Source organism: Oncorhynchus mykiss, chromosome 25, assembly GCF_057628025.1.
Source record: "Oncorhynchus mykiss isolate SJ-2025 chromosome 25, ASM5762802v1, whole genome shotgun sequence".
In the NCBI taxonomy this organism is placed as follows: domain Eukaryota; kingdom Metazoa; phylum Chordata; class Actinopteri; order Salmoniformes; family Salmonidae; genus Oncorhynchus; species Oncorhynchus mykiss.
In genome coordinates this window covers 18,551,721-18,623,519 of record NC_143046.1, presented here as the reverse complement: position 1 = coordinate 18,623,519, position 71,799 = coordinate 18,551,721, and the positions used below count along the sequence as shown (strand labels likewise).

The 71,799-nt window shown below is 45.1% G+C and overlaps 2 protein-coding genes across 4 annotated transcripts; both read left to right on the top strand.

Annotated features, from left to right (window-relative positions):
• Positions 1-8,664: 8,664 nt before the first annotated feature.
• Positions 8,665-12,057, top strand: fgl1 (fibrinogen like 1). The gene is made up of 7 exons (XM_021583502.3): positions 8,665-9,108; positions 9,814-9,988; positions 10,104-10,263; positions 10,370-10,467; positions 10,580-10,668; positions 11,331-11,518; positions 11,722-12,057. Exons 1-7 carry the CDS (start codon positions 9,049-9,051, stop codon positions 11,879-11,881), a joined length of 930 nt encoding a protein of 309 aa, XP_021439177.2. The 5' UTR covers positions 8,665-9,048; the 3' UTR covers positions 11,882-12,057.
• A 5,575-nt stretch (positions 12,058-17,632) lies between these two features.
• On the top strand, positions 17,633-71,594 carry mtus1a (microtubule associated tumor suppressor 1a). Of its 3 annotated transcripts, none has more exons than XM_090220305.1 (15): positions 17,633-18,045; positions 22,978-25,478; positions 26,147-26,375; positions 28,003-28,254; positions 29,790-29,894; positions 30,556-30,663; positions 44,174-44,427; positions 55,193-55,259; positions 63,533-63,747; positions 65,061-65,166; positions 65,319-65,392; positions 65,487-65,582; positions 68,727-68,843; positions 68,963-69,060; positions 69,186-71,594. In XM_090220305.1, exons 2-15 carry the CDS (start codon positions 23,208-23,210, stop codon positions 69,448-69,450), a joined length of 4,257 nt encoding a protein of 1,418 aa, XP_090076431.1. In that variant the 5' UTR covers positions 17,633-18,045; positions 22,978-23,207; the 3' UTR covers positions 69,451-71,594. The 3 variants fall into 3 exon arrangements, with proteins under 3 accessions (XP_090076431.1, XP_090076432.1, XP_021439169.3); XM_090220306.1 differs by having other exon boundaries at positions 30,553-30,663; positions 68,730-68,843; XM_021583494.3 differs by having other exon boundaries at positions 30,553-30,663.
• Positions 71,595-71,799: the final 205 nt, after the last annotated feature.

The following is a 71,799-nucleotide window of genomic DNA, read 5'->3' as shown; positions in this document are numbered from 1 at the left end:
GTGGAGCGCACAGCCCGGTGCTCTACATCCCAGCTCCCCGCATCTGCTGGGCTAGGGTGAGCATCCAGCCAGGACGGATGGTGCCGGCTCAGCGCACATTGTCTCCAGTGCATCCCTTCGGCCCAGAATATCCTGCGCCGGCTCTGCGCACTGTGTCTCCGGTACGTCTGCACAGCCCAGTGCGTCCTGTGCCAGCGCCCCGCATTGCAGGGCGAAGATAACCCCCCAGCCAGGACGGGTTGTGCAGGCTCTAAGCTCGAGACCTCCAGTGCTCCTCCACAGCCCAGTGTATCCGGTGCCTCTGCCAAAGACAAAGCCTCCTGTATGTCTCTCCAGCCTGGTGAGTCCTATGCCTCCGCCCAGAACTAAGCCTCCTGTGTGTCTCTCCACTCCAGTGATGATCCATGGCAAGAAGCCTCCAGTGATGATCCATGGCAAGAAGGCTCCAGTGGGGATCCATGGCACAAAGCCTCCAGTGATGATCCATGGCAAGAAGCCTCCAGTGATGATCTATGGCACGAAGGCTCCAATGATGATCCATGGCAAGAAGGCTCCAGTGGGGATCCATGGCAAGAAGCCTCCAGTGATGATCTATGGCACGAAGCCTCCAGTGATGATCCATGGCAAGAAGCCTCCAGTGAGGATCCATGGCATGAAGCCTCCAGTTAGGAGTCATGGCACGAAGCCTCCAACGACGGCCTCCAGTCTGGAGTCTCCAGCGAGGGTCTCCAGTCCAGAGTCTCCAGCGACGGTCTCCAGTCCGGAATCTCCAGCGACGGTCCCCAGTCCGGGCCCGCAACGAGGGTGCCCAGTCCGGGGCCCGCAGCGAGGGTGCCCAGTCCGGGGTCCACAACGAGGGTCCCCAGTGCCGGTCGGCGACGAGCGTCCCCGCACCAGAGGTGCCACCAAAGTGGGGTGAGCCTGTGGTGGAGCGGTCCCGCACCTGAGCCGCCACCGCAGATAGATGTCCACTCCGAACCTCCCCTGTAGGCTCAGGTTTTGCGTCCGGAGTCCGCACCTTTTTTTTTGGGGGGGGGGGGGGGGGGGGTAGTGTCATGCACTGACCTTAGAGAGCTTTTTTATGTCTCTATTTGGTTTGGTCAGGGTGTGATTTGGGGTGGGCTTCCTATGTTTTTGTTTTCTATGATTTTGTATTTCTATGTTTTGGCCGGGTATGGTTCTCAATCAGGGACAGCTGTCTATCGTTGTCTCTGATTAGGAACCATACTTATGTAGCCCTTTTCCCTCCTTTCAGGGTGGGAAGTTAACTTTGTTTGTGGCACTTAGCCCAGTTGAGCTTCACAGTCGTTTTCTTGGCGACATTTATCTTAAATAAAAATAAATATACCCTCACCACGCTGCACCTTGGTCCTCTTCTTCAGACGCCCGTGACAGGTACAGTCATATCTAACTGACAGGAAACAGTCCACCTACAGTGGGGAGAACAAGTATTTGACACACTGACGATTTTGCAGGTTTTCCTACTTACAAAGCATGTAGAGGTCTGTCATTTTTTTTATCATAGGTACACTTCAACTGTGAGAGACGGAATCAAAAACAAAAATCCAGAAAATCACATTGGATGATTTTTAAGTAATTAATTTGCATATTATTGCATGATATAAGTATTTGATCACCTACCAACCAGTAAGAATTCCGGCTCTCACAGACCTGTTAGTTTTTCTTTAAGAAGCCCTCCTGTTCTCCACTCATTACCTGTATTAACTGCACCTCTTTGAACTCGTTACCTGTATAAAAGACACCTGTCCACCCACTCAATCAAACAGACTCCAACCTCTCCACAATGGCCAAGACCAGAGAGCTGTGTAAGGACATCAGGGATAAAATTGTAGACCTGCACAAGGCTGGGATGGGCTACAGGACAATAGGCAAGCAGCTTGGTGAGAAGGCAACAACTGTTGGCGCAATTATTAGAAAATGGAAGAAGTTCAAGATGACGGTCAATCACCCTCTGTCTGGGGCTCCATGCAAGATCTCACCTCGTGGGGCATCAATGATCATGAGGAAGGTGAGGGATCAGCCCAGAACTACACGGCAGGACCTGGTCAATGACCTGAAGAGAGCTGGGACCACAGTCTCAAAGAAAACCATTAGTAACACACTACGCCGTCATGGATTAAAATCCTGCAGCGCACGCAAGGTCCCCCTGCTCAAGCCAGCACATGTTCAGGCCTGCTTGCCAATGACCATCTGGATGATCCGGAGGAGGAATGTGAGAAGGTCATGTGGTCTGATGAGACAAAATAGAGCTTTTTGGTCTAAACTCCACTCGCCGTGTTTGGAGGAAGAGGAAGGATGAGTACAACCCCAAGAACACCATCCCAACCGTGAAGCATGGAGGTGAAAACATCATTCTTTGAGGATGCTTTTCTGCAAAGGGGACAGGACGACTGCACCGTATTGAGGGAAGGATGGATGGGGCCATGTATCGCGAGATCTTGGCCAACAACCTCCTTCCCTCAGTAAGAGCATTGAAGATGGGTCGTGGCTGGGTCTTCCAACATGACAACGACCCGAAACACACAGCCAGGGCAACTAAGGAGTGGCTCCGTAAGAAGCATCTCAAGGTCCTGGAGTGGCCTAGCCAGTCTCCAGACCTGAACCCAATAGAAAATCTTTGGAGGGAGCTGAAAATCCGTATTGCCCAGCGACAGCCCCGAAACCTGAAGGATCTGGAGAAGGTCTGTATGGAGGAGTGGGCCAAAATCCCTGCTGCAGTGTGTGCAAACCTGGTCAAGAACTACAGGAAATGTATGATCTCTGTAATTGCAAACAAAGGTTTTTGTACCAAATATTAAGTTATGCTTTTCTGATGTATCAAATACATATGTCATGCAATAAAATGCAAATTAATTACTTAAAAATCATACAATGTGATTTTCTGTATTTTATTATTTTAGATTCCGTCTCTCACAGTTGAAGTGTACATATGATAAAAATTACAGACCTCTAAATGGTTTGTAAGTAGGAAAACCTGCAAAATCGGCAGTGTATCAAATACTTGTTCTCCCCACTGTATATCAATGGTTCATTTTCTTCCCCTTATGCTTTAAACTGTGGAATACCGCAGGGCAGTTTCCTTGGGCCACTTCTTTATTTCATATATACCAACGACCTTCCTTATGCCTTATCTGTAACTCAAGCTACTATATTTGCAGATGATACTACAATTTATACAGCAAGACAATCGGTTCAACAGGTACATCAAGCTTTACAAGGAGATTTGGAGAATATCAGGGAGTGGGTTTGCCAGAACAAACTTGTTTTAAACACCAAGAAAACCAAAGTTATGTTGGTATGTTCCACTAGGAAAAGGCCAACATAGCATGGGATACAATTAAGTATGGGAGGAGTGGAAATTCAAAGTGGCAGAAACTACTAGGAGTGCAGCTAGACAACTGCTTATCATGGTCATCTCAAATAACTCATCTATGTAAAACAAATATTAAAACTGCATGCATGATCAGAAGGATATCTAAATATTTACCAGGAAAGATTCTTAAGCAAATAACACAAACATGTGTGGCCTGGGGACATGCATTAGCAAGTGAAATTAGGGGGATTCAGATTGCCCAGAACAAAGCAACAAGGATTGTTTTAAGGTGGAGATATGGTTATTCTGTTGTAGTCATGCGCAATGCGCTTTGTTGGTCATCAATCAACAAGATAATTGAAAAAAACATGCTTATTTTATTTCATAATATACACCATTTTAAACGGCCAAACTCTATTCACAACCACAACAGTATTCAGTTGGTAAGAGACAGACATTCAGTAAATACTAGGAATAGATTGTGTTATCCAGACAGAAAAGAGAAATAGGCAAAAGAACATTTCGATTTAGAGCAATAAAGAAACGGAATAATTTAACTGAGCAAACCAGAAATCTCACAATATATAAATGTAATCAATATTTTAAAAGCATTTAAATATAACACATAGAAATGTTGTGTTGGACTATAGTAGATGAAGAATCAATATATTTTTTGACTGTTATTTATCGGGTCAATATGTTAGTGCATTATGTCTGTTTGTAACAGTGCGTTTAAATGTGAAAATGTGTTCATATTATAAATTGTATTTTAATGTTTAAAGACTCTTGGAAGAGGAGTCCAAATTAGGATTAAAAGAGATCCAAATTAAAACAAAAAATAAAAACAAAAATTGACTCGGTACTGGTACCCCCTATGTAGCCTTGCTATTGATACTGGTATATATTTTATTGTTGCTCTTTTATTTTTTTACTTTAGTTTATTTAGTAAATATTTTCCTTAACTCTTATTTTTCTTAAAACTGCATTGTAAGTAAGCATTTCACTGTAAGGTCTACACCTGTTGTATCCGGCGCATGTGACAAATACAATTTGATATAATTTGATTTGACAGTGCACTACTTTTGACCAGAATCCTACAGTATGAGTCAAAAGTAAGTGCACTTTATAGAGAATGGAGTGCGATTTGGGACGCAAGCAGGATGTGATGTTTTCTCAGCTGCAGAACATCACTGAGCTGTTTGTGGAAGAAGTGGATGAATTCTCTGCTGTCAGAGCCAGAACCTTGTGTCTGATGGACGCCAGGAGATAAGAAGATAACTCCTCCTCCACACGCTCCTGACAACACAACACACAGTGAGAAATGAACAAGTTCTTCATTTCAGTTCTAAAGAAATCTTTTTCAGCTAAGAAATGGCATAAAATGCAATAAGTATACACATTCAGGGCTTTGAAATCCCAAATATCCTACACCAAGCATTGTGTTTAACCTTCAAAATGGGAAGGATCTCAGCCATGATAGCATTTATCTGCCTGTCAAGTTGTTGAGTGTCAACTTGTGTACACTGGATTTCATTTAAGGAAGAGTTAGTACCATCACAGGCACCTAAAAAACAGCAGGGTGTCCAGTCAATCATAGCAACAGATCAAAGTTAAACAGACACTTAGACATATAGCATAGACTATTAATTAAGGAGACAGCAGTGTTCAAATCCATGAACGGTTTTTACCCAGATCCTCATTGGCAAATGGCTCAAGGTGGGAGGCGATAGACAGGATGCATTCACCTCCTTCTGAAACATTTATTTTCTGTCTCTTTCCTGAATAATCCTCTTACAAATCAAATAAACAGTGACATGAATATTATTATTGTTATGGTAATTTTGGTCTGTTCATAAAACTAACAAAGGATGTAATGTGTTACATTAGTCAGGTGATTGCAGGTCAGAGAAACGCATACATACAGCAATGATGTCTTAAGAACATGGTCTCTCTGGATGTCAGTTCTGTGGTGGGGGAAGCCTGGAGAACAGGGCTGGCAGGCACATGCTGGTCTTCAGTCACATTTCTTTTGGAAGGATGCCGAGCCAATAAATAAAAAATGGTCTTGATTAAGATTTCATATGGATCTTGTATTACCGTACTGACAATAGTCTATTGTATAACACCTGTAGATGGTAAATGGCACAATTAAATTGTTCCAGTACCTTCAGGGCGAATAGTGCTCTCTGCCGTAGGTAGTCTGTGTTGAGCAGCTGCAGCTGGGCCTAGTCTCATTCTGAGATATCACATTAGCCATCTCAGAGTAGATGGCCTCACGCAACACCTCAAACAATGAACCATCCGTGACCCCCGCATCTGTGAACACACAAATCAACACACATTCCTTTAGGTCAATGTCTGTATCTCAAATGGCACCCTATTCCCTATGTACCAGATTCATTGCTCTATTACCCCCTTCACTCACCAGTGGTTCTGCCGTGTCCTCTACTCTGCTTCCTCTTGTTTTTAGATGAGGACAGGCTGTGTTTAAACATGAGGCTGACGGGGGTGGTGGCCTTGCTGGATTTGAGGGATGTCATTGGGCTGGCGGTGGTGTCCGCAGGGTTGGATAGACTGCTGGTGAGAATTCCAGAAGATTTCTCTCCAAACCGACTGCTCCTGCTATTTCTATGGAGAGGAAATAACCTGGAGATTTTCTGGCTCTTAACTTTACCACCTAGCTTGTCTGGACTACCAACATGGACATCAGCCAAGCTGACGGCGCTTGGCAGTGTGCTTCTGTCCTCCTTCTCCTCATTCTCAGGAACCCTAGTATTGAGAATCAACGTTGTTCTATTCTGGAACATTGTCTCCATTCACAACATGTATTTAGTGTGCCAATCCAATCAGAAAACATTCTCCCAACTGAACAGGCACAGGCTTCCACTTCCTCAAATTGAGTATGCTTTTCAATAACAAATCATTATGTAATTTACCATGAAACAAACAGAGGAGGAGCCAGCTCCAAAAACTGTGATTGCAGTAGGTTTGTCATTGTTCTGGCCCATTCATTGAGTGGCTATCATGTGGCTGTGGAAAGACTGTATCATGAGTTGCCAGCACAGGGGACTTCGGCTCAGCCCACTGCTGCCATCTGGTGCTGGACTGGGGAACCGGTAATTCCCCCACAGATGTGTGAGGTGCAGGACATGGGTAAAATCCTGAAAAGATACAAACAGTTACTGATCAATGATGTCTTATAATTAACTATTTATACTTTGCAACACTTTGTTCTTGTTAAGTCATACAAAATCCCCAGCTTAAATTGAAACCTGTAGAGTCAAATATAGACCTTGCCTGAAGGAGGATATGAGAAGGTGCTGATGTCACTCATGTTCAAGGTATTTATGGGGGGAGGCAAGGGAGGATGAGACTGTTGTTCATGTAGGAGATCATTCAAAAGCTGCCTCATTCTGTCAAATGAAATAATGTTTTCTTGAAGTGGACAGGCATGCATTTTCACCACTGACCAGTGAACAAGCCCTTGCATTTGGTCACAATACAGTAATGTCATCGCTGTTTATGGTCAAGGCTTTACAGTATCCCACCTTTGGATGTTGTTCTGTTGTCTGGCCAGCTGGGTGCAGCAGTGGTTGAGTTGGTTGATAATAAGGTAGACCTGTGTGTGTCCAGGGCTGATGCCATAAGGGCTCAGGTAGAGTACAGACTGGAACACATAGGACATACAGTGGGGCAAAAAAGTATTTAGTCAGCCACCAATTGTGTAAGTTCTCCCACTTAAAAAGATGAGAGAGGCCTGTAATTTTCATCATAGGTACACTTCAACTATGACAGACAAAATGAGAAAAAAAATCCAGAAAATCACATTGTAGGATTTTTAATTAATTAATTTGCAAATTATGGTGGAAAATAAGTATTTTGGAAGGATGCCCACTGTTCCTAGGCCATCATTGAAAATAAGAATTTGTTCTTAACTGACTTGCCTAGTAAAATAAAAAATAAAATTAACGCACAAAAAAACAGCCAGCACAGGCACAAAGGGTAATGGAATCATCTATGGACTACTTACAGGAGAAAGAGCAACAAGCAAACACAGAGGCATGCACACAGACAACAGATCATCATCCAGGTATCACACCTGCCCTGCGCAGACACGCTTCATCATCAGAGCAGCAGTCAAACGACGACATGCTGCTGGACACACAACTGAGAAAAACTGGTTTCCACACGACGGCAAGACATTAGCTCAAATACATCACTCCTAAAAGATAATGGTCCCCCAAATAATAACGCAGGCTGTCCTCCTAAGTTATCCCCTGAGTCTAACCTGTCATCCATCCACTGGTGCTCTGAAATCTGCTCCTCCATCCAGTGCCTTTTGTAGGAGTCATTCAATCGGTGTCTCCCTTGACACTCTGCCATTAAAGATTCAGGCCCTGTCCTCTTCTGGCTCAGCTTCCCTCCCAGGATCTGTTGTTGCTGCACCTCACAGTTAGTCCACAGCTGAAAATAAACAGGAATCAGATCTGTTTGGTATTAGCTCTTAAGTTTTTGGATGTACTGTGTGTGTACTGTGCTGTACCTTTGTCTTGAGTGAACTGGCTGAAGCAGCGTGCTCTGTGTGGTTCATCATGGCTTCACTGGAACTAAAGGCTGTAAGGGCTGCGCAGGTCGAATGGGCTGCAGGGAAATCTGTGACTTCCTGGTAACTCGTCACACTGGACACAGATACCTGGAAAAGTAATGCCACCCGGAATTCACCTTCTAACCATGAGGGATGCTCCCTCTATCTCGCTCTCTCACACACGCGCACGTACGCACACACACGCCTCTGGTAGGGAACATGTCCGTGTGAGCTCTTCTAGCTTGGCATTTAAGTCGATCAGGTGCTGTTGCTCATCATTTAACCTCTTCAACTCTCTCTTCTGCTGCCACAGCCTCTCTTCCAATAACTTCTCCCTGGCACTGCAACACAGACACAAGCATTAATTTACCTTCAGTTTGAAACGGTTTGGATCCAGCAAAATGTAGACTTCAGAAAGGCACATACTGTACCTTAATCGCTCTTTCTCAGAAACATCTTTCTGAGTAGAACACCTTGATTTGTGATCCATTACCTTTTGTTAAAGATAACTAACAAAGCTAGCTAAAAACATTACCAACTGTCACATACATTGAGGAAGTTGAAACCATTATTATGGATACAGAGCCAGTTTAGAATGTTTAAAATCTTTTCACAATGTCATAATATCCTGATCTTTCCCCATTTAGTACAAGCTGACCTGAATGTCAGTCCGCATTTCTAACTTGCTTCACACATATTTCTTCCATTATTCTGTAATGTCTGTAGCAAATCAGGTATTCCCTTCAAAGCCACCCCCTTAAACACAAAAGGCAGTAGGTTACTTTATTAATATTATTATCAAAATATATAAACAAAGACTGAAATTGATTATCAGTACATAGTGTGCCTGTTTGTTTGTAAAAGAAAATAAACACTGTGCCAAAGGGGGTTATCTGGTTCTCATATTGTTAGTTCTTCACTCTGACTCACCCCTGTGTATTGTGATGCTAGACAGAAGATTTAAGAGGACAAGCTCAACTGCTACTGAGAATCCTCACATTCTTGTGAGGCGGCTATGAAGAGACAGCTGTGGAAAGTCTGTTGAAGTCCTTTTCCACTAAAAGACAAAGCAACTGGACCTAAATATCCCCGTTTCAACTGTGATTATTTCAGCATCGCTGCAGGTAAAATGAGAACCTTCAAGTTGTTTTTCATTGGGCTCATCTTCATCATGGACATGTCCCTTTCGGTAAGTACTCATTAGAAGGAACTATGTCTATGGACTACTCTTTCTCATGTTTGGTTGATTTTGATATTGGCCAACTGTAGCCTACTGCAAGGGAACCAAGTTATTTATGCTACTTATACTACTTACTGCTATACTGTGTGTGTGTGTATAAACATGTCTGTGTGCATGTGTACATACATACCACAAGTACATACACTGAGTGTACAAAACATTAGGAACACCTTCCTAATACTGAATTGCACCCCCTTTTGCCCTCAGAACATTCTCAATTCGTCATGGACTCTACAAGGTGTCGAAAGTGTTCCACAGGGATGCTGGCCCATGTTGACTTCAATGCTTCCCACAGATGTGTAAAGTTGGCTAGATGTCTTTTGGGTGGTGGACCATTCTTGATACACATGGGAAACTGTGTATTTGACTCAAACCTGTGCACCTGGCACCCTGTTCAAAGGCACTTAAATATGTTGTCTTGCCCATTCACCCTCTGAATGGCACACATACACAATCCCTGTCTCACTTCTGTCAAGGCTTAAAAATTCTTCTTTAACCTGCCTCCTCCCCTTCAGCTACACTTATTGAAGTGGATTTAACAAATGACAACAATAAGGGATGCTGGCTTTCACCTGGATTTACCTGATCAGTCTATGACATGGAAAGAGCAGGTGTTCCTAATGTTTTGTCCATTCAGTGTATATGTGTGTGTAGTCTTCAGATGAATGCCAGCAGGAGACAGTGCGGCTGCGGGCCCAGCTGAAGACTCTGGAGGTGCAGGTGATGAAGCAGCAGCAAGAGCTCATCCAGACTCTCAGCAGCCAGAGGACTGAGCAGCTGGCTTTATACCAGGACACCTTCCATGACCTGGGAGATCATCAGTATAGAGGTCAATAATCGTTTTTTTAATCCTTTTATTTCTAGTATGATTGCAGAATTCATAGTTTAAAACCATAACATTTGTGAAGTAAACATCCATAATCTCATCAGTAATCTGTATTCAGACTGTGCCCAGATTTTCAACGCTGGGAACAAAGGTAGTGGGTTCTACACGATCAGACCCATGACGAGCCCGAGCCTGGTCAGGGTCTACTGTGACATGACTGAGGGGGGCGGATGGACAGTCATCCAGCGACGCTCAGATGGCAGCCAGTCTTTCAATAAGTAAAACACAAATACAACTCAGATGTTATCTAATAATAAGATTACAGTAACATTCTTCTGTATGTGAATGAGCAATGTGTTGTCTTCATATCTAATCTGTATGCAGGCCCTGGAGTGATTATCAGCGGGGGTTTGGTGACCTGCAGTCAGCCAGTGGGGAGTTCTGGTTGGGAAATGACAACTTATATTACCTAACTTCACAAGGTAAATGTGATATTTTACAAAGTCTGCAAAGTCAAGACAAACAGTGAGAGAGTGACAGAGAGATGAGAAATTAGAGTTTTGACTAAAGGCTACCATAACTGCTTGGCTTTAGGTGACTACAACCTGAGGATCAACTTAGCTGACTTTGAGGGAGTACAACGCTATGCAGTGTACAAAAACTTCAAAGTTGCAGATGAGAAGGTGTTGTATTCTCTGGTTTCATTTTTACACCTCTGCTCAACAAGTGTCCATATGGAATGATGACGACGTTGTCTTTGGGTGATGTTTCTATCTATCTGTGTCAGTGGGTCATGGGGAAGATCTCAATTGCACACGCCTTGTGTCCTTTCTCCTCTCTCTTGTCTCTTTCTCAAAACCTATTGGATGAGAAAGCCAGAGGTCCCACCCCTCTGACCTTCTCCTCCAATGGGTTATGAGGAGAGGGAGGATGTGAGGAGGATGCAATTGAGATCTTCCCATGGTCAAGATCAGGGGTATTAAACTCTTGCCTTAAGAGGTCCAGTGCCTGCTGCTTTTCTGTTCTACCTGATAATTAATTGCACACAGCCAGGAACAATGAAAAAATGCAGTGGAACTGGCTTCATGGTCCAGAGTTGAGTTTGAGGGGCAACTCATCAGTTGTTTCCTTTAGGAAAAAGGAAAGGAAATAACAGATCAAAGGTTAAACAAACCAGGAGGAAGACATTCTACCAATATGTCAATTGTATGAAAAACCCCAAATTCTATGATGCAACTCATTCCTCTCTCAGAGTTTTGCTTACCATACACATATTACAGTTGAGGAGTTCGTTTTTTGGGGGTTTGCATTGTGCTCACTATATTACCATCATGTTTATCCCCAGGAGTTTTACCAGCTGCAGTTTGGTGAGTTCTCTGGTGACTCTGGTGACTCTCTATCAGGCAGTTACCACCCAGAGGTCCAGTGGTGGGCCAGTCACCAGGGAATGAAGTTCAGCACCTACGACAAAGACAACGACCGCTACGAACGCAACTGTGCCCAGGAGGACAAGGGAGGCTGGTGGTTCAACAGGTTCTTCATCCTCATTCTGTCCGTCAATGGTCTAGGCAACTAAAAGGGCTACTTTGGGAGATGTCACAAGTTCTCTCTTTGGACAAGTTCTCTCTCTAATCTAGTCATTCAAAGAATACATCATCTGACATCATGACAAATACAATACACTTCATGATTCTATACTTATCCTAATTCTTGCTGTTCTGTTTCATTTCCACTAGATGTCACTCTGCCAACCTGAATGGCTACTACTACCACGGTGCCTACAGTGCTGTGACAGACAATGGAGTAGTCTGGTACACCTGGCATGGCTGGTGGTACTCCCTCAAGTCTGTAGTCATGAAAATAAGGCCGGCTGCTTTTGAGCCTAATATTGTCTGATCCTGTGGATACAATCCAATGAATGTAGGCTAAAACAGTGTATTATTTAGTCACATAAACTACAGTGTGCAAGAAGCAGAAGTGTTTGAATTCATTCCAGCTCACAATTATGTGCTCTTATCATTCTCAATAACTGCCTTGCTTGCAAATCTGATTAAAGGATTCCTTAAAATGTTTTATGTTGTTTTTCTGTCTCACTGTCTATTCAAATTTCCCTAAAAAATTAAATCCTGCAGGGAAAGAAGAATGGGCTGATAACAGTGAAAGCCAGACAGACTATTTCAAACACTTTCTAAAAAGAAGAGAGTGCTTAGGCTTGGTGAGTGTTGTGTGTGCAATAATTAGGCATAGGCCTACCGTCTTAAAACGAATACAAACTGAAGGCTATCTCACCTCAGGCTCTGACATCCAGGGCTACTCTTAGTAGGCAGTTAGCATACATTGTCAAATGTTGCAGATAGAAATGCCATGAAATGAAGAATAGAGCCAACCTTATTCCTTAATAGATATAGAACCTGTAATATGGTTTGTGCCTTGTTAGCCTATACATTTTTTTGTGACATGTTTGTTCTACAGCTTATTTCTATCTGAACATTTCAAAACGTTGCGTCCTACTGAACGCACCAAATGTGAGCGCGAACTCAGAGTGGCTCGTGCAGCAAGCTACGCGCCTATTCGGTCCATCTGGGAAAACCATTCGATTTGCCCATATCAACTCAAACATGGTTCATCTTGTATGATTTTTCTACATACACGTAGCAATTAACACAAGCTAACATTTTCGTTAATTTAGTTTTTTAAAGATTTATGATAAAATATGATAGCCTAGGAACCCCTAGAAAAAGCAACGCTTCAAATACAATTTTCACCCTGAATTGGCAGTTATCTGGCTAAAGTAGCTGACTAAACTCCACTCCCTCACCATGGACTCGCGAGTTGCGCAGCGGTCTAAGGAACTGCTTCTCAGTGCTGGAGGCGTCAATACAGACCCTGGTTCGATTTCAAGCTGTATCACAACCGGCCATGGTTGGGAGTCCTATAGGGCGATGGCAGCATCGTCCAGGCTTGGCTTTCATTGTAAATAAGAATTTGTTCTTAACTGACTTGCCTAGTTAAATAAATAAAACATAGTCAGCAATTATCGACTCTGTAGACTATTTCAAAGAGTTTTATTTTTGATTTGGCCTAATTTCCATTTTTATTAGTTCTGACAACGCTTATACACTCCATCCATCAAGGTCCGAGTGTTCTTCAGATTGGAACGTGAAGGAGCCTTTTTTTTACGTTTCAAAATGGTCTCCTGGCCTCCTATTGGTCATATTTTTGCAAATCATTTTCCAATGGTGGAGTTTATTTTGCGTGGCTGGGTGCCCCAGGTGGGTGGAGATGACACGTAAAGGTATACTTCGGGATTTTGGCAATGAAGCCCTTTATCTACTTTCCCAGAGTCGGATGTCTCTGCATCCAGTATAAAGGAAATAAAAGGTAGTTTCGCGAGTCAATGCTAACTAGCATTAGCACAATGATAACGTCTATGGTGTCTACTAGCTAGCAGTTACCATAGACTGAAGTCATTGCGCTAGTTAGCGACTTCCTTAAAACTGCACGCAGACATAGAAATTGTGTTGTGAAAAAGAGTTCATCTGACACTGCCAAAATCTTGACGTATCCCTTTAAGGACCAATAGAATTATCTAAAATGACTAAACTCCGCCCACCTGGGGCACCGGGCCATACTAAACACCCAACCAATCAATCAGTTATTTTTTTATTCCCATTGTGATCGGTCACTAAACCCAGGAGGCCAGTTAGAAATATATATATATATCCCTCCTTGACTTTCTTATTCTGTAAAATAAGAACTTTATCAACTTCCACTTGCAAGTAAGAGTTGCCAAATGTCCTCTTCACTTCAGTTTGCTACTCAAACGAGGTAATGGCAGTGTTCCCTTTGGTAGCATAGTAAATCGTTTTACCCAATTGAAAGTATACCGGAAGGATGCCCTCGGCAGTGCAGCACTAATCGGTTTGACTAGATGGAATACAGCTACCGGAGTAAGTGACTTTTTCGTAGCAGGTTAGGCGAGTTTATGCAGCAGGTTAGGAGTATTATGTTAAGGTTGGCTAAAACTTTCTTCAAACCTGCTATGAAAAGCCTAAGGAGCTATATGACCTCATGAGAGGAATGAATGACTAGAAATACACCCAGGGTCTATTCAGGCTGTTTTCTCTAATGCTCTCATTCCACTTGGCTTGGCTGTTTGGTGTTGCTCATAAACTGCTCTTGACAAACCTGATCTGATGTTCAGTTCATTAGTTCACTATTAAAACACCCTGTTTCTCTTGGATCCACATTAGGTACTTTGTTGAGATTTTCCATTTTGGGGAATTGGAGGAAATGATTGGAAATGGATCTTCAGTATGCTCATACCCTCATCTATATGGGAAAACTCACTTTAACATGTATTGCTGTCTCAAAACTATTGTTGCATTCTATAATCAAATGTGAAATGCCAACCAAACTAGTATGCATTGCATCTTAGTCTGTGTGTAAGTTCTCTTTGAGTATTGCCTCTTTGCGCTGACCAGTGCAAGCAAACAGCTTATCAGAGAAGGTTTCTTGATTTACATTGCCATGCAATACCTCAAAGGCTTTTGTGCACAGTAAGCCACCTTATTTATGTAACTGTCTCTAACTAGACACAATGGTGTGTCTTTGTCCTCTGTTATCCATAGACCATGACCCTGGTTGGCCGTCGCTTTGCCATGGCATGTAGAATGGAATCCCAAAGATTGACCTGGTGCCCTGTTGTCCCCTGCCTGTGGCCCAGCTTGAGCAATGGGCTTTGGGGCGCTGTCCCAAATTGCACCCTATTTCCATATATGTAGCGAATATGGTGCCATTTTGAACACAACCAGGGTGTCTACTCATAGCCTTGTCTCTGTGTGATGCTGGCCTGGCAGCCCCAGTCACACATGGAGGGCCAGGGCAGAGTATTAGAGAGTGCTGGGTGCCTGGGGGATTAGGATGCAGAGCAGGCTGGGTGCCTGGGTGATTAGGATGCAGAGCAGGCTGGGTGATTAGGATGCAGAGCAGGCTGGGTGATTAGGATGCAGAGCAGGCTGGGTGCCTGGGTGATTAGGATGCAGAGCAGGCTGGGTGCCTGGGTGATTAGGATGCAGAGCAGGCTGGGTGCCTGGGTGATTAGGATGCAGAGCAGGCTGGGTGTCTGGGGGATTAGGATGCAGAGCAGGCTGGGTGCCTGGGAGGATTAGGATGCAGAGCAGGCTGGGTGCCTGGGGGATTAGGATGCAGAGCAGGCTGGGTGCCTGGGGGATTAGGATGCAGAGCAGGCTGGGTGCCTGGGGGATTAGGATGCAAATCAGGCTGGGTGCCTGGGGGATTAGGATGCAGAGCAGGCTGTGTGCCTGGGGGATTAGGATGCAGAGCAGGCTGGGTGCCTGGGAGGATTAGGATGCAGAGCAGGCTGGGTGCCTGGGAGGATTAGGATGCAGAGCAGGCTGGGTGCCTGGGAGGATTAGGATACAGAGCAGGCTGGGTGCCTGGGAGGATTAGGATGCAGAGCAGGCTGGGTGCCTGGGGGATTAGGATGCAGAACAGGCTGGGTGCCTGGGGGATTAGGATGCAGAACAGGCTGGGTGCCTGGGGGATTAGGATGCAGAACAGGCTGGGTGCCTGGGGGTTAGGATGCAGAACAGGCTGGGTGCCTGGGGATTAGGATGCAGAACAGGCTGGGTGCCTGGGGGATTAGGATGCAGAACAGGCTGGGTGCCTGGGGGATTAGGATGCAGAACAGGCTGGGTGCCTGGGGGATTAGGATGCAGAACAGGCTGGGTGCCTGGGGGATTAGGATGCAGAACAGGCTGGGTGCCTGGGGGATTAGGATGCAGAACAGGCTGGGTGCCTGGGGGATTAGGATGCAGAACAGGCTGGGTGCCTGGGGGATTAGGATGCAGAGCAGGCTGGGTGCCTGGGGGATTAGGATGCAGAGCAGGCTGGGTGCCTGGGGGATTAGGATGCAGAGCAGGCTGTGTGCCTGGGGGATTAGGATGCAGAGCAGGCTGTGTGCATGGGGGATTAGGATGCAGAGCAGGCTGGGTGCCTGGGGGATTAGGATGCAGAGCAGGCTGGGTTCCTGGGGGATTAGGATGCAGAGTAGCAGAGCAGGCTGGGTGCCTGTGGAATTAGGATGCAGAGCAGGCTGGGTACCTGTAATTTCCCTTCAAATCCATGAAGGAAGAGAACAAGTGCACACTTAGGGAGAAAGGAAATATGATTGGGATGCCACCACTGTGATGGCATTGTTTGACCTCTGCTCCAGTTCATAGTGTGTAGAACAGGTGTAAACCTTCACTGACTAGATTTACTTGATTAACTCCAATAAGGTGCCACTTGTCTCATATCCACCTGCTATGGTCAGAATTCATCATTGGCATTTGAACAGTTTTTCTGTTATCACATCCCTGATTTACAGGAAATCTATCCTATGCCACAGTCTTGTAGCATCTGACACTGCATGCACGGGGCACAATGAAGCACATTCACTGGTTAGCCTAGCTAGTTGTTATGTTTCACGAAGACAAAGCTTGTGTGTTCCATCTTCAGTTCTATCTGCTCACAAGGGTTGGTCACACTGAGAGCCGAAGATAATGGGGCATTAATTTTGAAACAATTATTTTAGAAGTTTTCTTCCCAGGGCAATTTTCCAGGAAGTATCAGATGTATATCAGATGTTTTTAGAGGTCCTATGACTGAGTCGGTAGGATAGTGTTTCATACCCTGCTATTTCAGATTGTAACAATGATCTGCAAAATTACATTTCATCCAGGCTCTCCTAAGTGTGTGGCTGACTGTGCTCAGCTCATCCAGACCTAATCACTGTTCATGTTGGAGGAGTCTGGGAGGGAGCTGGACTGGGGCTGTGTGGGAACCCAGCCTCACAGGGCTCACAGCTACAAACTTAGAAGCTCAGGTACACACACCTCTCTCAACGTCTCCAGGCGGATGTTGGGAACTAATTACAGGAAAAGTTGTTCCATAATAGAACTTTACAACAAAAACACTAAACTGTCCCCTGGGACATTATTGTATGTAACTTCAGGTAAGCATATTTTGTAATCTCTTTTGGAAATGGTTTGGGACGGGAGCTCTTCCAGTGCTGGTGGCTCGGGTTGCGTGTCATTGCTTGCTGAGATTATGGTTCCTCAGGCCACGTGTAAGGACCTTTATGGATTAAGCAGAAATGGCGCTGGTCAGTAGGATTCAGACCTAGGCCCTATGTTGTAATGGAAGGCATAGTCAACTGTAGGGCTCTTAACCCAGCAGATCATGCACTCTGAGATGACATCGCCAGTGTTTACTAGGCCTAGGGGTATGATGAAGGTCCAGGGGAACAGTCCACTATCACTCTAGGCCTGGACTGACATCCCTGCATATTTGTGCTGTTTTGCTCAAACTAACATATGTTAATCCAATGTATGGTAATAGTTTATTGTGAGTATGTGTACGTAGGAATGGTCTGTCTTTGTCTGGAACCTAGACCCCTCTCATCCCACTCCCTCACCCCCTTTAATTTCTTCCCCATTTGCCAAAAAGCTGTCTGATACATTCCCCCATGAAATAGACACTTTGGCTGCTTAGTAACAGTGAATGCTGATTTGGACTGCCGGGCCTTGCCCCCCCCCCCCCCCCTGTAAACTTAGTAGTGGCGCACCACATGAGCTGGACCTTGAGTTGCCTTCTGCCGCATGCACAGGCACGTTGTACTGTCTCTGTACTGTCCAGGGGCCTGACTGACAGAGGCTGCTACTGCTGCACTGTTGGACTAAATCACATTCCTACAGGGAGGAGGGGGGATAAAACCAGACTATTCTGCTTGCAGCTCAGAGAAGAAGTCCCTCTCTTTTGCTGTGTTACTGATGCACGGCTGAGTTTGAGTGCCGTGAGGGGGTGTGTACTGTTTGTGTAAAGGGAGCTGTCATCCCAGCAGTGTTAATGCTAGTGCTAGCCACAGGAGGTGTACACAAGGCTACTGGTTGGTTTTAGTGCTGTGGGAAGCACTAATGGGATTGTTTCAGAGAGGGACCTGGGTAAGCTGAGAGATCTGTGGCTTGATACGGATACACAACAACACCAACTGACTGGTAAGGCTGCTTTTTCTCATCAATGATTTTGTTAATGAATGCGTCTCGGAGTATACTGTATTTGTCAGTAGATTGCATATCAATGGATGATCATGATGTGCTCCATCTTGTATAGTATTACATTATTTCAGTTCCTCTAAGTTTTGTTTTCCTTTATTAGTGGACAGCTACAAATGCAAGTTTTAGTTTTTGTTATTAAGTGTTGCTGTCGTGCGTAGTGTTTCTTTCCTATATGTGGCTTTGTGCCATATTTCTCCCAGGTCTGGTGGTTGGATTATTCCATAAACATAGTGGAGCCACGGTTAATATCAGGTTGGTCTGCTGTTGTACTTTACATAAAACACTAGCACTAAGACCAAGCCAAAGTTTCCCACTCTTTAAATCCCTAGAGTGAATGATTACCGGTATAAAAGCAATCTCTCAAATGAGAACGCTTGCCAAGGTCCAATGTACAGATTTTGATATCTCTCCTGCATTTGTCTTGCTGTACGTCTTTAAGTGGCTGGTGTTGGCTTGAGAAGTCTGGAAATGACTAAGCACTCTATTCTGCCTGTTCCCTAGGAAACCTTTCATTCCGTCACAGAGAGGTGTGTTGTTGCTCAGCCTTAATAGCAAACATTGCATTCAGTTCTGGACTATTGAACCCTATCAATGAAAATGCCTTGATTAATTAAACTATTTCCTGTGACAAAATTTGAGAAATGACAGTTAAATCTACAATATATTGTGCATGACAGAGCAAGCCACAGGTGCAGATAACCGTCAGTAACTAAAGTGGGTGGTGATAAATGAATCAGATATGTCAAACACGGTTTGATATATTGACACTATATGAGCTGAACATACAAGCTAAGCATTTCAGAGGAATGCCTGTGACTTCACAATGCCACTGTATTGGAATTGTATTCCTTCCTTGTTCAGATCTGTCTCAATCAGGAGACAAGACTCTTTCTTTAGTGAGGAAAATTACAATACTTATCAATTGGAATTTGACATCAAGGTTTTTTTCCCCACTTTGCAATTCCTGCAATTGTGTGCCAGTAACTTTTGAAGCACAACGTATGATTACATTTAATTATGGTTTGTTTCTTGGCGAAATCAAAATATTTAGCCAGTATCACTGATAATGAATATCTTGGTGGTTATAGGGTTTTTTGTGAGAAGGTCCTGAACCCCACACAAGCCACTTTGGCAACATTACCAATATGTCCCAAATAGCACCCTATTCCCTATATAGTGCACTACTTTTTACCAGCGTCCTATGGGCCATTGTAAAAAGTAGTGCACTATGAAGGCAATAGGCTGCCATTTGGGGTGTAGACAGTCTTCCTTGGTAGAAAGGTGGCTGTGTGATTACAATGATCAGCATGTTAGTGATGGCTTCTCCATGACCGAAACCACTGATGTAATTGTAGTCAAGCCTTATGATTTAGTTATAGAATGGAAGCATCCCAGCCTCCAGATATAACTCTGGAGCTATCTGACATCTACGCGAAGTGTCTATTATCCCCCTGCCCCTCTACTCCAGGTGTCTATTATCCCCCTGCCCCTCTACTCCAGGTGTCTATTATCCCCCCCCCCCCTCTACTCCAGGTGTCTATTATCCCCCCAGCCCCTCTACTCCAGGTGTCTATTATCCCCCTGCCCCTCTATGCCAGGTGTCTATTATCCCCCCAGCCCCTCTACTCCAGGTGTCTATTATCCCCCCAGCTCCTCTACTCCAGGTGTCTATTATCCCCCGCCCTCTACGCCAGGTGTCTATTATCCCCCGCCCTCTACGCCAGGTGTCTATTATCCCCCCGCCCCTCTACTCCAGGTGTCTATTATCCCCCGCCCCTCTACTCCAGGTGTCTATTATCCCCCGCGCCCCTCTACTCCAGGTGTCTATTATCCCCCGCCCTCTACTCCAGGTGTCTATTATCCCCCTGCCCCTCTACTCCAGGTGTCTATTATCCCCCCCCCCCCTCTACTCCAGGTGTCTATTATCCCCCCAGCCCCTCTACTCCAGGTGTCTATTATCCCCCTGCCCCTCTATGCCAGGTGTCTATTATCCCCCCAGCCCCTCTACTCCAGGTGTCTATTATCCCCCCAGCTCCTCTACTCCAGGTGTCTATTATCCCCGCCCTCTACGCCAGGTGTCTATTATCCCCCGCCCTCTACGCCAGGTGTCTATTATCCCCCCGCCCCTCTACTCCAGGTGTCTATTATCCCCCGCCCCTCTACTCCAGGTGTCTATTATCCCCCGCGCCCCTCTACTCCAGGTGTCTATTATCCCCCGCCCTCTACGCCAGGTGTCTATTATCCCCCCGCCCCTCTACTCCAGGTGTCTATTATCCCCCGCCCCTCTACTCCAGGTGTCTATTATCCCCCCTGCCCCTCTACTCCAGGTGTCTATTATCCCCCCTGCCCCTCTACTCCAGGTGTCTATTATCCCCCCTGCCCCTCTACTCCAGGTGTCTATTATCCCCCTGCCCCTCTATGCCAGGTGTCTATTATCCCCCTGCCCCTCTACTCCAGGTGTCTATTATCCCCCAGCCCCTCTACTCCAGGTGTCCATTACCCCCCCCCCCCCCCTCTACTCCAGGTGTCTATTCCCCCCCCCCCCCCCCCCCCCCCCCCTCTAGTCCAGGTGTCTATCTCCCCCCCAATCTACTCCAGGTGACTATTATCCCCCCATCTGTTCCGGGTGTCTATCTCCCCCCACCCCCAATCTACTCTGAGGGCCTTTGACAACCGAGGAACACCAGATGCTGTACATGTACTGTTGCCACAGAGAATTATAATTATACCAGAACTTTATTCTCCCCTTTTCTGGATGTTCCTCCTGGGAAAGTAGCTTGGCCTTGTTTCCCCTTCCTCCTCCCTCCATCCCTTCCCTCTCTTATTGAACATGACAGGAGTGCCACAGCACAACTTTTCTTCCAACAATCCAGATTTATGTTGAAATCCCCTATCCCCAAGGATATCACTATGATTGTGGATTGTGTCCCAAATGGTACCCTATTCCCTTAATAGTGCACTACTTTTGACCAGGGCACGTACAGTAGGAGGGCACGTACAGTAGGATTCTGGTCAAAAGCAGTCCATTATGTAGGGAACAGGCTGCCATTTGGGACACACCCTTTGACTGTAAATGGAGCAGACTGTGAAGTACTGCATAAAGCAGCCCTTTTTACTACTTGTAAATGTCCAAAGTCTTGCTTTTATTTATTTACCTTGGGTTAGGAACTTTACAGTGTTGGTGAATTGATATGTTCCTGGGCGGGCAGTACCACTACGAAGGGGCTAGGACTGGAGGCTTACCAGTCCAGTGAGCTAAAACAAACACAACAGGCCTGTTTAGATTGATGTTTAGTGGTTATGGTGTCAAACCCATCTGAGCTGGTTTCCCCAACATCAACCCCAGCATGGGTCCACATTAGGGTTGTGACTGCGCATGCATCATTCCCCACTGGCCACCCGGCTCTCACGCCTCAGGGCATCGGTGGGGTTGTTATAACCCTAATGTGGACCCATGCTGGGGTCTATCAGTTATTTTGGTCAAAGGGTATTGTTATACTATGGTAATAAAATGAAGTGTCTGAAAAATGGAGTGTCACTGCCATGATGTCCAGTGTCGGCGTTACCGGCGACACTTCAGACAGTTGATGTCCAGTGTCGGCGTTACCGGCGACACTTCAGACAGTTGATGTCCAGTGTCGGCGTTACCGGCGACACTTCAGACAGTTGATGTCCAGTGTCGGCGTTACCGGCGACACTTCAGACGGTTGATGTCCAGTGTCGGCGTTACCGGCGACACTTCAGACGGTTGATGTCCAGTGTCGGCGTTACCGGCGACACTTCAGACGGTTGATGTCCAGTGTCGGCGTTACCGGCGACACTTCAGACGGTTGATGTCCGTCCAGTGTCGGCGTTACCGGCGACACTTCAGACGGTTGATGTCCAGTGTCGGCGTTACCGGCGACACTTCAGACGGTTGATGTCCGTCCAGTGTCGGCGTTACCGGCGACACTTCAGACGGTTGATGTCCGTCCAGTGTCGGCGTTACCGGCGACACTTCAGACGGTTGATGTCCGTCCAGTGTCGGCGTTACCGGCGACACTTCAGACGGTTGATGTCCGTCCAGTGTCGGCGTTACCGGCGACACTTCAGACGGTTGATGTCCGTCCAGTGTCGGCGTTACCGGCGACACTTCAGACGGTTGATGTCCGTCCAGTGTCGGCGTTACCGGCGACACTTCAGACGGTTGGGCTATACGCTTACATTTTATGACCGTTTCTTAAGTCCAATTCAGTCGAGTATCAGAGTACAGATAACTGTACAGTATTACTTCTAATGCAGTACACTGAATTGGCTAGGAAACATGGGGACCAACACAGCCAGTGGTTGAATAATGCCAGTTTCCCCTGATGAGAATGAGTTTTTTTTCTGTTTGTATTGAACTATGATGTGTGTGTGTGCTATGTTCATGTCAGGCTTATAGTCCTGTAAAGCAAAGCCTTTTAACAATGCCACTTCTATCTGTCACCAATGTGCTGTGTGTGGTGTTTAGTCCAGGGATATCGTTTTTTTTTTTTTTTTACATTTCAGAGCAGTCAGCCCAAAAATGTCATCTGATGGCATTTGACGACATCTGTATAATTTTTACGGAAATCAGACCATTACACAAAGTTCAATTTGCTTGGTGTATTTTATCACATTTTATCCCCTTTGACTCCATAAGCCGTCTCACCATTTTATCCCCTTTGACTCCATAAGCCGTCTCACCATTTTATCCCCTTTGACTCCATAAGCCGTCTCACCATTTTATCCCCTTTGACTCCATAAGCCGTCTCACCATTTTATCCCCTTTGACTCCATAAGCCGTCTCACCATTTTATCCCCTTTGACTCCATAAGCCGTCTCACCATTTTATCCCTTTTACTTGTACAGATCTGTTCCTGATGGTGATTCTCAGACATTCTCCTGGAGCAACTGTGAAGGCATAGTTGTAGCTGTATGCCATATTTAAAAAAGTTGCTGCCCAATCAAGTCATTTGAATCCCATGGAAGTAAATGGCTATTCATTTTGAGGTGCTTTGAAAACTAAACTTGATATAAATCATTGGGTATGCAGTAAACTCAAACACAGCTGTGCTAAAACATAACAAAAGCCTGCCAACATGTCCAGTGTGAAGACAAAGTGTAGACCCACGCAGCTGGCCCTCTCCTCAGGGCCCGGGGACAGTAACGGTAACTCAGTGGCCTGTCTCGGGACCTCCTCCCTGGACTCTCTGAGGAGCCTGAGTGATAGAGACTCCTCCAGTGCCCCTGACATGGAGTGTTGCCTGATTGAGGGCTCCCCGTCCCCGGCCAACCACCACACAGACCACCTCAATTGCACATGTACAGCTAACACACCAATAAACGGTAACCTCAAACTTGGCTCACCTCCAGAGAATAGCTCCCTCGACCTCATCACATTACCTGAGAATAGCACCTGCACTGTCCTCTCACCTGCAGTGACTGTACCTGGTGAGGGGGATATTTTGGAACCTGTCCAAACATCTGTCTCCAGCTGTGTCAACACCAGCCTGGACAACTGGAACGGGAATATCACTCTGGTGATCACCAGCCTGCAGGGACACCATGGTGACAACCAGAGTGACTGGGGGAGTACTACATCGTCTGGTGACAGGAGTGTTGCTGCCTCTCCTGAATTGGCCTCTCCTGAGGGGGAAGAGAGCTCCAGCTCTGTGTCGCTCCGTGGCTCCAGTGAGAACAACTGCTCCATCGGCTCAGGAGAGATGGTGATGAGGTGGAACAGCTTCTGTCTGGAGGAGGCTGACACTCTCACTGTGTCTCTGTCTCTGGTGGAGCTGTCCACCAGTTCCTCTGCCCATGGCTCCCCTGCCCTGCCTGCTGACCTGGGCCATGGCCTGCTGTCATTGTCCACCACCACCACCCTGCCTGACGTCTGTGACAGGCTTCTGGAGAACAGACCCACTGACACATTCAAAGTAAAGGACAACCCAGGCCCTCAGTGCTGGGGCATGACCTTTATCCAGTCAGATGACCAGGATCTCCCTCCTGAGGGTGACGGCCTTGCACGGCCTTGGTCTCCTGTGGATGTGGATCCCTGTGAGGCAGAGGGTGTACACCAGGCCACCTTTCTGTGTGAGCCAACCCCGTCTGCTGCATGTGGAGGTGCTTCCCCAGCCCCCAGCAGGCGGGCCAGCTCGGATGCCTATATCAGTGGAGGATCCACCGAGGGCAGGACCTTCATGCTGCCAGCCTCAGAGGAGCTGGACCTTGACGGCCGTGCCCAGACCTCCACACCAGTGCAGTGTGCTGGGAACAAACCCCTGGACTTGCCCTCCCTAACGGAGTCCCCCTGCACTGGGGAACAAAGTCACACTGGTAGCCCTGTGGTCCAAACGGCTATAGACCAGCGAGGGGCTGCCCCAATGCTCGCATCCCCAAAACACTGTTTGGTTGCCAGGCTTCCCCCATCATCAGCTAACAGAATTAGCAAAGCAGAAATCAAAAAGTTTCCCAAGCCAGATTTCAGCAGAGTGAAACCCAAGATCATGTCGAGACCAGCTCATCCGTTGACATTGGGAAGCCCTGCACCCGCAAAGAATAAGCCAGGGAAACCAGTCAACCAGCCCTGTCGTAAACCATCTCAGGTGAACAGGAACACTCCAATGAGAAACACTCCTAGTAAACTAGCCACAGTGGAAGATGGCCGCCCGAGGGCTGCTGTGGCTGAGAATGCAGTCCCTGATTTCCATGGAATGACATTTATCCAGGCAGATGACCAAGACCTCTCTTCGGCTGCTGGGTCTCACATTGGTCCACTTGCTCTTAGTTTGACTGAGGAGGCAGAGTGTCGAGCATCCCTGTGTGATTCTGTCTCTGCTGCATTTGAAAATGTCCCACCAGTACCCAGCAGTCAGGCCACTAGTCGGGTCAGCTCAGAGGCCGAGCATGTAGCTTCTAACTGTGGAGGAGGATCCGCTCCAGTGCTGCCTGGAAACCAGACCTGTTTCCCATCTCCCACAGAGTCACCCTCCACAGAACAGCGAGCTGACCCTGCACCAGCCCTGGCCAGTCCTGGCAAGGCTGGCAACAAGGAGGAAGTGCCACAGAGGAAGAGACCTGGCTCTGTCTCCTCAGCCTCCTCACCATCCAATCAGGCACCAGTGTCAGCACGGCGGTCCCGCTGCTGGTCTGAGAGTTCCTCCACTACATCTATACCACACAAGGAGTCCAGAGCCTCCCCTGGCGGCTCAGCTAGCTTCATCATCCCCAAGGCCCACGTCCACCTGGGACAGAGCCAGGCCAGACCAGCCAGCCACAACCGCACTGGCAGTGCCCACAACAAACCGCCTGAGACCAGGAAGGAAGCAGAAGAGCGAAGCAGCAAGGAGATTAAGAAATCCTGCCTTGTGGTAAGTAAATGCGAATGACTTGTGCTCTAAACATAACATAGAATAAATCCTTTTGGCCTGTTTAATCAAATCCAAGTATGATGGAAATGTGCAGAAAATATACTATTCATTAAAATAGCCGCAGAATATAATCCACTGCTTTGTTTAATCTTCCTACATTGTAGATGAGTGGGACTTGTAAAGGTCCATGTGATCGTTTTGAAAGTGATTGTTTTTCTTCATTAGGCAGATCTGGGATATTATTATTAAGTAGACCACAGACATCCAGGTTTTCCAAGGCCTCATTGAGGAGTTTTCATCTAAAAAGGCAGGCTTTTTACATGGAAATCTAGTACTTTAAATCTGTTTTAATTATCCCTCGGAGAGAAGAGGCAAGCAAGACTGCTGCTCAGCTCGAGTCTAGCAAACACACGCCATGTGCTCGGTGAGTGTTTTTAGAGGAGGGGGAAAACGGGGAGCGAGAGAGGTGGCCGGGAATGGCCTGAATCCCAGGGGGTAAACTACACTAGCAGCTTGGTTCTGTTGCCTGCGAATTGTTTTTATTAGTTCCCAGTGAGCCGGGTCTCCGTTTATGTCCCCACGGTGTACTAGATTGTGTGAGGAGCGGGAACGCGCTGTCTGGGCCTGTTGACTGGGACTCTGGGAGTGACGGGTTGCTCTTGTTGCAGACGGCCTCCTCTAAGACTGCGATGGGATCAACGGCAGCAGTAGGAGCTGCCTGTGACAGGTTTAAGAGTAGACTTGGAGCACGGCCATCCCTCAACAGAGCCAGAGGAGCCCCAGCCTCAGCCCCTCAGGCTCTCCCTCCAGTATCTAGGCAGAGGCAGGGAAGAGATGTCTGCAGCAGTGCCTCTAGTGGGATGTGTTCGCCACGGGCCAAACATAGCACCACAGCAGGTAAGAGCATTCTCCAACAGACAGAGTTAATACAATGTGTAAAACCTTTGCTGCTCTGTGAGAGTTCTGTAAGACTAGATTGACACTGAGCTTTTGCGGTTGTGCTTTGATCTCTCTCACACAGAGTGAAAGTGACAAATCTCATCCAGGGGATAGTGTAAACATTGGCTGCGGTACAGAGTGAATACCTTTTTATATAATCCAGACTGCCTGCCTTTGAATAAGCACCGGCCTAATGATTTCCTAGGCATTTCCTCTGTAATGTAAACAGTGAGCTATCCTGTTATCGTTTAGTCAGGTCTGTATGTCTAGCAGTGTGTATAAGCACCAGAGGGCTGATCTGCTGGATAGTGTGGTGGTTTGTGTAACTGATGCTTTACCCTAGAAGTCTAATATTCTGCATCTGCTCGGTGTTTCGGTTGTATGGACTCCGCTCGTACAGATGATTCCATGATGTGTTTTAAGTGATCAGAGTTTCACTAGTGAAACATCTGATTCAAAGGTGTCATCCTAGTAGCCCTCACATCATGTAGTCATCAGTCTCATTGCCCAACACGTCCACCCTAGCATTGCTACCTGTCCTTTAGTTTAGGAGGGAAATGGATTCTAAATACCCTCATTATCTATGATACAGTGGCTGACTTTACTGCAACTGTAAAGTGCCTTGTTCAATCTTCAAGACTCCTCTAAATGGTCATGCTTCAGTGGTAGTCAGACAGGTTGCAGTGCACAATCTCACCATGAGAGGGCAACCTTTCCTGTTGATGATGACCAGAGCTTGTGCCTTGACGGCACAGGAATAACATGGATACAGATGTCACGTAGCTCCCCTGCTCAGCTCAGGACCCAGAGATAAACACCCCACCCCCATCACTCTACCTCCACCGCTCCTATGAGCAGCATGAAGGGAGAGGGTAGGGACATTCCCAGCGAAAGAGGAGAGAGGTGGGATTCTCCCTCTGATGGGAAGCCAGCTGTGCTACTAGAACAAGCAGAGGAAGGAAAGGGAGGTTTTTAAAGCTCAGCGCTGCTGTGAAAGCCACAGAACACAATGTCTGTGAAACCAACTCCCTTACAGAAGCCTAGTAGATCTGTAGTGGTTTTTCAGGCTTTGCTCTGTATGTGGTAAAGGGACACCTGGTGCTGTTTATGATAAAGGTGTAGAAAAATGAGTAACCATGAGGATAGGTGCCACACAATTTGTCTCTCAGCTTTGTGCTCTTATTTGACACCAGTCATTCATGTAACCTGCTTATGTAACTCCATCAGAGGGGTATTGGGTGGTGTAACAGGCCTGATGTGGAGCTAGGCCAAGCCTGTCTGTCTGCTATACAACCTGCTTAGGGCAATTATTATATTTCCACCAGTGCTCTGATCTGGCATGAACAAAAGTCAGCTCACCATTTGCATTGACCATGGCTCATAACAGCTGATCTCTGACCAGTTACCAGATGGACTACTGAACACAAGGACTGGGGCACTCAGTTGAAATGTTGTTTGTGTGTTGTGGTGCAGCCTTATGAAAACATGTTGGAGCAGAATATGTGGTTACTCTCTGCAGGATTTTTTTTTTTTTTACACTTCTGCCTCTGATTTCTGTGTCTCAATGCTGATATCTGTCATATAGGTCATCAGAGGTCCCAGACAAATGAGGGAGTGCCTGTTGGAACCTCCTCAGCCAGCGGCAGCACTAAGCCCCCAGTGACTGGTTCCAGACTCCCCCAGGCCTCTGGTCACACCCTGGCTGTGGGCTCCAGCCAGCTCTCTACTGCGGTCTCCTCCTCCAGACTGCCCTACAAGTCCCACGGTGTCCCCAAGAGCATCCCTTCCAAGGCCAGTGTACACAATGAGCACAGTGGCAGCACAGGAAATGCACAAGGTGAGATGCTCAACTAGGGAAATCCTACGCTGATATTGTTTTGTTCTAGTTGAATAAAAATAACTATTTTTTTTAAAAGCCTTATTTTACGAGGTCAATTGACTGAACACCTTCTTGTTCACAGCAAGAATCTGGGATAGTCTTTATCAAGGTTGTTGCTCTCCAGGGTCCGTCTGGTTCTGTCAGGTTGATTTCTAAAGACACATCTGGTTACAGGGAAGGGTGGGGCGAGGCGGGTGAGCAGTGGACTGTGCGTGGTGACCCACATTAAGAGGCTACTGACTGGGCTGTGCTAAAACGTACATCTCCTTGGCTTTAAGCCTTCACATCAGCCTGCTGGAGACCCATATTTTTCATCCTGTGATTGTTCCTGTGATCTGTTTCTACATTAAATCACATACTGCAAAGGAAAGTATAATACACCTCAGTAGGTTCAGCAGTGTCTGAGAATGGTATGTCCTTTTTCGGATGGGTATTATTTTTGAGTTATGTTCTTAGACGATGGTCCAGCTCAAACCCTCTGAGAAGTCTGAGATGAACATCAGAGCTAGTCTGTAAGGATAATGAATCCTACACAGTCAAATGAATGAAATACATTTGCAACATTCCCATCTTGTATGGTTCAACTGTGCATGCTTCTAATAAGAACATTGATTGTGTCTTAACAAGTATGCCTTGGAATGTCTGACTTGAGCTGTACAGTGGGAGGGAGGCGGAGAGGGAGCTAGCCCTGTTAGACAATGGGCCTTTTCCCTTTCAGCATCTTCAGCATACTGTGACCTGATTGGCTAAGCAGTTTTGTTTTCCAGACTGGGGTCCCCCACACATGGTTGTCTAGGAGACTGGGTCTGTTCCACTGTAGTTCAGTCACAGTGATGCCTAAAGGGGGAAGAGCGCACACCACAGAAATACCACGGCGGAATATTTAGACATTTCTGTTGCGTTCTGCTTTTGGGTTTGCGATCTTTCTATCTTCCCAATGTCTGGTTACGGGGGACTGCGGAGCTGCACTTGGACTGAATTTTCTACTCAGGTTTTCACCAATTCCTCATTGATCCCACAAGGCAGTGCTGCAGGCTCCCACTGTGACCTCACTCTGCTGACATGCCTGCTCATTGGATCCTATCGCTTCTGTATCCTCCCTTTGTTAGCTGCTTTTAACGGGAAGACTAGAATACGGCTATGGAAGAGTAAGTCAGACCAGATTTAGAATTGATTGTCTGTCTGTATTGGCTTTGTTTTCTAGAGCCCTGGAATAATTATATTAAATGATTTCATTTTAAGGCAACTATCCATTCTCAGTCCATGGCCCATCTCTTTAGTACACTCTGTACTCTTCTGTTGCTGTAAATAAGGTGGAGCTGTTTTATAGAATTCTGAAGTATGGTACCAAGCTCCCTCCTACATTTGTAAATGATAGAAATGACATTTAAATGTTCCATTCCTAAGACGGTAAATCACATCAAGTTTAGATGTTGAGTGTCTGAATACTGAGGAAGTATGTCTTAACTATTTGACTGTTATCTGCCCTACAGTTTCTGCAGGAGCAGCCCAGGTGTCTGTGGGAAGACCAGCCTCATGCAAGACCACAGTGTTAAAAGCTAGACTCCTCTCACACCCAGGGAGTAACATAGGACCTGGTAAGATGGGAGTCTCATACAGACATACTGTAGTTATCCACAAAACCAACGAGTGACTAACAACTCTTCTATTGGCTGTTTTCCCCCAAGATTTAGTTTTGTTGTTTCCTTCCTGAAGTTTCATTTTTTTGTTCTCCTCAGTTTGTTTTTTTACTTGTTTTTTACCCTCAATCTCCCAAATTCTAGTCAGACTAGTTGTTAGTCTGTTTTGTGTATCACCTAAAATCCCATAATGCAGCGCAAATTAGATGGATTCACAACATCTGCTATCAAATGCCTGGGAAGCTAAATTTGGGTGATTAGGAAATAGATTAGAGAACCAAAATGCTGACTTGAAGCTTTTGTTTAGATGTGTCAACAGGGTGCTGATTGACACTGTTAAAACAAGCGTATGTACAGTTTTATTAGATTGAACATGTATCTTATCCAGGTGCCTGATAAGATGTGTACTGCTCAAACACCTTTTAAATGTGTTTAGCTAAGTTCCCATCAGTAGCCCCTGTCCCCTGTCCTGTATGAGGCCTCAGCCTTTTAAATGTCATTCAGCAGGCAGAACTAGCTTTGATGCAACAGTTCTCAGTCCCTTCATAGCCAGGGCACAGTGATGGTTCAGATCCACTCAAACCCGAGCCTCATCTGAACAATTTATTATTCACAGCAGGATGCAAAACTACAGAGTCGACCAATCGGGTGCCCTCAAGGTCCAGAGCCAGTCCTATGAAAAGAACTGCTTCATCAAGACTTCTTCGTCCTGCCGCTGTATTACCTGGTGAGATGTTTTTTTTTGTTACCTACAGTGTTGACACTTTCTGTTGTAAAAGAGTTTAACTTCCCAACTCAATAAGCCCATCTGAGATGTAGATATTCTGTTTTTATGTGGTCAATGGTCATATCCAGATGTGATTGGCAGTTTATGATTGGCTGTTTTGTATGATTGGCTGTTTGTATGATTGGCTATTTGTATGATTGGCTGTTTGTATGATTGGCTGTTTGTATGATTGGCTGTTTGTATGATTGGCTGTTTGTATGATTGGCTGTTTGTTTGATTGGCAGTTTGTTTGATTGGCAGTTTGTCTGTGAGAAAAGCTGTTTGGCTTGACCTCCAGAATGTGTGAAACTGCACTGGTTTGAGGTTCTACGTTCTGACTACATTATTCTAGACTAAAGTCCTTGTGGACTAGGACCTTTTCTGGAGAGCTGTGGCCAATCTGCCGTAGTTACACATAATGAGGCCTCTTAACAGGAAAAGCCCTTTGTTTCTCTGGCAGACAAACATACAACTGTTGTGTTCATGTCCATAGTCCTTTGTGGCTAGTGGGAGGTGGTTTTGCTTGTGGCCATCTATGCTTTGGCTGCATAAAATTTATAATGTTCTACTGAAACGGTTTCAATTGCCCAAAACAATCAGAATATGTAAAAACACTTTTTATACTCAAGGCAGCTGAAGCTGTTTAGTATTTGCATAATACTTCTTTCTGAATGTTGGACAGTAGGCCTTTTTGTTTCTAGGGGGAGTAACAGACTTCTCGTTTTGAATTGTAGCTCCAGAATGTAATGTAGTTGGAGACTGGGGATGTTTATCCCCAGATGATGGGACTTTACTGAGCACCCGTACAGTAGTGTTGAGAGTAGTGTACAGTAGTGTTGAGAGTAGTGTACAGTAGTGTTGAGAGTAGTGTACAGTAGTGTTGAGAGCCCCCGTACAGTAGTGTTGAGAGCCCCCGTACAGTAGTGTTGAGAGCCCCCGTACAGTAGTGTTGAGAGCTGTTGAACTGTGAGAGCAGGGCTAAGGGAGCAGGGTTGTTTTTAGCTCATTGGGCTCAACCTTGCCATGAGCTAGCCATCACCTCCTGCCATTTCTCTTCTCCTCTCTCTGCTGGTGTGAAGGGGAGCAGAAGGGAGGGAGCAAAAGGGAGGGAGGGGTGAATTAGTGAGAGTAGTAGCCCAGATTGAGCCACCATTCGCTCCAGTCTCCACTGTTCACTCCTCCCCCTCCTTGTTCCCTCCCACTCCCCTCCCCCTCTCCTCTGCCAGCATCGCCCAGCTCTGGGAGATTCTAGAATTCTATTGCTAGATATTTGTCTGAGCACTGAATGGTCTGAACTGAAGGCTGGCTCGAACTCCAGGATTAGGGATGTCTTTCTCTGCCTCTGCCTGTCACATATGTCCAGGGCAGAGCTATTGAAAGCCTGCTGGCCCACCCCCCCGCCGGCCTCTCTCCCAGCTGGGCATGTGCTGCTGGTCCTCATTCTGAGTGGGAGGAGTTCCTGTTGCCATGGTGAACTGACTGAAGGGGCTCTCACATGGTAACGGTTGCTGCTGCTGTTTTTTTCTCTTCATGTCTCAGTGCTACTGTCGACTGAGGCACTCTACCCTGAGACCATCTTTGGCATGTGGTGCACAGCAAGTTTACCATCTTCTACCTCTGGATTTCTGGGGATTTAAAGTACAGTAGTTAGTGTTGGGTATATCCCTTCCTTGTTGTTTGGAGAGATGTTATGGTCTATGAAACTCTCACTGGTCAACATCCACGTGCGGCTGGCGGCCAAAGGTTTACTCAGGAACCTGCAGCAGCTGTCAGGATGCAGGAAGAACACCGGCGTGTTCTACACAGGTCTGTTTAATACCGCACCGCCAACACAGGAAACCACTACAGCTTACGCTGCTGTAGCCTCTGTTTTACACCGGCTAATTTCACTGTTGGTGCCGTTCGTGCTACTCACACAGAGCTGCGCTGTTTGTGAATCTATTTTTAGCTTTTGTTTACCAGGAGCGGTTCACCTTTTATGCTACCTACCTGCATCCATTTAGAGGAATACATGTTTCTTATAGTCTGTTGCTTTTTTTTATAAACTTTATTTAAATGAAATAATCAATGGGATTTCTCTTGACAATCATGTTGATTTCAGAAATATTTGTTTTATACTTGTGAGTCATGACAAGAATAGTAAACAAACTAATATTCAGAGACAAAGGACATTTTACTGGTCCTCACTTGTAAAAATACAATTTTAGGGTTCAAATTAGGGTTAGGCGTTATGGTTTTGGAAAATTAGTGTTTTAAATGGGAATCAATTGTTGGTTCCCAAAAAGTCCTCACAAGTATAGCAAGACATATAGCACTGTGTGTTGTTTGTAGGCATGAGAGCACTCTTCGTCTTGCATGCAGGGAAACCCACTGCTCTAGTTTCAGCCTGACGTGGGGTATTTTCAGCAGCACTCACTAGGTTGAGCTGTGGAATGTTGTGACGGAGGACAAATCCCACAGAAAATTCTCATCAGATTATTTTTAAAATGCATCCATTTGTTTGGACAAATCAAGCCAAATAAGGTTTCACTCAAACATTTTTTTTATTTAACATTTAACTAGGCAAGTCACTTATGAACAAATTCTTATTTACTATGACAGCCTACCAAAATGCAAAAGGCCTCCTTGTGGGGATGGGGGTTGGGATTAAAAATATAGGACAAAACCTACATCACAACAAGAGACTACACTACATAAAGAGAGACCTAAGACAACAACATAGCATGGCAGCTACACATGAGTACAACATGGTAGCAGCACAAAACACAGTACAAACAATATTGGGCACAGACAACATCACAAAGGACAAGAAGTTAGAGACAACATATACCTTTGGCCATGTACTGTGTGTACACCTGCTTGTTGAACATCTCATTTCAAAATCATGGGCATTAAAATGGAGTGGGTACCCCCTATGCTGCTATAACAGCCTCCACTCTTCTGGGAAGACAGTCCACTAGATGTTGGAACACTGCTGAGGGCACTGATGTTGGGCGATTAGGCCTGGCTTGCAGTCGGCATTCTAATTCATCTCAAGGGTGGTTGATGAGGTGGAGGTCAGGGCTCTGTGCAGGCCAGTCAACTTCCACACCGATCTAGACAAACCATTTCTGTATGGACCTCGCTTTGCATTATGCTGAAACAGGAAAGGGCCTTCCCAAACTGTTGCCACAAAGTTGGAAGTGCAGAATCGTCTAGAATATCATTGTATGCTGTAGCATTAAGATTTCCCTTCAATGGAACTAAGGGGCCTAGCCAGAATCATGAAAAACAGCACCAGACCATTATTCCTCCTCCACCAAACTTCACAGTTGGCACTATGCATTTGGGCAGGTAGCGCTCTCCTGGCATCGGCCAAAGCCAGACTCATCGGACTGCCAGATGGTGAAGCGTGATTCATCACTCCAGAGAACACGTTTCCACTGCTCCATAGTCTAATGGCGATGAGCTTTACACCACTCCAGCCGCCACATTGCACATGGGGATTTTAGGCTTGTGTGCTTCTGCTCGGCCATGGAAGCGCATTTCATGAAGTGACTGTTGCAATCGAGGACAGACGATTTTTACGCTCTGCATGCTTCAGAACTCGGTGGTCCCGTTCTGTGAGCTGTGTGGCCTACCACTTCGTGACTGAGCCATTGTTGCTCCTAGACGTTTCCACATCACAATAACAGCACTTACAGTTAACTGGGGCAGCTCTAGGAGCGCAGAAATTTGATGAGCTGACTTGTTGGAATGGTGGCATCCTATGACGGTGTCACGTTCAAAGTCACTGAGCGCTTCAGTAAGGCCATTCTACAGCCAATGTTTGTCTATGGAGATTGCATGGCTGTGTGCTCAATTTTATACACCTGTCAGCAACGTGTGTTGGTGAAATAGCCAAATCCAGTCATTTGAAGGTGTGTCCACATACTTTTGTATATGCAGTGCCTTCGTGAAAGTATTCAGACCCCACATTTTGTTAGGTTACAGCCTTATTCTAAAATGTATTTTTTCCCCCCCTCAATCTATACACAATATTCCATAATGACAAAGCAAACACGGTATGTATTTATTTCTCTTATATATAAAAACAATTTCAGCCTCGAGTCTTCTTTGGTATGACGCTACAAGTGTGGCACACCTGTATTTGGGCAGTTTCTGCCAATATCTGCAGATCCTCTCAAGCTCTGTCAGGTTGGATGGGGAGCATTGCCGCAAAGCTATTTTCGGATCTCTCCAGAGATTTTAGATCGGGTTCAAGTCCCGGGCTCTGGCTGGGCCACTCAAGGACATTCGGAGACTTTTCTCAAAGCCACTCCTGCATTGTTTTGGCTGTGTGCTTAGGGTTGTTGTCCTGTTTCAAGGTGACCCTTCGCCCCAGTCTAAGGTCCTGAGTGCTCTGGAGCAGGTTTTCATCAAGGATTTCTCTGTACTTTGCTCTGTTCATCTTTCCCTCGATCCTGACTTGTCTCCCAGTCCCTGCCACTGAAAAAAATCCCTACAGCATGCTGCCACCACCATTCTTCACTGTAGGGATGGTGCCAGGTTTCAACCAGATGTGACGCTTGGCATTGTCATCCATAATTGTGGTCGTTGTCCGTGGATTATGCTGCCCATACCTTAACCCCACTGCCACCATGGGCCACTCTGTTTACAACGTTGAAATCTGTGGGTATCAAAGGTGAGCATTTGCCCACCGAAGTCTGGTGTGTGTGTGTGTGTGTGTGTTATGACGCCAAACTGAAGTCAGGTCAAGGATGGTGAGGATGATGAGCTTCCCTGAGACGGTTTCTGACAGTTTGTGCAGAAAGTCTTTGGTTGTGCAAACCCACAGTTTCATCAGCTGTCTGGGTGGCTGGTCTCAGATGATCCCACTGGTGAAGAAGCTGGATGTGGAGGTCCTGGGCTGGTGTGGTTACACGTGGTTGTGAGGTTGGTTGGACGTAGTGTCAAATTCTCTAAAACGGTTTATGGTAGAGAAATTTAACATTAAATTGTCAGGCAACAGCTCTGGTGGACATTCCTGCAGTCAATATGCCAACTGCACGCTCCCTCATCTTGAGAAGTACAGTTGAAGTCGGAAGTTTACCTTAGCCAAATACATTTAAATTCAGTTTTTCACAATTCCTGACATTTAATCCTAGTAAAAAATTCCCTGTCTTAGGTCAGTTAGGATCACCACTTTATTTTAAGAATATGAAATGTCAGAATAATTGTAGAGAATAATTTATTTCAGCTTTTATTTCTTTCATCACATTCCCAGTGGGTCAGAAGCTTACATACACTCAATTAGTATTTGGTAGCATTGCATTTAAATAGTTTAACTTGGGTCAAACGTTCCGGGTAGCCTTCCACAAGCTTCCCATAATAAGTTGGGTGAATTTTGGCCCATTCCTCCTGACAGAGCTGGTGTCAGGTTTGTAGGCCTCACACATGCTTTTCCAGTTCTGCCCACAAATCTTCTATAGGATCGAGGTGAGGGCTTTGTGATGGCTACTCCAATACCTTGACTTTGTTGTCCTTAAGCCATTTTGCCACAACTTTGAAAGTATGCTTGGGGTCATTGTCCATTTGGAAGACCCATTTGCAACCAAGCTTTAACTTCCTGACTGATGTCTTCAGATGTTGCTTCAATATATCCACATACTTTTCCTACCTCATGATGCCATCTATTTTGTGAAGTGCACCAGCCTTCCTGCAGCAAAGCACCCCCACAACATGATGCTGCAGCCCCTGTGCTTCACGGTTGGGATGGTGTTCTTCGGCTTGCAAGCATCCCCCTTTTTCCTCCAAACATAACGATGGTCATTATGGCCAAACAGTTCTATTTTTGTTTCATCAGACCAGAGGACATTTCTCCAAAAAGTACGATCTTTGTCCCCATGTGCAGTTGCAAGCCATAGTCTGCCTTTTTTATTGCGGTTTTGGAGCAGTGGCTTCTTCCTTGCTGAGCGGGCTTTCAGGTTATGTTGATATAGGACTCGTTTTACTGTGGATATATATACTTTTGTACCTGTTTCCTCTTCATAAGGTCCTTTGCTGTTGTTCTGGGATTAATTCTCACTTTTCACACCAAAGTACGTTCATCTCTTGGAGACAGAACGGGTCTCCTTCCTGAGCGGTATGATGCCTGCGTGGTCCCATGGTGTTTATACTTGCGTACTATTGTTTGTACAGATGACCCTGGGACCTTCAGGCGTTTGGAAATTGCTCCCAAGGATGAACCAGACTTGTGGAGGTCTACAATATTTTTTTTCTGAGGTCCTGTCTGATTTCTTTTGATTTTCCCATGATGTCAAGCAAAGAAGCACTGTTTGAAGGTAGGCCTTGAAATACATCCACAGGTATACCTCCAATTGACTCAAATGATGTCTATTCGCCTATCAGAAGCTTCTAAAGCCATGGCAATTTTCTGGAATTTTCCAAGCTGTTTAAAGGCAGTCAATTTAGTGTATGTGAACGTCTGACCCACGGGAATTATGATACAGTGATTGATAAATTAAATCTGTCTGTAAACAATTGTTGGAAAAATTTACTTGTGTCATGCACAAAGTAGATGCCCTAACTGACTTGCCAAAACTATTTTTGTTAACAAGAAATTTGGGGAGAGGTTGAAAAATGAGTTTTAATGACTCCAACCTAAGTGTATGTAAACTTCCGACTTCAACTGTATGTGGTGTTGTGTGACAAAATCGCACATTTTAGTGGCCTTTTATTGTTCCCAGCACAATGTGCACCTGTGTAATGATCATGTTTCTCGATATACCTCTCCTCTCATGTGGATGGATTCTTTTGGCAAAGGAGAAATGCTCACTAACAGGGATGTAAACAAATGTGTGCACAACATTTGAGAGAAATACATTTTTTGTGCTTATGGAACATTTCTAGGATCTTTTATTTCAGCTCATGAAACAGAGGACCAACACTTTACATGTTGCGTTTATATTTTTGTTCAGTGTAAATAAAATGAGTATTCCGATTCGATGGTTTGGTGTCATTTGGCATGTCAACTAATGAAAAGGACAGGTACAGTAGACATTTTTGTGACCGGGTAGGAACCAAAATGTTGGTCAGCGTTTCCCTGGGGGACCCTTATTAGGTTTGAATGTTACATTCATGGTGTAAAAAAAAAAATGCTTATTGCACATGTCAATATTACAATTCTGATTTAAAATGGGATTAATTGTGCAGCCCTACAATAGTCTACTTAACCCTCTGACATGATGAAAAACCATTTAAAGGTTACTTTTTACCTAGATGTCACTACGGTCTACGCAATCTGGGTCATTTTTTTTTTCTCTCAGTTCAATAGATGACAGATTACAGTTGGAGAATGAATTAGCCGTGCTTGCATGACCCCTGACAAAGAGATGGCAAAATAAACCCTATCTGCTTTCTAATCCCCTGAACAACATGTCAGCAGAATGAATGCTCCACACCTGATCCCACTGAAGGACTAGAACACACCGGCTTGGTCAACAGCACATATCAGAGCTGAATTGGTGTCGTGGAATTGGCTTGATTCTGTGTTACGCTGCGTCGTAGAGTACATGAAGGATACAAAGTTTATTGAAAGCTGGTGCTTCTATACAGCTGTGGTTCCAGAGTTAATTAAGCAATTAACATCCCATCATGCTTAGGGCTGTGTATTTTGGCCATTATTTTTGCAACCATGGCTATGCCCAGTTGGATGACAGTTCCCCCATCCACAGGGTGTGAGTGGTCACTCAATGGTTTGATGAGCAGGAAAACAATGTAAACTCTATGCCATGGCCGTCTCCGTCACCAGATATCTACCCAATTGAACACTTATGGGAGATTCTGGAGTGATTCTGGAATTTCTTGTGGAACAATGGTGTCTCATCCCTCCAATAGAGTTCCAGACTCTTGTATAATCTTTATTTGGACAGGTAACTAACTGCCCAAATAAAAATAAACATCAACATCAGGTGCATTGAAGCTGGTCTGGTTCATGGTGGTCCAATGCCCTATTAAAACACTTTATGTTGATGTTTATTTTATTTGGGCAGTTACCTGTATTTCAATGTTTTCCCCTGTAACAGTCAGTACCAAATTATTCATTTGAAAGAGTGGGAAAATTATATTGAATAACATGGCCTGAGTTAGTTTCTGAATTTCAGTGCCTTTTGGAGAAGGGATTGTTCAGAATCAATAGCGTTTCACTTAGCACGTTTACTGGTATTATTCCATCACCCCACAGCTGTACAATAATGTTATTGTGGTCAGCCTATCATCATGCACTGTGCTGTGGCGTGCCATCCCCTGGTGGCACCAGCAAACCCCTCACTCTATGGTGTCAGTGGGAACAGAATAGCTACAGAGCTAGGAGAAAGAGTGAGTTACAATTTCCATGTTATGTCATCCTCTCCTTATCTGGACACTTGGTCAAAATAGTTGTAGGTGCTCTCTTGCTATGGGAGACACTAGTTGGATGGCAACAAACACCTGTTTTGTGGTTCACTAAATCCTGCCTATTTCTAGAATTTCTCATAAAATCTCAATTTTAAACCTAACCTTAACCATACTGCTAACCTTATGCCTAACCTTAAATTAAGAACAAAAAGCAAATGTTTGAATGTTTACAATATAGACCATTTATATTTTGTGGCTGTGGTAACTAGTGACAACCCTGCTTTGTCTAGACTCTAGAGAGCATGGCCAGCTGCCTCTTGGGACTGTCAAGTAATACAGGTAAAAGAGATTAACATTAATTATTGGAACACTCTGGTTCTGTTGCATGATGTCCATTTTTACCCCAGGACTCACTCCCTAAAGAGGGAATGAAATTCCATGACATCATAAGTTCCTGATCCAGTCTCCCAAGTGGATATGTGGCTATATTAGGGCAGTCAAACTGTTTTGAAGAAAGCTTAAGAAATTGTCAATCTCAATTCGTGAACTGATTACATATTTTCATATTTTCCTTGATACATATAATGATTCAACATGTCAGTTTACTCTGAATTGAGACCTACATAGTATCCACAGCAGTATTTCCAATGCCTGCCTATCATATTGTGTGTGGGCAGGGCTATGCTGCATGTATGTGTGTTTCAGGGCAGGTCTTGGCTGCTGCTGCAGTGTTGCAAAAGGAATCCCCACAGAGTCCAGAGACCTCTGACATCACCAGCAGAGGGCGCCAGACAACACGGAACATCTTACACCTAAAATACCACACAGCCCTCCCCTCAATACCAGCGTGGTTCTGGTCAAGCCAACAGCTGGCTTCCAGTCTAGACTAAATGGTTGTGCAAGATGTGGCATATTTATGAATGCTACTTCATTTACATGTGAGCTATTATATGCTAACTATAGTCTCAATAGAGTGGTTTTCTACTTTATTTTATTAATAGAATTATTAGCAATTTTTTCAGTCAGCAAAATACTATTATCAGGAAGTGGTAATCAAAACATGGACATTTCTGACACAACAACTCTGACACAATAACTTGTACTTCCAGTTAAAACCTTGGAAAGAAAGTGAACCAAAACACACTTCAGCCTAGCTTGACCAAAAAGGTGAATCCGTTGTTGGACTGAGGGTCTTGAGACAATCCAAACAACATCCCCTCCCCCTGGACACTTCAATGTTTGACTATCCAGGAGAATACAGAAAAAGGAGCACTGTGTCTGCATTGATCTGTTTATTGACGAGTCAAACACAACATTCCGATCAATGCAGACACCGTACTCCTTTTCCTGTTTCCTGGATAGTCAACTGTGGAAGTGTCCTGGGGTAAGGAATGTTGTTTCGAGTCTAAACCATTATTTCTCTCTCATTTTAGGGGGGAAAAAGCAACAACAAAAACATTTTGGAAGACAAATAACCCTCTGGTGTTACCGTTGAACCTGAACATCATACACCACCGGTCAGGTTTAGAACAACATTCAACTCATTCAAGGGTTTTTCATTTATTTTTTAGATTTTCTACATTGTAGAATAATACTGAAAACATCAAAACTAACAAAAAAATCCCCAATTTGGACTCCAGACCAAAGGACAAATTTCCACCGGTCTAATGTCCATTACTCGTGTTTCTTGGCCCAAGCAAGTCTCTTCTTCTTATTGGTGTCCTTTAGTAGTGGTTTCTTTGAAGGCCTGACACACACAGTCTCCTCTGAACAGTTGATGTTGTGTCTGTTACTTGAACTCTTTGAACCATTTATTTGGGCTGCAATTTCTGAGGCTGGAAACTCTAATGAACTTATCCTCTGCAGCAGAGGTAACTCTGGGTCTTCCATTTCTGTGGCGGTCCTAATGAGAGCCAGTTTCATCATAGACCTTGATGGTTTTTGCAACTACACTTGAAGAAACTCAAAGTACTTCATTTTACGTATTGACTGACCTTCAAGTCATAAAGTAATGATGGACTGTCGTTTCTCTTTGCTTATTTGAGCTGTTCTTGCCATAATATGGACTTGCTCTTTTACCAAATAGGGTTATCTTCTGTATACCACCCCTACATTGTCACTACACAACTGATTGGCACAAATGCATTAAGAATGAAAGAAATTCCACAAATTAGCTTTTTAAGAAGGCACACCTGTTAATTGAAATGCATTCCAGGTGACTACATCATGAAGTTGGTTGAGAGAATGCCAAGTATGCAACGCGGTCATCAACGCAAAGGGTGGCTATTTGAAGAATCAAATATAAAATATATTAGGATTTGTTTTACACTTCTTTTTTTGTTGTTGTTGTTGGTTACTGCATGATTCCATATGTGTTATTTCATAGTGTTGATGCCTTCACTATTATTCTACAATGTAGTAAAAACAAAGAAAAACCCTTGAATCTAGGTGTTCTAAACCTTTTGACGTGTAGTGTTTGTTCGTATGGGGTCCCGTGTGGCTCCATTGCTAGAGCATGGTCCTTGCAAAGCCAGGTTTGTGGGTATGATTCCCACGGGGGACCAGTATGAAAAATGTATGCACTCACTACTGTAAGTCGCTCTGGGTAAGAGAGTCTGCTAAATGACAATGTAAATATATGATGTTAAGATGGGGGTTGAAAGCCGTATCCTAACATCCTTTCCTGAAGGTCATTAATCTGCTGTAGTTCTGACTAACCTGACCGTCAGGATCCTTTTGAAATGAAGCCCCCACTGTTGTGATGTGGTTGGATGCTGCCATCCTTGGCACTCTAAATTTAACCAGAGTATTTTTCCCCTGTATGTTCATCTATGGGCTAATGGGTAAATATAGTATGTCTGTAAAGGGATATTCATGTTTAAAGCGTCACGCATAAGTGTATGTAGGATGTAGATGGTTCATTTCTCTGAGTGGAGTTTGTCATCGATATAACTCTACAGTACTCCATATACTCACCAATCCCAAAACAGAACACACCATCATATCACCATCACACACCATCACATTTGTTTTAATTAGGGAGGCCGGTTGTCATCCTAAATCCTCTAAATCTAGTCCCAGGGTTATGTGACTGGAAGTGTCCCCAGACGGCATTGGTACAATCTTTCCCTCATTATAGCTGGTATTCCTGTTATGTCTAAGCCTGTCCTCACTGTCCCATTACATACTTCCCCACAACAGAACGAGGCAAGCAGCACCTAGTGCTTTGCAGCTAGCTAGCCAGCCAGCCAGCCAGCCAGCCGCAGGTGTCCAATATCAATGATAAGTTCACAAACACACTAACGCATCCGCATGATTTTTTACCTCATGACAACACTTTTAGTAACAAGCCTGTATCTTTAGTCTCCTTTATCTTCTAATAAGCTATGGCAGGGCGAACAGCCTTCTGTTCATTAGTTGGATCCATGCAGTTATTATGCAGAGGGGTGTTATATTTATAAAGCGCATGTAAATCAAAACCACTGGCACGGCCCTGCTAAAATAAGCGGGCTCCGGTGACTACTGCGTCCGTCCAGAGAGCAGAGCAGGAGGAAGATTGAATCAGGAGATGGAGATGTAATCTCATTCGGGGGATCCATTATACTGTGTGGTGGTGCTGGAGGAGTGGAGCATCTCTCTCTTTCTCTGGGAAATAATGGCTCTGTGAATCATCTTTCTGCTGCTAAGGCCTCCCTGGACAGGACAGTGCCACTGTCCTCTACTCCTTCTTTACTGGACAGACAGCCATCCTGTATGAGCTGGGCGAGTGTTACTGGACGTCGATCTGTTTCTCTCTGGAGGCTGGAGCTAGACTGGTAGTAGTCTTGGCCTGTCTTTCTCTGGAGGCTGGAGCTAGACTGGTAGCAGTCTCGGTCTGTTTCTCTCTGGAGGCTGGAGCTAGACTGGTAGTAGTCTCGGCCTGTCTTTCTCTGGAGGCTGGAGCTAGACTGGTAGCAGTCTCGGTCTGTTTCTCTCTGGAGGCTGGAGCTAGACTGGTAGTAGTCTCGGCCTGTCTTTCTCTGGAGGCTGGAGCTAGACTGGTAGTAGTCTCGGTCTGTTTCTCTCTGGAGGCTGGAGCTAGACTGGTAGTAGTCTCGGTCTGTTTCTCTCTGGAGGCTGGAGCTAGACTGGTAGTAGTCTCGGCCTGTCTTTCTCTGGAGGCTGGAGCTAGACTGGTAGTAGTCTCGGTCTGTTTCTCTCTGGAGGCTGGAGCTAGACTGGTAGTAGTCTCGGTCTGTCTTTCTCTGGAGGCTGGCGCTAGACTGGTAGTAGTCTCGGCCTGTCTTTCTCTGGAGGCTGGAGCTAGACTGGTAGTAGTCTCGGCCTGTCTTTCTCTGGAGGCTGGAGCTAGACTGGTAGTAGTCTCGGCCTGTCTTTCTCTGGAGGCTGGAGCTAGACTGGTAGTAGTCTTGGCCTGTCTTTCTCTGGAGGCTGGAGCTAGACTGGTAGTAGTCTCGGCCTGTCTTTCTCTGGAGGCTGGAGCTAGACTGGTAGCAGTCTTGGCCTGTCTTTCTCTGGAGGCTGGCACTAGACTGGTAGTAGTCTCGGTCTGTCTTTCTCTGGAGGCTGGAGCTAGACTGGTAGTAGTCTCGGTCTGTCTTTCTCTGGAGGCTGGAGCTAGACTGGTAGTAGTCTCGGTCTGTTTCTCTCTGGAGGCTGGAGCTAGACTGGTAGTAGTCTCGGTCTGTCTTTCTCTGGAGGCTGGAGCTAGACTGGTAGTAGTCTCGGTCTGTCTTTCTCTGGAGGCTGGAGCTAGACTGGTAGCAGTCTCGGTCTGTTTCTCTCTGGAGGCTGGAGCTAGACTGGTAGTAGTCTCGGTCTGTCTTTCTCTGGAGGCTGGAGCTAGACTGGTAGTAGTCTCGGTCTGTTTCTCTCTGGAGGCTGGAGCTAGACTGGTAGTAGTCTCGGTCTGTCTTTCTCTGGAGGCTGGAGCTAGACTGGTAGTAGTCTCGGTCTGTCTTTCTCTGGAGGCTGGAGCTAGACTGGTAGCAGTCTCAGGCTGGAGTTTATGCGGTGCTACTGTAGCTAGTCATCTACCCAGCCACAGGGATCATGGAGGGGGGAATGATGATGCTGAATGTTGTAACAACGCTGAACGGTGGATGTTCTCTTGTAGTGGACAAGAACAGACCGAGGGCGACACCACGGAGCCACCCACAGCCTCAACAGCAGTCACCAGCGCCACTGCCGCCCCAGAGGGATGGGCATCCAGACCTGGTGCTGGCGGAGGGAAGAGCGGGGGGCATGGAGAGCTACCGGGCACCGTGTGAGAGGAAGAACCAGAGCCTCCATCAGCTCCAGGGACTCCTGGCCGCAAGTAACTGCAAATTTGAGGCCATTGTTGTGGTGCTGCAGCAGACCCTGGCAGAGGTAGGAAGCATACCTTTTTTCTTTAATGTTTCTGTATGGATGTCTTAACCATACACTTAGACACTCAATTCTGGTACGGGTGTTATTGTTGCTTTTTATACTAATAGAATTGGAAACATTGAGAAACTAGTGTAATTTAGGACATTAGATTACATTGGTTCTTAATCATGTTGCTCACGCTGCTTGGTCACAGCTCTTGATCGGTATGAACTGGGTGTGTGAGTGTTCAGCTCACTGTTTGTTTTTGTTTCCGTTCTCATGGTTATCATTGGAAGTAGAGAAATGACATCTTACCACAGTGTACTACAGATGAGCTTATCCTATCCTTATCATAACTCTCCTCTCCCTGGCTCACAATACTACCCAGACCAGCCCACCCAGCCACCACCCTCCATGTTGGTTGCTGCAGCACAAGTTATGCTCATACTAGAGGCATTATTATTATTATTATTATTATTATTATTATTATTATTATTATTATTATTATTATTATTATTATTATTATTATTATTATTATTATTATTATTATTATTATTATTATTATTATAATAGATTTTATATAGCACTTCATACAAAATCTCATATGAACACATGCTTAGGCTATACAATTGAGTACAGTTTAACAAATATTTGTAGAACTCTTGGCCAAATAGTCTTTTCAGGTCAATACTAATACATAGTATGCTGTGTTTCTTCTACCCTTACAGTATATTTTATTTCACCTTTATTTAACCAGGTAGGCTAGTTGAGAACACCTTTATTTAACCAGGTAGGCTAGTTGAGAACACCTTTATTTAACCAGGTAGGCTAGTTGAGAACAAGTTCTCATTTACAACTGCGACCTGGCCAAGATAAAGCATAGCAGTGTGAACAGACAACAACAGAGTTACACATGGAGTAAACAATAAACAAGTCAATAACACAGTGGGGGAAAAAAAGAGGAGGTAGGCGAATAATTACAATTTAGCAGATTAACACTGGAGTGATAAATGATCAGATGGTCATGTGCAGGTAGAGATACTGGTGTGCAAAAGAGCAGAAAAGTAAATAAATAAAAACAGTATGGGGATGAGGTAGGTAAATTGGGTGGGCTATTTACCGATGGACTATGTACAGCTGCGGCGATCGGTTAGCTGCTCAGATAGCAGATGTTTAAAGTTGGTGAGGGAGATAATTCTCCAACTTCAGCGATTTTTGCAATTCATTCCAGTCACAGGTAGCAGAGAACTGGAAGGAAAGGCATCCAAATGAGGTGTTGGCTTTAGGGATGATCAGTGAGATGCATGTGCTACGGGTGGGTGTTGCCATCGTAACCAGTGAACTGAGATAAGGCGGAGCTTTACCTAGCATGGACTTGTAGATGACCTGGAACCAGTGGGTCTGGCGACGAATATGTAGCGAGGACCAGCCGACTAGAGCATACAGGTCGCAGTGGTGGGTTGTATACGGTGCTTTAGTAACAAAACGGATGGCACTGTGATAAACTGCATCCAGTTGAAAAGCATGCATTTTGTTTTACTAGCGTTTAAGAGCAGTTGGAGGCCACGGAAGGAGTGTTGTACGGCATTGAAGCTCGTTTGGAGGTTAGATAGCACAGTGTCCAAGGAAGGGCCAGAAGTATACAGGGGGGGAGGGGGGGGGGGCTGTTGGCCGAGGTTGGAGTAGCCAGGAGGAAGGCATGGCCAGCCATTGAGAAATGCTTGTTGAAGTTTTCGATTATCATGGATTTATTGGAGGTGACCATGTTACCTAGCCTCAGTGCAGTGGGCAGCTGGGAGGTGGTGCTCTTGTTCTCCATGGACTTTAGTGTCCCAGAACTTTTGGGAGTTAGAGCTACAGGATGCACATTTCTGCTTGAAAAAGCTAGCCTTTGCTTTCCTGACTGACTGCGTGTATTGGTTCCTGACTTCCCTGAACAGTTGCATATCGCAGGGACTATTCGATGCTATTGCAGTCTGCCACAGGATGTTTTTGTGCTGGTCGAGGGCAGTCAGGTCTGGAGTAAACCAAGGGCTATATCTGTTCTTAGTTCTGCATTTTTTGAACGGAGCATGCTTATCTAAGATGGTGAGGAAGTTACTTTTAAAGAATACCCAGGCATCCTCAACTGACGGGATGAGGTCAATATCCTTCCAGGATACCCGGGCCAGGTCGATTAGAAAGGCCTGCTCGCGGGAGCGTTTGACAGTGATTAGGGGTGGTCGTTTGACTGCGGACCCATAGCGGATACAGGCAATGAGGCAGTGATCGCTGAGATCCTGATTGAAGACAGCAGAGGTGTATTTGGAGGGCCAGTTGGTCAGGATGACGTCTATGAGGGTGCCCTTGTTTACAGATTTAGGGTTGTACCTGGTGGGTTCCTTGATGATTTGTGTGAGATTGAGGGCATCTTGCTTAGCTTGTAGGACTGCCGGGGTGTTAAGCATACCCCAGTTTAGGTCACCTAACAGAACAAACTCTGAAGCTAGATGGGGGGGCGATCAATTCACAAATGGTGTCCAGGGCACAGCTGGGAGCTGAGGGGGGTCGGTAGCAGGCAGCAACAGTGAGAGACTTATTTCTGGAGAGATTCATTTTAAAAATTAGAAGTTCGAACTGTTTGGGTATGGACCTGTAAAGTATGACATTACTTTGCAGGCTATCTCTGCAGTAGACTGCAACTCCTCCCCCTTTTGCAGTTCTATCTTGACGGAAAATGTTATAGTTGGGTATGGAAATCTCAGAAATTTTGGTGGCCTTCCTAAGCCAGGATTCAGACACAGCTAGGACATCAGGGTTGGCGGAGTGTGCTAAAGCAGTGAGTAAAACTTGAGGAGGCTTCTGATGTTGACATGTATGAAACCAAGGCTTTTTCAGTCACAGAAGTCAACAAATGAGGGTGCCTGGGGACAAGCAGGGCCTGGGTTTACCTCCACATCACCCGCGGAACAGAGGGAGTAGAATGAGGGTGCGGCTAAAGGTTATCAAAACTGGTCACCTAGAGCAATGGGGACAAAGAATAAAATGAGCAGATTTCTGGGCGTGGTAGAGTATATTCAGGGCATAATGCGCAGACATGGGTATGGTGGGGTGCGGGTACAGCGGAGGTAAGCCCAGGCACTGGGTGATGATAAGAGAGGATGTATCTCTGGACATGCTGGTTGTAATGGGTGAGATCACTGCATGTGTGGGAGGTGGGACAAAGGAGGTATCAGAGGTATGAAGAGTGGAACTAGGGGGTCCATTGTAAACTAAAACAATGATAACTAACCTGAACAACAGTATACAAGGCATATTGATATTTGAGAGAGACATACAGCGAGGCATAAAGTAATCGCAGGTGTTGATTGGGAGAGCTAGCTAAAACAACAGGTGAGACAACAACAGCTAATCAGCTAACACAGCAACAGCAGGTAAAATGGCGATGACTACGCAGAAAGGGTCGGATTAACTACACACAGAGTCTGAGTTCGCGGCTGGCGCCGCCAGATAAAAAATTAACAGAATGGAGTACCGTGATTAATGGACAGTCCAGCAGGCATCAGCTATGTAGCCAAGTGATCATAGTGTCCAGGGGGCAGCAGTAGATGGAACAAGGAAGCCGCCACTACGCTAGCGACACGACGTTTAAAGTTAGTAGCAAGGGGCTAGTAGGAGCGTCTGCTCCGACGGTATACTGGGTGATGTCACTGGCATGTTTTCATTCGATTTCCAGTCCGTCTCCATAAACACAGTGTAAAAACAGCCACTATCAGACCCTGCTGGGATACATAGCTTCACTATATATGCAAAAGTATGTGGACCCCCCTTCAAATGAGTGGATTTGGCTATTTAAGCCACACCTGTTGCTGACAGGTGTATAAAATCGAGCACACAGCCATGCAATCTCCATAGAGAAACATTGGCAGTAGAATGGCCTTGCTGAAGAGCTCAGTGACATTTAACGTGGCACCGTCATAGGATACCACATTTCTAACAAGTCAGTTTGTCAAATTTCAGCCCTGCTAGAGCTGCCCCGGTCAACTAGGAGCAACGTCTCAGCTGTGAATTGGTAGGCCACACAAGCTCACAAAACAGAACTGCCGAGTGCTGAAAGGCATAGCCAGTAAAAAACGTCTCCTCGGTTGCAACATTCACTACCGAGTTCCAAACTGCTTCTGGAAGCAACGTCAGCACAACATTCACTACCGAGTTCCAAACTGCTTCTGGAAGCAACGTCAGCACAACATTCACTACCGAGTATCAAACTGCTTCTGGAAGCAACGTCAGCACAACATTCACTACCGAGTTCCAAACTGCTTCTGGAAGCAACGTCAGCACAACATTCACTACCGAGTTCCAAACTGCTGCTGGAAGCAACGTCAGCACAACATTCACTACCGAGTTCCAAACTGCTTCTGGAAGCAACGTCAGCACAACATTCACTACCGAGTTCCAAACTGCTGCTGGAAGCAACGTCAGCACAAGGACTGTTCGTCGAGAGCTTCATAAAATGGGTTTCCATGGCCGAGCAGGCTCACACCAGCCTAAGATCACCATGCACAATGCCAAGCGTCGGCTGGAGTGGTGTAAAGCTCACCGCCATTGGACTCTTGAGCAGTGGAAACGCGTTCTCTGGAGTGATAAATCACGCTTCACCATCTGGCAGTCCGATGGATGAATCTGGGGTTGGCGGATGCCAGGAGAACGCTACCTGCCCAAATGCATAGTGCCAACTGTAAGGTTTGGTGGAGGTGGAATAATGGTCTGGGGCTGTTTTTCATGATTCAGGCTAGGTTCCCTTAGTTCCATTGAAGGGAAATCTTAATGCTACAGCATACAATGACATCCTAGACGATTCTGCACTTCCAACTTTGTGGCAACAGTTTGGGGAAGGCCCTTTCCTTTTTCAGCATAATGCCCCTGTGCACAAAGCGAGGTCCATACAGAAATGGTTTGTCAAGATCGGTGTGGAAGAACTTGACTGACCTGCACAGAGCTCTGACCTTAACCCCATCGAACACCTTTAGGATGAATTGTAACGCCGACTGTAAGCCAGGACTAATCACCCAACATCAGTGCCCAACTTCACTAATGTTCTTGTGGCTGAATGGAAGCAAGTCCCCTCAGCAATGTTCCAACATCTAGTGGAAAGCCTTCCTAGAAGAGTGGAGGATGTTATAGCAGCAAAGGGGGGACCAACTACATATTAATGCCAATGATTTTGGAATGAGATGTTTGACGAGCAGGTTTCCACATACTTTTGGTCATGTAGTGCATTTCACTTAACCTTGGCCAGATTAGTGCAAACTAACTTTAGATTCGGCCTTGCTTCAGAAAATGTTGTACTAGTGCGTTGAAGTTTTTCAAATATTGAAAAACAAAAAGATTTAAAGTCCTCTATACATTTATCTTATCATACGCACGCGCACACACACACTCAACAACGACAGTGTATGAAGTGACAAGCTTCCTCAGGAGAGGACTGACCATTTGCTCTCAGCACTGTCATGTGACCTTTCAAGGCTTTCAGCTTACACTATCATTTATACTACCATATTATTTGACCTTTCACCTATACATTTCCATGTTAGACTAGGACTGTAGTCTACAGTATTAGATAAAGGCAGTAGTTCACTAGAGTTACAGGGCTGTGTCCTTAAATGCACTCTCTTCCCTCTATAGTCCACCTCTACTATAGGGTAGTGCACTATAAAGGGAATAGGGTACCATCTGAGAGGCTACCACAGGTCCTTTTGAGGAAATGGCTGACTTGCCAAAGCCCCTTTGCCTCCAAATGCACGTGTTTTTCTTCCCCCTTCATTATCCCTGCTGCCTGGTTAAGGTCTTAAACACTGGGTGACTGCTGTGTTTCTCAGTGATGGTGACAGTAATTATCAGCCTGCTGAGGTTGAGACTTCCGCTCTCCCCTCTTCATCAATAACAACATAGTGCTGACTCCTATATCATTCACTGTCCATGAGAAACTGCACTGAGACTGATCCTGGTACAGAGATTATTTCTAATCGTCACTTCCAAATGAGTTATTCATTAGCAGTTTATTAGTTTTTATGCTCGCTGTTTCTTTCTTCACAGAGAAGGGAATATCAGTTACATGGACCTGTCTCTGGTTCTGGCTGTTGTCAGACTGGGGTTGATACAGTGAGGTAGAGGTCATGGCTGTGTCTCAAATGGCACCCTATTCCCGCCTGCATAGTGCTCTTCCCTATGGGCCCTGGGAAAAAGTATTGCACTATGTAGGGAATAGGGTGTTCCATTCGGGACTCACCCCATGTCTGTTAGGCCTGTCTCCCGGAGGCCCCTTATCTGACATCACTGCCAGTCGGGCCCTGAGCTCAGCTCCTGATACAAACCAGACACTGTGGATGCGTCTGGGTGATCATTTACGGCATCTGTGGGTGCTCGTATGCCGTAAGCATTAGTGTAAAGTGGATTTTGGATGCGTGTATTTATGTTCAGCTTTCTATAGGACATTAGTGGTGTGTGGTGAATCAACCAGGGGTGTGCTGTCATTGTCTATTTTAGAGACCCTGTTTCTCTTGATTGGCAAAAATGAATCCACCCGTTGGACTTGGGATAAATGTAGCCTACATGCCTGCAATTGTCCAAAGTTGTTTTTCTAGGCAGCAGTAGCCAGTACTGGAGGTGTGTTGACAGTTCTGTTGCTGTGGTCACTTAGAATCCAGAGAGGGAGAGTTTCATCATTTGTGGATGGAGAAATATGGACTCTGGATAAACTTGCACCATTCTTGTGAAATTATTTTTAGCTGACTCCCCCCTCTTAACTGTTTGAGGGACCATCTCGAGAACCCTGGCAGTACATGTCAGAACATGGCTACATTCCATTTGTTGAAAGTTTAGAATGCATGTGTAGAGTGATTTAGGAAAGGGACAGAGACTGGGAGAGTTGACAGATAGAAGGGCTTTCTTTATCACCAGACTGCTGTCAAAACACTGATGAAATACATTGAGGTTAAATGCTTATTGTTCTGTTTAAGCTCTGTCAGTTAGACGAGCTCCTTGTTCCAAAGATGTCGATGATTTCAAGAGTTACTTTCCAAACACACACACACACTACATTCCGTCTCCGTGGTATCTCCAGTCTCTAAAGTTGGACTCGGGTCCTTCTGTTTGGATGGACGGTGGACGGGCTGTGAAAGTGATTATCTGAACCGGCAGAAAAACAGCAGAGTTCCTGGTGTCTGTGGTGGTGGTACAGCAGCTGTCTCAGCTCCCTCTGTCCCCCTCTCTGACACAGTGACAATCACTAGCTCCTGCACTCTCATCGGAAGTCAATGGTATCCTCATTAGAGATCTATTGTCAGGTTTCAACAGGTTCAGTATGTGGGTGTTATCAGTATGTCATATTGCCTTGTTTAATTATCATTACAAGGACTCAATGGTCCAATGTCACTTTGATCTATTGGGAGTGTATGAATAGGCTGTGAGTGGCACTTGTTCTGTTGGGGAATCAGTCTGTTTCTGAACACTGTGTACAGTATTAGAATCTGTTAGCCAGTCAATAGGCTAGGAATAGGTTGGGCCTTGCCATGTCTGTGTGAGAATTTCCCAGCTGTTGACTTGATATGGTTACGAGCCACAACCAAACACTGGAAAAGGTGGTGTGTTGTTGAGTTCTGTTTCTTATCACCTGTTTAGCTGATTCCTGCCAGCACTGGACATGGATTACCGTAGTATCTGTAGAAGAAGAGACCGCGGTGGATTCAAAAGTGAATGTTAATTACTGTATGTAAAGAATATTACTATTTTAAATAAGGATGTTCGATAATAACCCTCCATTATTATTGTCCCCCACTTTACAGACCTTTCTATGATCATTTGTCTGCCTGCCCTTTCTTCCTCTTCCTTTGTAGCTACAGATGTTGGGTCTTAATTTGAGCCAGTTTGCTACAGCAGGAAAATTATCCTGCAGCAAAAGGACATGTGAATTATTATGTGGACTATAATTAATGGACATTTTTGTAGAGGTTTTTTATTTAGGGCAAATCAAGTCTGAATTTTCAAAATAGAAATTACAAACTCGTAAGACTCAAAGTCTTTTTAACTCAAATACACTACAAGTTTGCAAATTCTCAGCAACAAAAGAGTAATCAAATTAAGATCCTACATCTGTATGTTTTTTTCACATAACATTTCCAGACCATTAGATCTGAATGTGGATTGATTACTGGAGGTTTTATTGATCTTGCGGAGGGTCATTGTAAACCTTGTGTATGATATCATTATGGTGGAGGTCTGGGAAATGTAGACATTCAGAGACGAGGGTAGCGTGTCCTCCAAATGACATGAAGTGCTCACATACACTGAGTGTACAAAACATTAGGAACACCTTCCTAATATTGAGTCGCACCCCATTTTCCCCTCTGAACAGCCTAAATTCATCAGGCCATAGACTACAAGGTGTCGAAAGCATTCCACAGGGATGCTGGCCCATGTTGACTCCAATGCTTCCCACAATTGTCAAGTTGGCTTGAAGTCCTTTGGGTGGTGGGTACACACAAGAAACTGTTGAGCATGGAAAAACCCAGCAGCGTTGCAGTTCTTGACACTCAAACCGGTGCACCTGGCACCTACTACCATACCCCGTTCAAAGGCACTTAAATCTTTTGGCACTTAAATAATACAGCGTTCAAAGGAACTTAAGTCTTGCCCATTCACCCTTTGAATGACACACATACACAATCCATGTCTCAATTGTCTTGAGGATTAAAAATCCTTCTTTAACCTGTCTCCTCCCCTTCATCTACACTGTTCTGAAGTGGATTTAACAGGTGACATCAATAAGGGATCATAGCTTTCACCTTGTCAAGCTGTCATGGAAAGAGCAGGTGCTCGTAATGTTTTGTACACTCAGTGTATTTGTTCAATTAAACTGAAAAGGCGTTTGACAAATCAGACCCTCAGTAAGATTACATGTGGGGTCCACCGCAGACAAACCAATAATGATTTGTCTTTATCCTTGGAAGTAGGAGATAAAGGCAAATGTATTAATTATCAGCTTTCTGTCATGCTGTCCCAATAATGATACTACTTCATTCATTACCATCCCTCTGTCATGCTGTCCCAATGATGATACTAGTTTATTCATTACCATCCCTGTCATGCTGTCCCAATGATACTAGTTTATTCATTACCAGCCCACTGTCATGCTGTCCCAATGATGATACTAGTTTATTCATTACCAGCCCACTGTCATGCTGTCCCAATGATCTTATATCTAGCTGGCACTGAATCTACTGTATGTTAGAGGTATAGCATAGAAATATGATATAAAAACAATGATTTAATGTATGGTGGAGGAAGGGGGGGAGGGGTTGTGGTAGTAATGAACCCTTCTGGTGTCGTCCCTTGGGAAGGTCACTGCACAGCCAGGCCCTCTCCTGCTACTCAGTGAGGTGTAAATGCCTCTCTGTCAGCCTATTGTCAGGAGGCCTTTATGTATGTGTGCGTCCCAAATGGCACCCTATTTCCTATGTAGTGCATTACTTTTCACCAGGGCCCATACGGTGCACTATAAAGGGAAATGAGTGCCTTTTTTGACACACCCTATCTTATTTGCTCCGCTCTGCCTTTTACCACTGCTGCCTGCTACTACCACCACCTTAAAGTGACCTCCGCTCAGCTGTGAGGAGGTTGTCCCATTCTGCAGTCTGTCGCTCTCTTAGGGAGAATATGGTAAAGCTCTCAGCACTCAGATAGCAGGGCCAATGGAGTGCCGTTTTCAGTAGTGCCTCAGTCAGATGTAGTTGGAGCAGTCCTAGAGAGGAGTGTGTGTGGAGGTGGTGTCCACCTGTGCTGCTGTCATTTGTGTCTTGGTGTGCTGGGCCTCTGTAGCCTGGGGGAGACTCCCTGAGGCTGGACCATGGGCTGCTCAGGGAGCAGAGCGTGCCTTAGCCCTCCCTGCTCTGGAGACCGGGTAAAGGACTTCTATCTTTTGTTCTACTCTGTCTGTAATGGGGATGGGGAGCAGGTGACAGGACTGACTCTGCTAACTCTGTGTCTCACTGACCCTTCATTAGAGGATACAATTTTTTATTTGACTTGTCTTTTCTGTGCCTGACTCATTAGCCTCTGTCTATTTTTTGTGTTCTGTTATCCTTCTTCTCTGAGGGAGATTGTTCCAGGACAGTATCAGGGCCTGTGGTCCTCAGTTAGTGCTGTGTCCGGTGGATTTGTTGAGGAGTATAAGACCGGTTAGTGGGGGATTCCCTCTGCGTCAGTTTGGGAGGAGCACTGCAGCTAGGGCAGCCTCTGTAAAGATGGGGAGAGGGAGAGAGAGAGCGAGTAGGGGGAAGTAGAAAGAGGAGAATGTCAAATAGCTGGGGGTAGAGAGAATGGGTGTTAGGGTTTCTGTCTCAGCTCAGTTGCATAGGGGTTGGGGGGAGGGGGCTTTGCCTGACATGTTTTCTCAATGTGTTGCATTTGTTAGCTGAGGAGCAATATAACTGTGCTATTTGGCTCAATATCCTGTTAATGAAATGAAGTTGAGATGGAGAGGTCTTGTACACTAATGAAGCTGTTACTGTCATTGGATTTATCCCAGAAGTGCTTGTCATGAATCAACAATGTGCGTCTGTGTGCATCTAAAATGACCGTCTCGTATTCAAAAGGATATTGAATTGAAAGCTGTTATACGAATGACATTTTTTAGGTTCTTCTTACTGAATTGTGTGTGTGTGTGGGGCTCAAGCCTGTTGCAGTGTGCCAGCGAACCAAAGCCCCAAACTGAGTTTAAATGACCACTAACAGTGTGTTTGTTTCCCAGCATGATGAGGTCATTAAGCAGCGCAGGGACCTGTCCCAGGAACTGATGACCTTGAAGGGAGAGCTCGGTAAGTAAGGTCACCACAGAGACAACCCTAACCGCTTCGGGGTTAACTTTCCCCTAGGTACAGATCTAGAATCAGCTTCTCCTCCCTCTCCTAACCTTAACCATTAGTGGGATAAATTATACACTGACCCAAGATCAGTGTCTAGGGGACACGTCAATACTTAGTGAAGTATTGACGTGTCCCCTAGACACTGATCTTGGGTCAGTGTATAATGTCAGGATTCAGGACGTTTACTTAAGCTATCACTACGGCTAACATTAAACAGATAGGGCTCAATGCTACTTTGTTTTGTTTGTGCAGCTATTATTTGTCAGAGCACTTAGCACTAGGCTCAGACCCAACCCTTAGCACTAGGCTCAGACCCAAGAACAACTCGTGGGCTTTGCCTTGACAGTGATGTTGTGTTTTCAGCGTGTGGGGAGGAAGCTCAGAAACCATCTTTGTGACTATCTTTTGGAGAAAAAAACATTGCTGCCATGACTGAGTGAAATAAGCAGCTTAAGTCTGTCACAAGCCAAACAGTGGCAGTGTCATCAGACAGTTCTTCTATTGCATGTATTCCCTTTGCCTCTTATCTGCCCTGTAATTAGATTCTCCCCCTCCTTCCCTGGTTAATTTGTTCTGTCCTCCACCGAGGAGAGGATGGGACGCCCAGAACCGACGTAGTATAGAAGTGTGTGTGTCTGCTTTATTAGCCCCGGCCTCTGTTCTGAGTGTCTGCAGCATGTTCCCTTGAGGGTTCTTTAGGTTGGTGTCTGGCCCCCATAGAGGCTGTTAGGGATATTCTTGTCTCATTGCGCACCAGCGACTCCTGTGGCGGGCCGGGCGCAGTGCACGCTAACCAAGGTGGCCAGGTGCACTGTGTTTCCTCCGGCGCATTGGTGCGGCTGGCTTCCGGGTTGGATGCGCGCTGTGTTAAGAAGCAGTGCGGCTTGGTTGGGTTGTGTATCGGAGGACCCATGACTTTCAACCTTCGTCTCTCCCGAGCCCGTACGGGAGTTGTAGCGATGAGACAAGATAGTAGTAGCTACTACAACAATTGGATACCACGAAAAAGGGGTAAAAAAAATAATGATGTTAAATTGGTTTCTGTGAATTCATGACAATAATGCATCAGTGATGGGTATTTCCTGCAACTTTCTGAAGTAATGCCTGTAATGCCTGTTTCTGTGTGCCTATGTGTTATGTCGCCAGTTAGCATGCAGAAATGGTAATTTTAAAAAAACAAACAATAAAATGTTGATGGGGGGGGGGGGGGGGTCCCTGGACCTTAAAATACCCCCTGATAAGTATTGTTGTGGACTTAGAAAATCGAATTTAGTTGTTTTTCTATAAAGAAACAGGAGATTATTTAGTCAAAACCTGAAGGGGAAAAACTGTGGGGAAATCCAAAACCTGGAACAACTAAACTGAGCTCTGAATTGGTCCGATGTTCCAGTGCTCTGTGTGTTCCTGTCTGGGGAGACTGAGGTGATCATGACATCATGCTAAACCTTGTAGGCACACCAACGAGCCAAACTCCCCATACCCGTGGGCACTATTTATTGTCTATTGTGGTTTGTTTGGAAAGTTAGGATTATTGAGATTAATCAAATGTGTATAATGTACTTGTTGTTCTCTGTAAATATTTTATTGCGCTTCACAGCAATCTTTTTTTACGTTTCCATGTGAACTTTTTTTTCCCCTCACCTTTTTGTGTCCTCAACAGTTTGCAGCCCTGTATTAAGTCTATCTGTTCTGTTCCTGTGGGGCTGCAAGGGTCTGACTGGGGAATAGTGTGGCTCCACCCCTCCATGTTGGTGGTCAGACAATGTACCTCAGCCTTGGGGCCAGCACATGACTCCCCTTCCCATTAAGCCCAGTGTATCAGCTTCTAATAGATAATGACCCCCAGACAGTTCTACAGACAGACCCACTAGGGTTGTTGGTACATGGTAGTACTGTACAGGGGGAGGGGAGGAAGGCAAAGACCACAAGGCATTTATCCTGAGCCCAACACTTACCGTCAGTGATTCCGTCCCAAATGGCACCCTATTTCCTATAAAGTGCACTACTTTTGACTAGAGCCCTGTATAGGCCCTGGGAATAGGGTATACTTTACCCCATCCCTCAGACAGTATTCTGCATAGCCAGTATGGGCTTGCTCCCCCAATGATGTCACCACTCCACTCACAGCAGCTGGCTAATTATAGTGTACTGCATTGTCTGTTTGGGCCACCTCCAGTTTCATGACATGACATACTATCCTTTCATATTAACTCTTCACCAATATAAATTACTAGCGCTTCATAGTTTTTTTCCTGCCTCACCACCTAGTAGCTGGAATTGGGGCACATTCAAAGCCATCACCCTGACAAGAATCCAAGACCAGTAACTTTTAGATATGGCTTCAGCCCCAATCCCCAGATGGGCCTTTACAGTGTGTTTTAGTGCGATGAATTTAGCCTGGCTCCTATGACCATATCCCCTGTTATACTTCATGCCTGTGGAGTGCAGGGCTCAACCTGATGTGTTTGTTTGGGCTCTGTCCCTGTAGGTCTGGGGTTCTATTTCTTCTCACTCCCACACTTTTGATATGATGCTATATATTACACTTAGACATTTTTATCATTTTAAAATATTTAACGCACCTGTTGGAAAGAGTCAAAGTAAATGGATACTATATAAATATTATGTGCGTAAGCCATTTGTTACTTTTTTTTACACAAAATAGTTGCCTCAGTATTGCTTCATTACCATCACTCTGAACAAAATGAACAATTATAGTGGTAAGTCAACATTTTACGTCAAATCACAAAAGAACTGCCAAGTGAAAGTGGAGAACAAGGATATGACATGGAGAGTATCATATCTCCACCTCCAAGAAATGTCACTTTGAATATTGCTTATACTGAGTCATTACCGCAACGTCGGTAAAACAAAAAACATTTCTTACATTTTAGGCATTTAGCAGACGCTCTAATCCAAAGCGATTTTAGAGTAGTGAGTGCATTCATTTTCATATTTTTTTTCCAAACTGGTCCCCCATGGGAATCGAACCAACAACATTGGCTTTGCAAGCGCCGTGCTCTACCAACTGAGCCAATTAATCTAGATTGTCCTCTATTTGAAATTATATATCTCATTATGTTGTGGTTGGAATTAACAAATGATGGCTGATTCTACTAACCAAGTAAACCTTGTGGCCTGGCAGTGAAATCCCAAAATGTTGCCAATTGCCATAATCACAACAAAATGTCGGTAATGACTATTTCCAGGTTATTACCAGAAGTAGCTTATTTTTCAATGGGAATACCCCTGCTTAATACTGCTTATCAAAATTATATTTTACTTTCTTTATAGCAATCAATGATAATCCATTTCCAACCACTTATTTTTAACTAGTCCAATTTACTATTACCGCCACAATGTACACATACAGTTGAAGTCGGAAGTTTACATAGACTTAGGTTGGAGTCATTAAAACTCGTTTTTCAACCACTCCACAAATTTCTTGTTGACAAACTATAGTTTTGGCAAGTCGGTTAGGACTACTTTGTGCTTGACACAAGTAGTTTTTTCAACAATTATTTACAGACCGATTTTCACTTATAAATCATTGTATCACAATTCCAGTGGGTCAGAAGTTTACATACACTAAGTTGACTGTGCCTTTAAACAGCTTGGAAAATTCCAGAAAATGTCATGGATTTAGAATTTTCTGATAGGCTAATTGACGTCATTTGAGTCAATTGGAGGTATACCTGTGGATGTATTTCAAGGCCTATCTTCAAACAACGACTCTTTGCTTGACATCATGGGGAAATCAAAAGAAATCAGCCCTCAGAAAACAAATTGTAGACCTCCACAAATCTGGTTCATCCTTGGGAGCAATTTCCAAATGCCTGAAGGTACCACGTTCATACAATAGTAAGCAAGTACAAACACAATGGGACCACGCAGCTGTCATACCGCTCAGGAAGGAGACGCGTTCTGTCTCCAAGAGATGAATGTACTTTGGTGCGAAAAGTGCAAATCAATCCCAGAACAACAACAAAGGACCTTGTGAAGATGCTGGAGGAAACAGGTACAAAAGTATCAATATCCACAGTAAAACGAGTCCTATATCGACATAACTTGAAAGGCCTCTCAGCAAGGAAGAAGCCACTGCTCCAAAACCTCCATAAAAAAGCCAGACTACGGTTTGCAACTGCACATAGGGACAAAGATCATACTTTTTGGAGAAATGTCCTCTGGTCTGATGAAACAAAAATAGAACTGTTTGGCCATAATGACCATCGTTATGTTTGGAGGAAAAAGGGGGAGGCTTCCAAGCTGAAGAACACCATCCCAACCGTGAAGCACGGGGGTGGCAGCATCATGTTGTGGGGGTGCTTTGTTGCAGGAGGGCTGGTGCACTTCACAAAATAAATGGCATTGACCCCAAGCATACTTCCAAAGTTGGGGCAAAATGGCTTAAGTAACAAAGTCAAGGTATTGGAGTGGCCATCACAAAGCCCTGACCTCATTCGTATAGAAAATGTATGGGCAGAACTGAAAAAGCGTGTGTGAGCAAGGAGGCCTACAAACCTGACTCAGTTACACCAGCTCTGACAGGAGGAATGGGCCAAAATTCACCCAACTTATTGTGGGAAGCTTGTGGAAGGCTACCTGGAACGTTTGACCCAAGTTAAACAATTTAAATGCAATGCTACCAAATACTAATTGACTGTATGTAAAACTTCTGACCCACTGGGAATGTGACGAAATAAATAAAAGCTGAAATAAATCATTCTCTATTATTCTGACATTTCACATTCTTAAAATAAAGTGGTAATCCTAACTGACCTAAGACAGGGAATTTTTACTAGGATTAAATGTCAGGAATTGTGAAACTGAGTTTAAATGTATTTGGCTAAGATATATGTAAACTTCTGACTTCAATTGTACTTCAAGTGTAACACACTTGTTCCCAATATACTGTAACTACTGGAAAAAAGATAAACGTATAACAATTTCAACTAGAAATTGCATTGTTGATGGTAGCTTACATGCAGGTATACAATCACAGCCAGTGCAGGCCAGTATTTATGGTTTAAGGAATTTAAATAATTAATGTGGTAGTATCCTATAGACGGATAAACCAAATATTCCAAAACCCATTATGCTTTAAACTAAAATAGAATGCTAAAGATGTTTTGTGAAAATCGAGTAAAATCAAATTTTGTGTGATTTTAAAAAATGCCAAAGGTGCCCATAGTTGCAGAATCACCAGAGCCAGTTCCCTGGCTCCCAGGGTGATATACCATCTGTGTAACAACCACAGCCTCACTTGTCAGGGTCCCCTATCCTAGACATGTCTTTTCTGTACTGTAGGCTGGAGCTGGTTCTTTACATTTGATTTATGTTTAGCTGTTTGTCTCATCGGGTAGAAACCGTCTGCTTGGCATTTTTTCCTGAGACGTAGTTCTAGATGGACGACATGGCTGACTGGTACACATGATCAAGAACCTCAAATTCCCCTTTCTCCTGAAACGTTCACTTCCCCAATCCTTTTAACGTGTGAATCCCATCTAATCACTGTAGTGAACATGTCTTGTTTTATGAAGGTTGCCATAGAGCTCCTATTGTACATCTAGGAAGGTTGCCACCATTAAACATATTGCATAAGAAGATTCATATTCTGACACGTGCCTGCAGAAGGGCACCAAGCATAGAATTAGAATGATTTCTATTGCACCAACAGCTGGAAGTAGCCTTTAATACCCATCCATCCCTGCCCACTTGTAAATCGAGAGCTATTGAGCTATTCTGTTCATACTGGTAGGATTGTGTGTCAGGGATCAACCTCCATATGTATGTCACCTGCTACACATGGAGACAGTAGATACTACCCTGTTGTACACAGCTGCCACTCTTATGTCATCGCCAGCCAACGTAAATCCTCACGGGCTGGCAAGGCCAACTGCTGGGCATGACACTGGCACTGGCATCTGTTCTGTCTATACCAGGAATGTGGCACAGCACGCAAGGGCCCACCAGAGCCGTGTGTCTGTTGCTTAGTTTATATTAGTGTCTCCCAACTCCAGTCCTCCAGTACCCCCAGCAGCATGTACATTGTGTTGGACATGCTGCTGTTTCTACTGTCTATGTTCAAACTGTAAAGCTGGTGTACTGTTCTACTGTAGCAGACATATGTTGCAAGTAGGACAGAAGTGAGTCAATATAAAAAAAATACCAAGGACTTGACACTGATTTCAGACAATTGTGAAAATGTGTTTTTGATAACTCATGGGTATGTCTTTGTACTGCCAATAAGGCAGTGTGCTCTGTAGTCAGCCAGAGGCGGGCACTGGGTAAGGCAGTGTGCTCTGTAGTCAGCCAGAGGCGGGCACTGGGTAAGGCAGTGTGCTCTGTAGTCAGCCAGAGGCGGGCACTGGGTAAGGCAGTGTGCTCTGTAGTCAGCCAGAGGCGGGCACTGGGTAAGGCAGTGTGCTCTGTAGTCAGCCAGAGGCGGGCACTGGGTAAGGCAGTGTGCTCTGTAGTCAGCCAGAGGCGGGCACTGGGTAAGGCAGTGTGCTCTGTAGTCAGCCAGAGGCGGGCACTGGGTAAGGCAGTGTGCTCTGTAGTCAGCCAGAGGCGGGCACTGGGTAAGGCAGTGTGCTCTGTAGTCAGCCAGAGGCGGGCACTGGGTAAGGCAGTGTGCTCTGTAGTCAGCCAGAGGCGGGCACTGGGTAAGGCAGTGTGCTCTGTAGTCAGCCAGAGGCGGGCACTGGGTAAGGCAGTGTGCTCTGTAGTCAGCCAGAGGCGGGCACTGGGTAAGGCAGTGTGCTCTGTAGTCAGCCAGAGGCGGGCACTGGGTAAGGCAGTGTGCTCTGTAGTCAGCCAGAGGCGGGCACTGGGTAAGGCAGTGTGCTCTGTAGTCAGCCAGAGGCGGGCACTGGGTAAGGCAGTGTGCTCTGTAGTCAGCCAGAGGCGGGCACTGGGTAAGGCAGTGTGCTCTGTAGTCAGCCAGAGGCGGGCACTGGGTAAGGCAGTGTGCTCTGTAGTCAGCCAGAGGCGGGCACTGGGTAAGGCAGTGTGCTCTGTAGTCAGCCAGAGGCGGGCACTGGGTAAGGCAGTGTGCTCTGTAGTCAGCCAGAGGCGGGCACTGGGTAAGGCAGTGTGCTCTGTAGTCAGCCAGAGGCGGGCACTGGGTAAGGCAGTGTGCTCTGTAGTCAGCCAGAGGCGGGCACTGGGTAAGGCAGTGTGCTCTGTAGTCAGCCAGAGGCGGGCACTGGGTAAGGCAGTGTGCTCTGTAGTCAGCCAGAGGCGGGCACTGGGTAAGGCAGTGTGCTCTGTAGTCAGCCAGAGGCGGGCACTGGGTAAGGCAGTGTGCTCTGTAGTCAGCCAGAGGCGGGCACTGGGTAAGGCAGTGTGCTCTGTAGTCAGCCAGAGGCGGGCACTGGGTAAGGCAGTGTGCTCTGTAGTCAGCCAGAGGCGGGCACTGGGTAAGGCAGTGTGCTCTGTAGTCAGCCAGAGGCGGGCACTGGGTAAGGCAGTGTGCTCTGTAGTCAGCCAGAGGCGGGCACTGGGTAAGGCAGTGTGCTCTGTAGTCAGCCAGAGGCGGGCACTGGGTAAGGCAGTGTGCTCTGTAGTCAGCCAGAGGCGGGCACTGGGTAAGGCAGTGTGCTCTGTAGTCAGCCAGAGGCGGGCACTGGGTAAGGCAGTGTGCTCTGTAGTCAGCCAGAGGCGGGCACTGGGTAAGGCAGTGTGCTCTGCAGTCAGCCAGAGGCGGGCACTGGGTAAGGCAGTGTGCTCTGCAGTCAGCCAGAGGCGGGCACTGGGTTATATTTTTATAAATGCGTTTGCCTTTCCAATGCTGTATGTCGTAACATGAGCCTCGAGTTTTACTGTTCAGTTGTTCCCAAAGTGTTTACTTGCCCCTGTGCACGCAGGGTGAATTTCAATACTCTTATTTCCCCTTTCTCAGAACTGACCATTTCTGATGTATTTACCGTCATTGACATTTTTATTTATTTCATCTTTAAATAAACATCCATGAAATGTCACATTGAAAAATGTAAATAAAGAAATCCAATAAGCACAACTAAGAGATTGCAGGCACACATGACTTGGAGTCTCAGTGCTGAACCCACTAGCCTTCTCAGCCCCTTTGTTAGACTGTTAGATTGTTTATCTAATGCTGTTCTTCTTTGATAAGATATGAGACAAACACATTTCCCGTTAGAAAATACAGTTCCACAAAACTAAATGATTTCCCCTCTGCTGTGGATCCTACTGGCACCCTGCAGTGAACTCGGCCCGCTCGTGTGAGTTGTTGGAGCGGGAGAAGGATGAGGTGTGTAGGGCATTGGAGGGCGTGCTCCAGACGATGCAGGAGCAGCACCACACAGAGCTGGCCCAGCTGGAGGAGAGGCTCAGGGTGTTCTACCAGGCCGAGTGGGACAAGATCCACCTGACCTACCAGGAGGAGGCAGACCGGTGCAAGGCCCTCATGGAGCAGCAGGTACATTAAAGCTACTGGCTGCGTCCCTAATGGAACCCTATTCCCTATATAGTGCACTACTTTTTTTTTACCAGAGCCCTATGAGATTTGGTCAAAAGTAGTGCACTACAAAGGGATTGGGGTGCCATTTGGGACGTAGAAGAGTGCCAATAGGCTAAACGTGGCTCTGTTCCTTCTTTTTACTGGAGAAGTCTGTTTATTTCAGATCAGTAAAAATGTAGAAGGGCTTGAGAGGATTGGAATGCACCCACAGTGTCAAGTCTTAATACAACTACACATGACACTGTCGCCCCCTCAGTCTCTCAGGGCTCAGTCCTGTCTGTCTGTCTGACAATGAGATAATTGTTTAGAGATTTGTTCATTCCTGACATACACAATATCCATCAGTGTCCTTTGCAGTCATTCTGTTGAGTCATTCACAGAGCGTACTACTCAGCTAGATTCATTTCAAGGAAAATTGGTCACTGCAGAAAGTAGTCCACAAATCAGACCTGGGGCTATCTGTCGGTATACTGTCAGCGTGGAGCTGGTTTCATCCTGATGCTGAAGGTTGCTCTATTGATGCTGACTGCACCCCAAATTACACACTGTTCCCTTTTATAGTGCGCTCATTTTGACCAAAGCCCTATGGACCCTAGTCAAAGTTGTGTACTTTAAAGGGAATAGTGTGCCATTTGGGGATGCATACTGTCTTACGCAAACTGACTCACTGAATAAAATTGAAATTCTATCTGTTTGGAATAAGTGTTTTTGGCAGTCTGTACTGTGTTGGTTTATTTGATCTTAAGTAGTTTAAAGGCCTAAAGGCTTTTCATGATCTATCCGTTACTATTGATGTGATGATTCATAATGCACCTGTTAAAGGGATACTTCGGGATTTTGTCAGTCAAGCCCTTTATCTGCTTCCCCAGAGTCGGGTGAAGCCCTTTATCTGCTTCCCCAGAGTCGGGTGAAGCCCTTTATCTGCTTCCCCAGAGCCGGGTGAACTCACGGATACCATTTTTAGGTCTCTGCATCCAGTATGAAGGAAGTTAAGAGTGTTTCATAAGCCAGCGTTAACTAGCGTTAGCTCAATGACTAAGTCTATGGTAAATACTAGCATGCTAGCAGTTACCATAGACTTACATTGCACTAACACTAGTTGACAATTGCATTAATGCTAGTTAGCAACTTCCTTAAAACTGCAAGCAGACACACATGGTGTCCATGAGTTAATTTGACTGGGGAAATAGATGGTGGTAATAGCTTTTTATACGTTGCTTTTGTTTTTGATTATGAATGTTCCTAAAACCATGTTCCTTCTCTTTTTGAAGATGACGGAGTTGAGAACCAGCCACGAGGCTGTGACGTTAGAGCTGGAGGCCAGCAACTCTGAACAGATCCAAGTGGTTAAACAGCAGTATGAAGAGTCTCTAAAAGGTACATTCATCCTGTCATGTACACCGTTTAAAAAATTACAAAATCTTAAGTAACTGCAAGGTAAAAATCAGCAAAGCACGTGTTAGTCATTTTTTTTTAACTGATTTTGACTGTCTTGCAATATAATTCTGTTAAACTGATCTCTCTCTCAGAGTTCCGTCAAGCTCATGAGCGGGAGCTGCAGACATTGGACAAAAAACTGAAGGAGGCTGAAGCCACTTTATCTGTAAGCTTCAGCTTCACATATCAAAATATATTCCAAGTTATTTTGTCTCGGGAGAGGTTAGGAGATCGTGTCCTCATGATGTGATGTTCATCAGGGCCAGATTCAGGAGCTCATCGAGGAGAACACGACCCTGAACCACAGGATAAAGGCAGAGGAGGACCAGAGGAGGGAGCTGGCTGAGAGAAGTCAGGTACTGCCAACACGCCACACCCCTCACATTCACTCTTATCTTACGGCCCACTCCAATAACGTTCCAAGATGAGTGTTATTGACACTAGGCAACAGCACTGCCCTATCTCCCTCCATAATAAAATGATGATGTCAGATATGCCATTTAGCAGACACCTTTGTCCAAAGCAACGTACAGTCATGCGTGCACATTTTACATATGGGTGGCCCTGGTAATTGAACCCACAATACCAACTGAGGCATACAGGACCTCCAGTGTGTATATATATTGATAGTTTTCTATTTTTGTCTTTATTTACTATATAGTGCACTCCTTCCAACCAGCGCCTCTGGTCAAAGCAGTGCATTATAAAGTGAATAGGGTGCCATTTCTGACACCACCCAAGAGTGCGTTGTTAAAGTTAGGCTGCTGTCGGTCATAATCAGTATTGAGTGGGTGACCTTTTCTTCTCAGCATTCTAACAATGCACATGAGGGGATTGAGATAAAGACCTCTGTACTACCCTTCCAGCCACACTGATAGACTAGAAATAGTCTGACAATAACTGCTAGCACCAACCCAGTGGTCCACTGCCTGCTTGGGGCTGTGGGAGTCATGCTGTATAGTTAAAACACCACACGGTGTATAGTTTTACAACCTAGAATGACTTTAATTCTCCCCTGCTATGTGATTGAAGGCATTGACTATGTTTGAATAAGGCTGTTGTGGTGAAAGTATTACCGCCACACCGGCGGTCATGACCGAGTCATGGTAATCTCCTCTTATGCAGTCTGGACATGCATTAGTAGTACCCCATTCGCTAACGATCATCACGTTGCTATTGGCCTGGTACTCAGGACTCTATTGTCCCTCTAACTACTATGACATCAACGCAAATACGATTGAAAATCACATCAAACACGTATCCAAACAGTTTCATGCTTTTAAAACTCACCTCACTGTGATTGATCAATTTGAAGAAAGAAGTTCAACAACAGGTTAAACTGAGTGTAAAACATGGTTGTTGTGGATGTTGTTTCAAAGCCTAATACAACGAAATAGACAGCACTTTATAAGGTGATGATTCATTCAAAACACTTATATGCAAAAAAATGTAATAATGATTGTGCCGTTTATATACTGAACAAATAAAAAACGCAACATTTAAAGTGTTGGTCCCAGAAATGTTCCTATGCACAAAAAGCTTATTTCTCTAGAATTTTGTGCACAAATGTGCTTACATCCCTGTTAGTGATTATTTCTCCTTTGCCAAGATAATCCATCCACCTGACATGTGTGGCAAATCAAGAAGCTGATTAAACAGCATGATCATTACACAGGTGTACCTTGTGCTGGGGGCAATAAAAGGCCACTGTAAAATGTGCCGTTTTGTCACGTAACACAATGCCAAGTTTTGAGGGAGTGTGCAATTGGCATGCTGACTGCAGGAATGTCCACCGGAGCTGTTAGCTGACAATTTGAATGTTAATTTCTCTACCGTAAGCAGCCTCAAGTTTTTTTTTAGAATTTGGCAGTATGCCCAACCGGCCTCACAACGTGTAACCACGCCAGCCCAGGACCTCTATGTCCGGCTTCTTCACAAGTGGTATCATCTGAGACCAGCCACCTTGGACATCTGATGAAACTGAGGAGTATTTCTTTCTGTAATAAAGCCCTTTTGTGGGGGGGAAAAATGCATTCTGATTGGCTGGGTCAGCTCCCGAGGGGGTGGGCCTGGCACCCAAGTGGGTGTGCCTATGCCCTCCCAGGCCCACCCATGGCTGCGCCCTTGACCAGTCATGTGAAATCCATAGATTAGGGCCTAATGAATTTATTTCAGGTGACTGATTTCCTTAAATGAGCTGTAACTCAGTAAAATAATTGACTTTGTTGCATGTTGTTTATTTTTGTTCCATATACAATACATAGCCTACTGCATATTACACACAGCAGAAAAACATTAAACTGATTCAAGATGTCTTTGGCACATAATTGGCCTAGCCTATACTCCAAAAATGGTTACAAATTAGTGATCGCCTTTGAGTGTGGACTGTATTATAATGCATACTGGATGGACCTTATGCTATTCTCCTAACGTTCTATTCATGAGTCTGGGAGAGAACTTATGGGCCTAGGCGATGCTGTTGGTTTATTGTGCAGGATGGCTTACAGAGTTTTTATTAGCTTAGTAATAGAGCTTTTTCTTTGTATGTAATTAATAGGCTGACATTACCTTTAGCTACAGAATATCTCACCACTGTGCATTTCCATCTTTCTCTCTCTCCTTCATTCCTTACTCCAGTGCGCAGAGTGGCTGAACAGATTTAACTTTGTTTCACAAAATGAAGCACTGGGTAGCTGCAGGAACAGCGTTGGAGAGCCCATGGCATACAGAGTTTGGGTGGAATATCACCTGTCGCGCAGTGAGGCTGCATGCTCCTTAAACAGTGATTGATGCTTGGAGTGAAATGACTGTAGTAGCCTTTCCTGCATAATAACTGACCACTGGAAATCAGTCTCCATTCGCTATATGACGGGATACTTTTTAAACCTGCCCCTGTTCCTGACCATTTGATGGTGTATATTCAATTGATTTCTCAAATCCTGCGCACCTGCTCCAGAATGGGAAAAATATCCTTTACGTTTTGTTAAACAAAATTGAATTATATAATGTTTCTTTAGACCTAAAATACATAATGGATGTATTGTGATGGTGTATACAGTTCATTAGACTTTTTTAAAATGTAGATGTTCCAAAGGCGGGCATCAGTGGCATGTATGCATGCGACTTGTACGAGGGGAGGCCTGGAGATGCTAAACATGTTTATTTTAATTAATGGTCAATGTCATGACCGCCACAGCCCTATGTGTGGCATGTATGTGTTGCTAGGGCTTACACAGTGGGGTGTTTTTGTCACCTAGGTATGTTACCCTCTGTTGAGTTGTTCATGGATTTAGGGTTGAATGAGTTATGGGAAGAGGTTAGCCTCATCTGGAATTATTACACTCATTCAGACCTCCCTTTTCCAGAAGGACTCCCTGTATTTGGAGCAGGAGCTGGAGAGCCTCAGTGTGGTGCTGAATATCAAGAACAAACAGCTGCATGAACAGAACCACAAACTGATGCAGAACAGTGTTACTCACCCTCTTTTTGTTCTGTTCCAGAAGGACTCCCACACCCTGTATCTGGAACAGGAACTGGAGAGCCTCAAGGTAGTGCTGGATATCAAGAACAAACAGCTGCACCAACAGGACCACAAACTGATGCAGATGGCCAAAATGGTGAGCACCATAGATACCACACCCACTCACTGTTAATGACATATAGTTCAGACATACATTTTAAGACCGATGCTTTTTTGATTTAGTCTTGCATTTTTAATGTTGTGGATTTTTTGTAGACGGAGAAAAGTGTTAAGCTGGACGAATGCCTTAAAAAAGTCCAGCAGGAGAATGAGGATCTGAAAGCCCGCATGGACAGACATGCTGCTCTGTCGAGGTAAAACAACCACTCCTTCTCTTACTCCTGTAGTCTTAAGTCAGCCTGGGAATGGGTGTCTATGGGCTTCTATGTATCCGGGTGTTTTTTGCTCTCTTAACTCCTGTCTTGACACCGCTTTCCAGACAACTGTCCACAGAGCAGGCGGTGCTGCAGGAGTCTCTCCATAAGGAATCAAAGGTGAACAAGCGTCTGTCTATGGAGAATGAGGAGCTCATCTGGAAGCTGCACAATGGGGACCCAAGCAGCCCCCACAAGCTGTCCCCCACCTCTCCCTCCCACCATTCCCTCGGCCTCCAATCACCTCGCAGCTCTGCCGTCTTCACCAGCCCCATCCAATCACCTCGCAGCTCTGCCGTCTTCTCCAGCCCTCCAGTCTCACCCAGATAACAGCAGCCCACCGCTTCCAGGAAGCAGACTCTTTCTCTCCTCTGATTGGACTGGGTCCAGGAAGCAGCCTCTCTCACTCCTTTCTGTTTGGACCGAGTCAACCCTCCGTACTTAAGAGCTATATTAGCTGGCCGGGATTGCCGCATGTCATCCAGAGATGGCTACAATATCCCTGAATGGCTCTACTTTCTGTTGACACTTACTACAGATCAATGACTCTATGAGAAAAGACTGTTGCACAGAAGCACTTACTGAGTGAGACCGCCTCTTGTTCTTTCTGCCTTGTCTGATATTATAGGACATCAGCCATAGGGTTAGGGTTATTATAGGACATCAGAGGGTTAGGGTTATTATAGGACATCAGAGGGTTAGGGTTATTATAGGACATCTCAGGACTATATAATGAGACACTATTTTTGTTACTCTTTCTCGTGGTCAGCAAAAGCGTGTTGCTGGTTTTCCCTCTGAAAATGGGAAGGAGTGGTGCTGGTGGCCAAAGGCAGACCTGTGTGTTGACTGACCGGGAATATGCTCTGCTCCTGTCTGTCATAATATTGCTATGAGAATCAGCACGGCTAGGAATCCAAAAATAACATTGAATCTCCCTTTGATTTGGAAATCAAACATGAATCCTGTAATCTGTATATTAATTGATGAAAATTAGGTAAACATAAACCCTTGTACAACACACAGTACTCAATAACATTGTGTTCACTCCTCATAGATCATTCATGAATGCTTTCACTGCAGGAACTTCGCTTTCAGTGATGCATGCACCACATGCTACATGCAATTGTCTTCATAAACTGGATATTAGCAATCATTTCCTGTGTTTTTAAAAGGTTAATGGCGTTTCCATGGTAATTAATGGGCGTCCTGCGCTTCCGAACTGTACTTTTTTTTTTTCCTGTTATTACCCGTCTACCGGTTATATAGACTTCTAACTGTTCAGTTCTACAGGTTATATAGACTTCTAACTGTTCAGTTCTACAGGTTATATAGACCTCTGTTCAGTTCTACCGGTTATATAGACCTCTAACTGTTCAGTTCTACAGGTTATATAGACCTCTAACTGTTCAGTTCTACAGGTTATATAGACCTCTAACTGTTCAGTTCTACCGGTTATATAGACTTCTAACTGTTCAGTTCTACAGGTTATATAGACCTCTAACTGTTCAGTTCTACAGGTTATATAGACCTCTAACTGTTCAGTTCTACAGGTTATATAGACCTCTAACTGTTCAGTTCTACAGGTTATATAGACCTCTAACTGTTCAGTTCTACCGGTTATATAGACTTCTAACTGTTCAGTTCTACCGGTTATATAGACTTCTAACTGTTCAGTTCTACAGGTTATATAGACTTCTAACTGTTCAGTTCTACAGGTTATATAGACCTCTGTTCAGTTCTACAGGTTATATAGACCTCTAACTGTTCAGTTCTACCGGTTATATAGACTTCTAACTGTTCAGTTCTACAGGTTATATAGACTTCTAACTGTTCAGTTCTACAGGTTATATAGACCTCTGTTCAGTTCTACAGGTTATATAGACTTCTAACTGTTCAGTTCTACAGGTTATATAGACTTCTAACTGTTCAGTTCTACAGGTTATATAGACTTCTAACTGTTCAGTTCTACAGGTTATATAGACCTCTGTTCAGTTCTACAGGTTATATAGACTTCTAACTGTTCAGTTCTACAGGTTATATAGACTTCTAACTGTTCAGTTCTACAGGTTATATAGACTTCTAACTGTTCCGTTCTACAGGTTATATAGACTTCTAACTGTTCAGTTCTACAGGTTATATAGACCTCTAACTGTTCAGTTAGGTTTCCTGATGACTCAAAGCTGTGTTTTTAATGTTCGTTGGTTTGTTTGACCATGGGACCAATTCAAATAAATGTTTGCATGTTTGATGACCTGTTATCTAGCACCCCTCCCTCATCCAATCCTCCTACTACAGCTTTAAAATGGGGGGTCTTTACAAAGATGTCACTAAGGTTAAAATGCAAGAAGAAGCTAAGCGTGATGGACGTGTTTTGGATATGTCACAAATTAGTACTTGTTTGGATGTGGAGATTACTGGTGTTGAAAAAACTGTTTAATATATGCAATTAATAAAGTCCTATTATGAAATCTAAAGCAGAGATATATTTATGGTGATGTATTCTGTTTCTTACTTGGTTGGTAGATGAAACTAGATTTTGTGTACAATTACCTCAACACTGCTTAGCTCTGTATACTGAACAAAAATGTTAACGCAACAATTTTACTGCGTTACAATTCATTCGGCCCTAATCTATGGATTTCACATGGGTGGGCCTGGGAAGGCACAGGCCCACCCACT

Excerpts from the sequence above, each read along its gene's own strand:
- fgl1 (XM_021583502.3), top strand. The coding sequence starts at position 9,049 with ATGAGAACCTTCAAGTTGTTTTTCATTGGGCTCATCTTCATCATGGAC. Across the intron at positions 9,989-10,103 it reads GGGAGATCATCAGTATAGAG|ACTGTGCCCAGATTTTCAAC; the intron begins GTCAATAATCGT and ends ATCTGTATTCAG. Across the intron at positions 10,264-10,369 it reads GGCAGCCAGTCTTTCAATAA|GCCCTGGAGTGATTATCAGC; the intron begins GTAAAACACAAA and ends ATCTGTATGCAG.
- mtus1a (XM_021583494.3), top strand. The coding sequence starts at position 23,208 with ATGTCCAGTGTGAAGACAAAGTGTAGACCCACGCAGCTGGCCCTCTCC. Across the intron at positions 26,376-28,002 it reads CAAACATAGCACCACAGCAG|GTCATCAGAGGTCCCAGACA; the intron begins GTAAGAGCATTC and ends TCTGTCATATAG. Across the intron at positions 63,748-65,060 it reads AGGCCCTCATGGAGCAGCAG|ATGACGGAGTTGAGAACCAG; the intron begins GTACATTAAAGC and ends CTCTTTTTGAAG.